The following is a 72,089-nucleotide window of genomic DNA, read 5'->3' on the forward strand; positions in this document are numbered from 1 at the left end:
CGACCACTGTACTCCCTGTAAACTCACAACCGACCACTGTACTCCCTGTAAACTCACAACCAACCACTGTACTCCCTGTAAACTCACAACCAACCACTGTACTCCCTGTAATCTCACAACCGACCACTGTACTCCCTGTAAACTCACAACCAACCACTGTACTCCCTGTAAACTCACAACCGACCACTGTACTCCCTGTAAACTCACAACCGACCACTGTACTCCCTGTAAACTCACAACCAACCACTGTACTCCCTGTAAACTCACAACCGACCACTGTACTCCCTGTAAACTCACAACCGACCACTGTACTCCCTGTAAACTCACAACCAACCACTGTACTCCCTGTAAACTCACAACCAAACACTGTACTCCCTGTAAACTCACAACCAAACACTGTACTCCCTGTAAACTCACAACCGACCACTGTACTCCCTGTAAACTCACAACCGACCACTGTACTCCCTGTAAACTCACAACCAAACACTGTACTCCCTGTAAACTCACAACCAAACACTGTACTCCCTGTAAACTCACAACCAACCACTGTACTCCCTGTAAACTCACAACCGACCACTGTACTCCCTGTAAACTCACAACCAACCACTGTACTCCCTGTAAACTCACAACCAACCACTGTACTCCCTGTAAACTCACAACCGACCACTGTACTCCCTGTAAACTCACAACCGACCACTGTACTCCCTGTAAACTCACAACCGACCACTGTACTCCCTGTAAACTCACAACCAACCACTGTACTCCCTGTAAACTCACAACCAAACACTGTACTCCCTGTAAACTCACAACCGACCACTGTACTCCCTGTAAACTCACAACCGACCACTGTACTCCCTGTAAACTCACAACCGACCACTGTACTCCCTGTAAACTCACAACCAAACACTGTACTCCCTGTAAACTCACAACCAACCACTGTACTCCCTGTAAACTCACAACCGACCACTGTACTCCCTGTAATCTCACAACCAAACACTGTACTCCCTGTAAACTCACAACCAACCACTGTACTCCCTGTAAACTCACAACCGACCACTGTACTCCCTGTAAACTCACAACCAACCACTGTACTCCCTGTAATCTCACAACCGACCACTGTACTCCCTGTAATCTCACAACCGACCACTGTACTCCCTGTAAACTCACAACCGACCACTGTACTCCCTGTAAACTCACAACCAAACACTGTACTCCCTGTAAACTCACAACCAACCGCTGTACTCCCTGTAAACTCACAACCGACCACTGTACTCCCTGTAATCTCACAACCGACCACTGTACTCCCTGTAATCTCACAACCGACCACTGTACTCCCTGTAAACTCACAACCGACCACTGTACTCCCTGTAAACTCACAACCAAACACTGTACTCCCTGTAAACTCACAACCGACCACTGTACTCCCTGTAAACTCACAACCAACCACTGTACTCCCTGTAAACTCACAACCGACCACTGTACTCCCTGTAAACTCACAACCGACCACTGTACTCCCTGTAAACTCACAACCGACCACTGTACTCCCTGTAAACTCACAACCGACCACTGTACTCCCTGTAAACTCACAACCGACCGCTGTACTCCCTGTAAACTCACAACCAACCACTGTACTCCCTGTAATCTCACAACCAAACACTGTACTCCCTGTAAACTCACAACCAACCGCTGTACTCCCTGTAAACTCACAACCGACCACTGTACTCCCTGTAAACTCACAACCGACCACTGTACTCCCTGTAAACTCACAACCAACCACTGTACTCCCTGTAAACTCACAACCGACCACTGTACTCCCTGTAAACTCACAACCAACCACTGTACTCCCTGTAATCTCACAACCGACCACTGTACTCCCTGTAATCTCACAACCAAACACTGTACTCCCTGTAAACTCACAACCGACCACTGTACTCCCTGTAAACTCACAACCGACCACTGTACTCCCTGTAAACTCACAACCGACCACTGTACTCCCTGTAAACTCACAACCAACCACTGTACTCCCTGTAATCTCACAACCAAACACTGTACTCCCTGTAAACTCACAACCGACCACTGTACTCCCGGTAAACTCACAACCAACCGCTGTACTCCCTGTAAACTCACAACCGACCACTGTACTCCCGGTAAACTCACAACCAACCACTGTACTCCCTGTAATCTCACAACCGACCACTGTACTCCCTGTAAACTCACAACCGACCACTGTACTCCCGGTAAACTCACAACCAACTACTGTACTCCCTGTAAACTCACAACCGACCACTGTACTCCCTGTAAACTCACAACCGACCACTGTACTCCCTGTAATCTCACAACCAAACACTGTACTCCCTGTAAACTCACAACCGACCACTGTACTCCCTGTAAACTCACAACCAACCACTGTACTCCATGTAAACTCACAACCGACCACTGTACTCCATGTAAACTCACAACCGACCACTGTACTCCCTGTAAACTCACAACCAACCGCTGTACTCCATGTAAACTCACAACCGACCACTGTACTCCCTGTAAACTCACAACCGACCACTGTACTCCCTGTAATCTCACAACCGACCACTGTACTCCCTGTAAACTCACAACCGACCACTGTACTCCCTGTAAACTCACAACCGACCACTGTACTCCCTGTAAACTCACAACCGACCACTGTACTCCCTGTAAACTCACAACCAACCACTGTACTCCATGTAAACTCACAACCGACCACTGTACTCCCTGTAAACTCACAACCGACCACTGTACTCCCTGTAAACTCACAACCAACCGCTGTACTCCCTGTAAACTCACAACCGACCACTGTACTCCCTGTAAACTCACAACCAACCACTGTACTCCCTGTAAACTCACAACCAACCACTGTACTCCCTGTAAACTCACAACCGACCACTGTACTCCCTGTAAACTCACAACCAACCACTGTACTCCCTGTAAACTCACAACCGACCACTGTACTCCCTGTAAACTCACAACCGACCACTGTACTCCCTGTAAACTCACAACCAACCACTGTACTCCCTGTAAACTCACAACCAACCACTGTACTCCCTGTAAACTCACAACCAACCACTGTACTCCCTGTAAACTCACAACCAACCACTGTACTCCCTGTAAACTCACAACCAACCACTGTACTCCCTGTAAACTCACAACCAACCACTGTACTCCCTGTAAACTCACAACCAACCACTGTACTCCATGTAAACTCACAACCGACCACTGTACTCCCTGTAAACTCACAACCAAACACTGTACTCCCTGTAAACTCACAACCAACCACTGTACTCCCTGTAAACTCACAACCAACCACTGTACTCCCTGTAAACTCACAACCGACCACTGTACTCCCTGTAATCTCACAACCAAACACTGTACTCCCTGTAAACTCACAACCGACCACTGTACTCCCTGTAACCTCACAACCAAACACTGTACTCCCTGTAAACTCACAACCGACCACTGTACTCCCTGTAAACTCACAACCAACCACTGTACTCCCTGTAAACTCACAACCGACCACTGTACTCCCTGTAAACTCACAACCAACCACTGTACTCCCTGTAAACTCACAACCGACCACTGTACTCCCTGTAAACTCACAACCAACCGCTGTACTCCCTGTAAACTCACAACCAACCACTGTACTCCCTGTAATCTCACAACCAAACACTGTACTCCCTGTAAACTCACAACCGACCACTGTACTCCCTGTAACCTCACAACCAAACACTGTACTCCCTGTAAACTCACAACCGACCACTGTACTCCCTGTAAACTCACAACCGACCGCTGTACTCCCTGTAAACTCACAACCAACCACTGTACTCCATGTAAACTCACAACCGACCACTGTACTCCCTGTAAACTCACAACCAAACACTGTACTCCCTGTAAACTCACAACCGACCACTGTACTCCCTGTAAACTCACAACAGACCACTGTACTCCCTGTAAACTCACAACCAACCACTGTACTCCCTGTAAACTCACAACCAACCACTGTACTCCATGTAAACTCACAACCGACCACTGTACTCCCTGTAAACTCACAACCGACTACTGTACTCCCTGTAAACTCACAACCAACCGCTGTACTCCCTGTAAACTCACAACCAACCACTGTACTCCCTGTAAACTCACAACCAACCGCTGTACTCCCTGTAAACTCACAACCGACCACTGTACTCCCTGTAAACTCACAACCAACCGCTGTACTCCCTGTAAACTCACAACCAACCGCTGTACTCCCTGTAATCTCACAACCAACCACTGTACTCCCTGTAAACTCACAACCAACCACTGTACTCCCTGTAAACTCACAACCAACCACTGTACTCCCTGTAAACTCACAACCAACCACTGTACTCCCTGTAAACTCACAACCAACCGCTGTACTCCCTGTAAACTCACAACCAACCACTGTACTCCATGTAAACTCACAACCGACCACTGTACTCCCTGTAAACTCACAACCGACCACTGTACTCCCTGTAAACTCACAACCAACCGCTGTACTCCCTGTAAACTCACAACCAACCACTGTACTCCCTGTAATCTCACAACCAAACACTGTACTCCCTGTAAACTCACAACCGACCACTGTACTCCCTGTAACCTCACAACCAAACACTGTACTCCCTGTAAACTCACAACCGACCACTGTACTCCCTGTAAACTCACAACCGACCGCTGTACTCCCTGTAAACTCACAACCAACCACTGTACTCCCTGTAAACTCACAACCGACCACTGTACTCCCTGTAAACTCACAACCAACCACTGTACTCCCTGTAAACTCACAACTGAACGCTGTACTCCCGGTAAACTCACAACCAACTACTGTACTCCCTGTAAACTCACAACCAACCGCTGTACTCCCTGTAAACTCACAATTGAACACTGTACTCCCTGTAATCTCACAACCAACTGCTGTACTCCCTGTAAACTCACAACCAACCACTGTACTCACTGTAATCTCACAACCAAACACTGTACTCCCTGTAAACTCACAACCGACCACTGTACTCCCTGTAAACTCACAACCGACCACTGTATTCCCTGTAATCTCACAACCAAACACTGTACTCCCTGTAAACTCACAACCAACCATTGTACTCCCTGTAAACTCACAACGAAACACTGTACTCCCTGTAATCTCACAACCAACCGCTGTACTCCCTGTAAACTCACAACCAACCACTGTACTCCCTGTAATCTCACAATCAAACACTGTACTCCCTGTAAACTCACAACCAACCACTGTACTCCCTGTAAACTCACAACCAAACACTGTACTCACTGTAAGATCACAACCAACCGCTGTACTCCCTGTAAACTCACAACCAACTACTGTACTCCCTGTAAACTCACAACCAACCACTGTACTCCCTGTATTCTCAGAACCAACTACTGTACTCACTGTAAACTCACAACCAAACACTGTACTCCCTGTAATCTCACAACCAACTGCTGTACTCACTGTAAGATCACAACCAACCACTGTACTCCCTGTAATCTCACAACCAACTACTGTACTCACTGTAAGATCACAACCAACCACTGTACTCCCTGTAATCTCACAACCAACTACTGTACTCCCTGTAATCTCACAACCAACTACTGTACTCCCTGTAAACTTACAACCAAACACTGTACTCCCTGTAAACTCACAATCACTGTACTCCCTGTAATCTCACAACCAACCGCTGTACTCCCTGTAATCTCACAACTGAACACTGTACTCCCTGTAAACTCACAACCGACCACTGTACATAGAACATAGAACATAGAATAGTACAGCACAGTACAGGCCCTTCGGCCCACAATGTTGTGCCGACCCTCAAACCCTGCCTCCCATATAACCTCCCACCTTAAATTCCTCCATATACCTGTCGAGTAGTCTCTTAAACTTCACTAGTGTATCTGCCTCCACCACTGACTCAGGCAGTGCATTCCATGCACCAACCACTCTCTGAGTAAAAAACCTTCCTCTAATATCCCCCTTGAACTTCCCACCCCTTACCTTAAAGCCATGTCCTCTTGTATTGAGCAGTGGTGCCCTGGGGAAGAGGCGCTGGCTATCCACTCTATCTATTCCTCTTATTATCTTGTACACCTCTATCATGTCTCCTCTCATCCTCCTTCTCTCCAAAGCTCCCTTAAACTCTGATCATAATGCATACTTTCTAAACCAGGCAGCATCCTGGTAAATCTCCTCTGTACCCTTTCCAATGCTTCCACATCCTTCCTATAGTGAGGTGACCAGAACTGGACACAGTACTCCAAGTGTGGCCTAACCAGAGTTTTATAGAACTGCATCATTACATCGCGACTCTTAAACTCTATCCCTTGACTTATGAAAGCTAACACCCAATAAGCTTTCTTAACTACCCTATCTACCTGTCAGGCATCTTTCAGGGATCTGTGGACATGTACCCCCGGATCCATCTGCTCCTTCACACTACCAAGTATCCTGCCATTTACTTTGTACTCTGCCTTGGAGTTTGTCCTTCCAAAGTGTACCACCTCACACTTCTCTGGGTTGAACTCCATTTGCCACTTCTCAGCCCACTTCTGCATCCTATCAATGTCTCTCTGCAATCTTTGACAATCCTCAACAGTATCTATAACACCACTAACCTTTGTGTCGTCTGCAAACTTGCCAACCCACCCTTCTACCCCCACATCCAGGTCGTGAATAAAAATCACGAAAAGTAGAGGTCCCAGAACAGATCCTTGTGGGACACCACTAGTCACAATCCTCCAATCTGAATGTACTCCCTCCACCGCCACCCTCTGCCTTCTGCAGGCAAACCAATTCTGAATCCACCTGGCCAAACTTCCCTGGATCCCATGCCTTCTAACTTTCTGAATAAGCCTACCGTGTGGAACCTTGTCAAATGCCTTACTAAAATCCATATAGATCACATCCACTGCACTACCCTCATCTATATGCCTGGTCACCTCCTCAAAGAACTCTATCAGGCTTGTTAGACACGATCTGCCATTCACAAAGCCATGCTGACTGTCCCTGATCAGACCATGATTCTCTAAATGCCTATAGATCCTATCTCTAAGAATCTTTTCCAACAGCTTTCCCACCACAGACGTAAGGCTCACTGGTCTACAATTACCCAGACTATCCCTACTACCTTTTTTGAACAAGGGGACAACATTCGCCTCCCTCCAATCCTCCGGTACCATTCCCATGGACAACGAGGACATAAAGATCCTAGCCAGAGGCTCAGCAATCTCTTCTCTCGCCTCGTGGAGCAGCCTGGGGAATATTCCGTCAGGCCCCGGGGACTTATCTGTCCTAATGTATTTTAACAACTCCAACACCTTCTCTCCCTTAATATCAACATGCTCCAGAACATCAACCTCACTCATATTGTCCTCACCATCATCAAGTTCCCTCTCATTGATGAATACTGAAGAGAAGTATTCATTGAGGACCTTGCTCACTTCCACAGCCTCCAGGCACATCTTCCCACCTTTATCTCTAATTGGTCCTACCTTCACTCCTGTCATCCTTCTTTTCTTCACATAATTGAAGAATGCCTTAGGGTTTTCCTTTATCCTACTCACCAAGGCCTTCTCATGCCCTCTTCTTGCTCTTCTCAGCCCCTTCTTAAGCTCCTTTCTTGCTTCCCTATATTCCTCAATAGACCCATCTGATCCATGCTTCCTAAATCTCATGTATGCTGCCTTCTTCCACCTGACTAGATTTTCCACCTCACTTGTCACCCATGGTTCCTTCACCCTACCGTTCTTTATCTTCCTCACCGGGACAAATTTATCCCTAACATCCTGCAAGAGATCTCTAAACATCGACCACATGTCCATAGTACATTTCCCTGCAAAAACATTATCCCAACTCACACCCGCAAGTTCTAGCCTTATAGCCTCATAATTTACCCTTCCCCAATTAAAAATTTTCCTGTCCTCTCTGATTCTATACTTTTCCATGATCATGCTAAAGGCCAGGGAGTGGTGGTCACTGTCCTCCAGATGCTCACCCACTGAGAGATCTGTGACCTGACCCGGTTCATTACCTAGTACTAGATCTAGTATGGCATTCCCCCGGTCGGCCTGTCCACATACTGTGACAGGAATCCATCCTGGACACACTTAACAAACTCTGCCCCATCTAAACCCTTGGAACTAATCAGGTGCCAATCAATATTAGGGAAGTTAAAGTCACCCATGATAACAACCCTGTTATTTTTGCACCTTTCCAAAATCTGCCTCCCAATCTGCTCCTCTGTATCTCTGCTGCTACCAGGGGGCCTATAGAATACTCCCAACAGAGTAACTGCTCCCTTCCTGTTCCTGACTTCCAACCATACTGACTCAAAAGAGGATCCTGCTACATTACCCACCCTTTCTGTAGCTGTAATAGTATCCCTGACCAGTAATGCCACCCCTCCTCCCCTTTTTCTGCCCTCTCTATATCTTTTAAAGCACTGAAATCCAGGAATATTGAGAATCCATTCCTGCCCTGGTGCCAACCAAGTCTCTGGGCCACTACATCATAATTCCATGTATGTATCCAAGCTCTCAGTTCATCACCTTTGTTCCTGATGCTTCTTGCATTGAGGTACACACATTTCAGCCCTTCTACCTTACTGTCTTTACACCGTTTATTCTGCTTCTCTTTCCTCAAAGCCTCTCTGTATGTTAGATCTGGCTTTACTCCATGCACTTCTTTCACTGCTCTATCACTCTGGGTCCCATCCCCCTCGCAAATTAGTTTAAACCCTCCCAAACCATGCTAGCAAACCTACCTGCAAGGATATTGCTCCCCCTCGAGTTCAGGTGCAACCCATCCAATCCGTACAGGTCCCACCTTCCCCAGAAGAGATCCCAATGATCTAAAAATCTAAAACCCTGCTCCCTGCACCAACTCCTCAGCCACGCATTCAACTGCCATCTCCTCCAATTCTTACCATCACTGTCACGTAGCACTGGCAGCAATCCTGAGAACACCACCCTTGAGGTCCTATTCTTCAGCCTTCTGCCTAATTCCCGAAACTCACACTTCAGGACCTCATCCCTCTTCCTGCCTATGTTGTTGGTCCCAACATGTATCACGACTTCTGGTTGCTTTCCCTCTCGTACCAGGATGCCGTGCACCCGGTTAGAGACATCCCGGACCCTGGCAAACCGGGAGGCAACAAACCATGCAGGTGTCCTTCTCACGTCCACAAAATCTCCTGTCTACTGTATTCCCTGTAAACTCACAACCAACCACTGTACACCCTGTAATCTCACAACCAAACACTGTACTCCCTGTAAATTCACAACTGACTACTGTACTCCCTGTAAACTCACAACCAACCACTGTACTCCCTGTAATCTCACAACCAGACACTGTACTCCCTGTAATCTCACAACCAACCACTGTAGTCCCTGTAATCTCACAATTGAACACTGTACTCCCTGTAAACTCACAACCTACCACTGTACTCACTGTAATCTCACAATTGAATACTGTACTCCCTGTAATCTCACAACCAACCACTGTACTCACTGTAATCTCACAATTGAACACTGTACTCCCTGTAATCTCACAACCAACCACTGTACTCCCTGTAAACTCATAACCAATCGCTGTACTCCCTGTAAGATCACAACCAACTACTGTACTCCCTGTAATCTCACAACCAAACACTGTACTCCCTGTAAACTCACAACTGACTACTGTACTCCCTGTAAACTCACAACCGACTACTGTACTCCCTGTAATCTCACAACCAAACACTGTACTCCCTGTAAACTCACAACTGACTACTGTACTCCCTGTAAACTCACAACCAACCACTGTACTCCCTGTAATCTCACAACCAGACACTGTACTCCCTGTAAACTCACAACCGACTACTGTACTCCCTGTAATCTCACAACCAAACACTGTACTCCCTGTAATCTCACAATCAAACACTGTACTCCCTGTAAGCATGGCCAGGTTCTGCTCCCATTCCATCTACGTTTGTAGATGGCACCAGCCTAGTGGGATGTATCTCAAATGCCGATGAGTCAGAGTATAGCAAGGAGATAGAGAGCCTAGTGACATGGTGTCATAACACTATGACGGGAAAGCAGCATCCATCATCAGGGACCCCCATCACCCAGGCCATGCTCTCTTCTCTCTGCTGCCATCAGGAAGAAGGTACAGGAGCCTCAGGACCCACACCATAAGGTTGAGGAACAATTATTATCTCTCAATCATCAGGCTCGTTAACCAGCATGGATAACTTCACTCACCTCAACACTGAACTGATTCCACAACCTATGGACTCACTTTCAAGAACTTAAATTCTCAGTATCGGTTATCATTTGTTTATGTATTGTTGACACATACTGTTGGCAGGATTTCAGATGGTGACAAGGTGCGTAGGAGTGAGACAGATCAGCTGATTGAGTGCTGTCACAGCAGCAACCTTGCACTCGAAGTCAAGGAATTGATTGTGGACTTCAGGAAGGAGAGGTACAGAAAGGGGTCAGCAGTGGAAAGGGTGAGCAATTTCAAACTCCTGAGTGTCAACATCTGAGGATTTATCCTGAGCCCAACATATCGATACAGATACAAAGGAAGCACAACAGCGGCTACATAGAGGTTTGGTATGTCACCGAAGACTCTCGCTCATTTCTACAGCTGTACCATGGAGAGTGTTATAGGCTGCATCACTGTCTGGTATGGAGGGACCACTGCAAAGCATCTTAAAAAGCTGTAGAAAGTTGTAAACACTGTTAGTTCCATCCTGGGCACCAACCTTCCTACCACCAAGCAATGCCTCAAAGAGGTGGCCGGCGTTCAGCATTGAGGACCACCGTCTCTCAGGATGTGCCGTCTTGTCATTGCTGCCATCAGAGAGGGGTGCAGGAGCCACACGCTCAGTGATCCTGGACACCTTCTACTCCTCCACCATCAGATTTCTGAATGGACAATGAACCTCTGGAGCTGAACGTCCAAGGACGTATGGTGTATCGGAGAGATGGGTTAGTGGGCAGAGGGGGTGGTGTGGCTCTGTGTATAAGAAATAATATTAAATCATTAGAAAGGGATGACATAGGATCAGAAGGTGTAGAGTCTCTATGGGTTGAGTTAAGAAATGACAAGGGTAAAAGGACCCTAATGGCAGTTGTATACAGGCCTCCAAACAGCAGCCGAGATGTGGATTACAAATTACAGCAGGAGATAGAAAAGGCGTGTTAGAAGGGTAATGTCATAATAATCGTTGGGGATTTTAACTTGAAAGTGGACTGGAAAAACCATGTCAGTACTGGACCTCAAGAGAGTGAATTTGTAGAATGTCTAAGGGATGGCTTTTTAAAACAGCTTGTTGTTGAGCCCACTGAGGGATCGATTTCCCTGGATTGGGTGTTGTGCAATGATTAGATTAGATTAGATTATGAGGACACGCAGTCCTCTTTTATTGTCATTTAGTAATGCATGCATTAAGAAATGATACAATGTTCCTCCAGAATGATATCACAGAAACACAAGACAAACCGACTTAAAAACTAACAAAAACCACATAATTATAACATATAGTTACAACAGTGCAAAGCAATACCATAATTTGATAAGAACATACCATGGGCACAGTAAAAAGTCTCAAAGTCTCTCGAAAGTCCCATCATCTCACGCAGACGGTGAACCTCCAGCGCCGTAAACTTACCGATGCAGCACCCTGGAAGCATCCGACCACAGTCCGACTCCGAGTCCGTCCGAAAACTCCAAGCCTCCGACCAGCCCTCCGACACTGAGCACCGAGCACCATCTCTGCCGAGCGCTTCGACCCCGGCCCCGACAACAGGCAATAGGCAAAGCCGAGGATTTGGGGCCTTCCCCTCCGGAGATTCTCGATCGCACAGTAGCAGCGGCAGTGAAGCAGGCATTTCAGAAGTTTCTCCAGGTGTTCCTCCGTGCTTCTCACAGCTGTTTCCATCAAATCAGGATTGTGCACGGCCCCCTAGTTACACAAACGATATCATTCGGAATGGCCGCGCGTACTGCGTCGCGCCGCCATCTTCTCCTGCCTACTCCCTGATCTGGAGGTGATAAGAGAACTTAAGGTTAAGGAACCCTTTGGGAACAGTGATCACAATATGATTGAGTTCACATTTAAATCTGAGAGGGAAAAAGTAAATTCCAGTGTGTCGGTATTTCAGTGGAATAAAGGAAATTACAATGGCATGAGAGGGGAACTGGCCAAGGTTGACTGGAAAGGGACACTAGCAGGAAGGACAGCAGAGCAGCAATGGCTGGAGTTTCTGTGAAAAATGAGGGAAGTACAAGGCAGATATATTCCAAATAAGAAGAAATTTTCAAAGAGAAGAAGGACACAACAGTGGCTGACAAGTGAAGTCAGAGCCAAAGTAAAAGCAAAAGAGAGGGCATACAAGGAAGCCAAAGCTAGTGGGAAGATAGAGGATTGAGAAGCTTATAAAAACTTGCAGAAGGAAACTAAGAAAGTCATTAGGAGGGAAAAGATGAATTAGGAAAAGAAGCTGGCGATTAATATCAAATAAGTTACTAGAAGCTTTTTTAAGTATATAAAGGGTAAAAGCTAGTCAAGGGTAGATATAGGACCAATACAAAATGACTCTGGAGATATTGTAATGAGAGACGCAGAGATGGCAGAGGAACTGAAAGCGTATTTTGCATCAGTCTTCACAGTGGAAGATGTCTGCTGTATACCGGACATTCAAGAGTGCCAGGGAAGTGAAGTCTGTGCAGTGAAAATTACGACAGAGAAGGTGCTCAGGAAGCTTAATGGTCTGAGGGTGGATAAATCTCCTGGACCTGATGGAATGCACCCTCAGGTTCTGAAGGAAGGAGCTGGAGAGATTGCGGAGGCATTAACATTGATCTTTCGAGAATCGATAGATTCTGGCATTGTACTGGATGACTGGAAAATTGCAAATGTTACTCTGCTATTTAAGAAGGGTGGGAGGCAACAGAAAGGAAACTATAGACTTGTTAGCCTGAACATCACTGAAAGTTGTTGGAATCGATTGTTAGGGATGAGATTACGGAGTACCTGGAGACACATGACAAGATAGGTGAAAGCCAGCATGGTTTCCTGAAAGGAAAATCCTGCCTGACTAACCTACTGTAATTCTTTGAGGAAATTACATAGAACACAGAACAGTACAGCATAGTACAGGCCATTCGGCCCACAATGTTGTGCCGACCTTTAAACCCTGCCTCCCATATAAGCCCCCACCTTAGATTCCTCCATATACCTGTCTAGCAGTCTCTTAAACTTCCACTAGTGTATCTGCCTCCACCACTGACTCAGGCAGTGCATTCCACGCACCAACCACTCTCTGAGTAAAAAACCTTCCTCTAATATCCCCCTTGAACTTCCCACCCCTTACCTTAAAGCCATGTCCTCTTGTATTGAGCAGTGGTGCCCTGGGGAAGAGGCGCTGGCTATCCACTCTATCTATTCCTCTTATTATCTTGTACACCTCTATCATGTCTCCTCTCATCCTCCTTCTCTCCAAAGAGTAAAGCCCTAGCTCCCTTAATCTCTGATCATAATGCATATTCTCTAAACCAGGCAGCATCCTGGTAAATCTCCTCTGTATCCTTTCCAATGCATCCACAAGCAGGGTAGACAAGGGAGATGCAGTGGATGTTGTATATTTGGATTTTCAGAAGGCCTTTGACAAGGTGCCACACATGAGGCTGCTTAGCAAGATAAGAGCCCGTGGTATTACAGGAAAGTTACCAGCATGGGTGGAGCATTGGTTAATCAGCAGAAAATAGAGAGTGGGAATAAAGGGATCCTATTCTGCTGGCTGCTGGTTACCAGTGGAGTTCCACAGGGGTCGGTGTTGGGACCACTGCTTTTTACGGTGTATGTCAACGATTTGGACTATGGGATTAATGGAATTGTGACTAAATTTGCCGATGATACAAAGATAGGTGGAGGAGCAGGTAGTGTTGAGGAAACAGAGAGCCTGCAGAGAGACTTAAGATAGTTTAGGGAAATGGGCAAAGAAGTGGCAAATAAAATACAGTATTGGAAAGTGTATGGTCATGCACTTTGGTAGAAGAAATAAACGGGCAGATTATTATTTAGATGGGGAGGGAATTCAAAATGCAGAGATGCAAAGGGACTTGGGAGCCCTTGTGCAGGATACCCTAAAGGTTAACCTCCAGGCTGAGTCGGTGGTGAAGAAGGAGAATGCAATGTTGCCATTCATTTCTAGGGGTATAAAATATAAGAGTAGGGATGTGATGTTGAGGCTCTATAAGGCACTCGTGAGACCACACTTGGAGTATTGTGTGCAGTTTTGGGCTCCTTATTTTAGAAAGGATATACTAACATTGGAGAGGGTTCAGAGAAGATTCACAAGAATGATTCCAGGAATGAGAAGGTTACCATATGAGGAACATCTGGCAGCTCTTGGGCTGTATTCCCTGGAGTTCAGGAGAATGAGGGAGGATCTCATAGAAACATTCCAAATGATAAAGTGCCTGAACAGATTAGATATGGCAAAGTTATTTCTCATGACGGGGGATTCTAGGACAAGAGGGCACGACTTCAGGATTGAAAGGCCTCCATTTAGAACAGAGACCATACCAAAGAAACCATAGAAACTACAGCACAGAAACAGGCCTTTTGGCCCTTCTTGGCTGTGCCGAACCATTTTCTGCCTAGTCCCACTGACCTGCACACGGACCATATCCCTCCATACCCCTCCCATCCATGTATCTGTCCAATTTATTCTTAAATGTTGAAAAAGAACCCGCATTTATCACCTTGTCTGGCAGCTCATTCCATACTCCCACCACTCTCTGTGTGAAGAAGCCCCCCCTAATGTTCCCTTTAAACTTTTCCCCCCTCACCCTTAACCCATGTCCTCTGGTTTTTCTCTCCCCTTGCCTCAGTGGAAAAAGCCTGCTTGCATTCACTCTATCTATACCCATCATAATTTTATATACCTCTATCAAATCTCCCCTCATTCTTCTACGCTCCAGGGAATAAAGTCCTAACCTATTCAACCTTTCTCTGTAACTGAGTTTCTCAAGTCCCGGCAACATCCTTGTAAACCTTCTCTGCACTCTTTCAACCTTATTTATATCCTTCCTGTAACTTGGAGATGCAGAGAAATTACTTTAGTCAGAGGGTGGTAAATCATAGAGGCCAACTCATTGGGTGTATTTAAGGCAGAGGTAGATAGGTTCTTCATTAGCCAGGGCATCAAAGTGTATGGGGAGAAGGCAGGGGAGTGGGGATGACTGGAAGAATTGGATCAGCCCATGATTGAATGGTGGAGCAGACCTGATGGGCTGAATGGCCTACTTCTCCTATATCTTATGGTCTTATGGTCTTTGGACACTACCTCACTATTTTCTTTTCTTGCTCTCATTTCGCATTACTTACTTAATGTAATTTTAAACATTTATTTCTTATTGAAACATATAGTTTTTATTGCAATGTACTGCTGCCACAAAACAGTAACTTTTACAACATCTGGCAGTGACATTAGACCCGATTCTGAATCGGATTCTGTAATTATTATTTTGTTTTTCATTTTGTATTTTCACAATTTGTTGGCTTTTGCACTTTGCTTGTTTGTCCGCCTTTGTTTGAGTGTGGTTTTTCATCGATTCTATTGTGTTTCTTCGTATCTATTGTGAATGCCCGCAAGCAAATGAACCTCAGGGTTGTATATGGTGACATTTAGGCAGTTTCATGATAAATTTCATTTCAACTTTCAACTTTGAACCAATCTAGTAGAATGCACACTCAACATTACATTGACTATACAGCGGGGAGTCTTGACACTGTCTGAGAAATTAAAGCCAAGTCTCTTGTTTTCTTGTAAAAAGTATCCAACGATACTGTTGCCGAAAAGTAGGAAATGCCCTCAGTTTCCTGACCAACATTTGTCCTTCATCCCTCATCACCAAAACGTATTAACAACCAACACACCTGAGGATGTGCTGGGGACAGTCTTATGACATGAAATTTGCTGTTTTTTTTGCAATACAAAGCAAAGACATAAAATTAATATAAATTATAAAATTAATAAACAGTGTAGAAAGGAGTATTGAGGTTTGTGGATCCTTTTCAGAAACCTGATGAAGGGGAAGAAGCTGTATGTGAAATATCCGAGTGTTTGTTTTTGGGCTCCTGTACCTCCGCTCTAATGGGAAGGGGGCACGTCCCGAATGAGGAGGGTCCTTCATGACGGGTGCTGCCTTCTTGGGGTGTCCATGATGAGAGAGTGAGTGAGAGTGAGAGAGTGAGTTAGTGAGTTAATGAGTGTGAGTGATTGAGAGAGAAAGAGAGAGAGAGAGGAGTGAGAGAGAGACAGAGCTAGAACAAGAGACAGAGAAACAGAGAGTTAGAGAGACAGAGAGAGAGAATATATTTTTCTCTGCACATCTGCTCCAAACCAGTTCCACCCCATTCTAAGCTTGCAAGACAGGAACAACTTTAATTTATTTGTATTGATACAGATAATGTGTCATTGCCGTCGAGAGCTTTTATCTCCGCATCAGGAGTTTAATGCTTCAGATAAATACCTCTGTAAGTCTCTCTCTTACTGTCTGCAAATTCCTTTGCCTAATAAAACACTTTGTTGGTTTACTTGCCAACTCTCTTCCAGTATGGTAGAGTTATATGGATAGAATGTGTTTTGTAACACAAAGGAATTTATAGAGAGAGACTCACTGGGGCAGCAACTTGAATTCCCAGAAACAAACTCTCTCAAGCTGCTGTATTGACATATAACAAGACAGATTAATTGGTATGTCTCCTAACAGCTGGTGAAGGTGAAGAGGCAGCAAAACTTTAGGTTAAGTCAAGAAATCTCTCAAAGATGGTGCTCAGCTCCTAGGGGTTAGAGCAACGTGCTTCCTGTTATGTTTTGTAACTTGTTTTTACTTGAAGCCAGGCCCGCATGTGTGATGTGGTGGCGTGATAACGTATGCCATTCACATACTTTTATATATAACTCGTAATGAATTATTGTGCTCAATTGTATGCTATATCAAAACTTGGTTATCCTCGATACTCCGGACGCAGCATTCAGACCAGAAAGATTCACGATTCACAGAAGGCACTCAACTACAGACTCAGGAAAGGCAAAAGGAGGCCACTGCTGTTGGTTAATTCTCATTGGTGCACTGCCGTGGCGGTGCTGTCGAACTTGTGTTCCCTTGACTTGGAACACCCAACGGTCAAATGCAGAGCATTCTACTTACAGAGGCTCGGGGTTCTCGTCTGTGATCCTGATGGCCGCTGATCTGATATACCACCAGTGAGGACTGTAATCAAGCACTTGTGACACTGCACAGTGAGGTCTGCAGACCACAAAACAGCCCATCCCAATGCATTTCAAATTATAGTCAGAGACTTCAACCGGGCCTGTACGAAGAAAGCCCTGCCCGATTATCACCAGCACATAACCTGCTGTACCAGTGGTTCCAGCACGCTAGACCTCCGCTACACTACGATCAGGAATGCCGATCGGTCCTTGCCCAGACCGCATTTTGGAAAATTGGATCACTCTGCTGTCCTTCTCCTGCCTGCACACAGGCAGAGCCTAAAAGCAAGGACAACAAAGAGGTGGTCGTGGGAGGCCGAGGGGGAGGGGTCAGTGAACTGGGCTGCATTCAAGCTCTCTCTGTACATCTGAATGAATACACTGGGGTTGTAACTGACCTTGTGAAAGCAGCTGTAGATGAGTGTGGTCCCCATGGAATCGTTTGGAGTCTCCCAGCCAGAAGCCCTGGACGAACCATGAGATCTGCAACCTGATGAGAGCCAGATCGGAGATATTCACGTCCTGGAGACCAAGGAAAGAGGTAAAACATGGAACAGAGAAGAGTACAGCACAGGAACAGGCCGCTCGGCCCACAGTGTTGTGCTAACCCAGCTAAAAAGCAAATTTAAAAAAACATACTCTAATCCCTCCTACCTACACCATGTCCGTATCCCTCCATCTTCCTCACATCCACGTCCCTATCCAAATGTCTCTTAAAAGTCTCTAATGTATTTACCTCTACCACCATACCAGGCAGCACATTCCAGGCATCCACCACTCTCTGAGTAAAAAAACTTACCCCTCTCTACTCTATCTCTGCCTCTCATAATCAACCCAAGTTTATCCAGCCTCTCATGATAGGACATTCCTGGTAAACCAGGCAGCATCCTGGTCTTCTGCCCCCTCTCCAACATCCTTCAGTGGGGGGGGGGGCAACCACAGATGTCTGCAATCCTCCAGATGTGATCTAACCAGAGTTATTTAAAATTGCAACATCGGAAGTTGCAACTAACAAGAATGCTGAAATCAAACATCATATTTACAGTATCACTCAAATATCAGTGAAATACTAAATACACAACACTCCTCCCTGCTTAGCTATAAACTCCAACTCAATAGAGAATGCATCTCAGCTCAAGAATGTAGCATATTGCTATGTGCACAGTATACTATACAACTATTATACACATATCCACAGCATCGTAAAGTTTGAATTGTCCCATTCAGGCCAATGCTCTTTCTCTGTGTCCTACTTTGCTGCATTTTCTGCAAGTTTTGCCCTTAAGCCTGCATCGGTCTGCTGTATGACACAACTTAACCGGCCAGGCAGGTTTCAGTTTAGACACTGCAATTTTGTTCACACTCACTTTCATTCCTGACTGCGAATGAATCTGCTCCCAAACCGACTCGAATATCCAAACCAAAACGCGACTGTCCGGAGATCCGGAGACTGGCGTCACGATCAACTGTGGGCAACAGGCGCCATCTACTGGAAGTTGAATGTACTGCCTCATCTCGGCTTTTCATGAGCCAGAATCTTACTTACCCAGCCAGTGGGATGCAATGCAAGGGAAAGTGCGGCTTTGGTTGTGACAGAGACCGGCCCTCGTTCATGTCTCAGGGTTCCCTGTTGTGGCGCCGGGGAAGGAGACGCTGAAGCTGGCTGTGTGCCCCTGGATTCTGCAGTAGGTTGGGAGCCTGCCAGGCTCAGTGGTGCTGCCCTCTAGTGTTCGCTCGGTGGAAGAACAAGCTGGACTGTGGTCACCTACACTTCACTACACAATCGGGGCAGGCGATGTGAGCTGTTTCTGCAGAAACATGGCTCCTAGACAACATCCACGCACCATCAATCTACAGGCCATGACGCTCAGAGGCTTGGGCTACATCATTTTTCAATTTTTTTTGTAACTATGTTTTTCTGCAATCATAATAACACGTGCTATACCGTGTGTGCTTTGTGCTGTGTGTGACTGTGAGTACTGTGTTTTGCATTTTGGTCCCGGAGTAACACTGTTTCATTTGCCTGTATACGCGAGTATTCATGTACGGTTGAATGACAATTACACTCAAACTTGAACGTAAAAGGTGAATTGGAATTAAATAGGCAGCAGAAAATAAAAGCAGGCAGTCAAGGCAACTAAAGTGCAGAACAATGAGAAAGTGATTATTGTATTTATTGATTGAGCTAAAGCACAGAATAGGCTCTTCCAGCTCTTGGAACCGCACTGCCCACCAATCCCTAATTTAACCATCACCAAAGCATGATGGACAATTAACCTACAAGCTGGCATGTCTTCAACTGTGGGAGGAAACCAGGCCACCTGGAGTAAACTCCTGGATTCAGAAGTTCAATGTTTAAAATTATAGGTAAATTTATTATCAAAATACATATACGTCACCATCTACAACCCTGAGTTTCATTTCCAATAACTGTGATAGAATCAATGAGAGACCTCACCAACAGGGCAGACAACCAGTGTGCAAAAGACAACGAACTGTGCAAATACAAAAAAGTAAAAAATAGAATAAGTAAACCAACAAACAAATAAATAAATAAGGAATAAATTTCAAGAACATGAGATGAAGAGTCCTTGAAAGTGAGTCCTTAGTTTGCGAAGTTATCCCCTCTGGTGCAAGAGTCTGATGGTTGAGGGGTAATAACTGTTCCTGAACCTGGTGGTGTGAGTCCTGAGGCTCCTGTACCTTCTTCCTGATGGCAGCAGCAAGAAGAGAGCATGTCCTGGGTGGTGGGGGTCCCTGATGATGGATGCTGCTTTCCTGCAACAGTGCTCTGTGTAGATGTGTTCAATGGTGGAGAGGGATTTATCCGTGATGGACTGGGCCGTATCCACTACTTTTTGTAGGAATTTGCATTCAAGGGCATTGGTGTTCCCATACTTTATACTTTATTGTCGCCAAACAATTGATACTAGAACATACAATCATCACAGCGATATTTGATTTTGCGCTTCCCACTCCCTGGATTACAAATCGATAGTAAATATTAAACATTTAAATTATAAATCATAAATAGAAAATAGAAAAATGGAAAGTAAGGTAGTGCAAAAAAACCAAGAGGCAGGTCCGGATATTTGGAGGGTACGGCCCAGATCCGGGTCGGGATCCGTTCAGCAGTCTTATCACAGTTGGAAAGAAGCTGTTCCCAAATCTGGCCGTACGAGTCTTCAAGCTCCTGAGCCTTCTCCCGGAGGGAAGAGGGACGAAAGGTGTGTTGGCTGGGTGGGTCGTGTCCTTGATTATCCTGGCAGCACTGCTCCGACAGCGTGCGGTGTAAAGTGAGTCCACGGACGGAAGATTGGTTCGTGTGATGTGCTGCGCCGTGTTCACGATCTTCTGCAGCTACACTACACAATGAGGAACTGCAGGCGATGTGAGCTGTTTCTGCAGAAACATGGCTCCTAGACATCAACCACGCACCATCAATCTACAGGCCATGACGCTCAGAGACATCATTTTTCAATTTCTTTTGTAACTATGTTTTTCCACAATCATACCAGGCTGCAATGCAGTCAGTCAATATACTCTCCACCATACGTTTATGAAGTTTGTCAAAACCTTGGACGTCATTACGAATCTTCACAAACTCCTCAGGAAGTAGAGGTACTGCTGTGCTTTCTTTGTAATTGCTGAGCCTAGGACAGGTCTTTTGAAATGAAAACACGGAGGAATTTAAAGCTGCTGACGCTCTCTACCTCTGTTCCCCCGATGAGGACTGGCTCATGGACCTGCGGTTTTCTGCTCCTGAAGTTAAAAACCAGTTCCTTGGTCTTTCTGACTTTGAATGAAAGCACCACTTAGCCAGATTTCCAGTCTCCCTCCTCTACGCTGATTCATCACCACCTTTGACTCTGCCAACAACAGTGGTGTCTTCAGCAAACTTGAATATGGCGTTGGACCTGTGCTTAGCCTTAAGTGTAAAGCAAGTAGATCAGGGAGCTAAGGACACAGCCTTGTGGTGCACGTGTGCTGATGGAGATTGTGGAGGAGATGTTGTTGCCAAACTGAACCAACTGGGGTCTACAAGTGAGGAAATCGAGGATCTGGTAGCTCAATGAGGTAGTGAGGCCAAAGGCTTGGAGGTTACTAATTCTGAGAGGATGATGCTATTGCATACTAAGCTGTAGTCGATAAAGAGCATCCTGATGTCTGCATCTTCCCTGTCCAGTTGTTCCAGAGTTGAATGACGAGCCAATTAAATGGCATCTGCTCTGGACCTGTTGGCAAATTGTAGTGGGTCCCAGTTGTTTTGTATGTTTCATCACCAACCTCTCATAACACTTCATCACTGTGGATGTATGTGTAACTGGGTGATAGTCACTGAGGCAGATCACCATGTTCTTCTTAGACGCTGGTATAATTGAAGTCTGCTCAACGCGGGTGGCTACCTCAGACTGCCTGAAGTGAGGTTAAAAACCTCTGGCCAGTAGATCAGCCCAGCTCTTTCATACTTGGCCAGGTACCCCGTCTTGCCCGAACACTTTTTGTGGGTTCACCCTCTTTGAAGGACACTCGCACTTCAGCCTCTGAGTCGGAAATCACGGGATCCTCGAGGGCTGTGTGAATTTGTGATGGTTTCCCAATATTTTGACGGTCAAAGCAAGCGTAGAAGGCATTGAGCTCATCTGGAAGTGAGGCCCTGCTGTCACGGATGTCACTTGGTTTCACTTTGTAAGAAGTGATCGCACTCAAACTCTGCCACAGCGGTCAAGCGTCCTTCACTGATTCAAGTTTAATCCGGAATACCCACCTCACCTGTGAGCTGGCTTTCCGGAGATTGTACCTGGACCTCTTGTAACCTTCTTGGTCACTGGACCTGAACGTGCTGATCTGGCCCTTGGCAGACTGTGGATCTTATGGTTCATCCAGAGTTCCTGATTGCAGAAGACTCTGAATGATCTTGTGGGGACACGCTTGTCTACAACTGTCGTTGTAAAGAAAGAAGATAAGAGAATAAAGGACAGAGAATGGTACACACACCGACAGGCCCTTCGGCCCACAGTGCCAGCGCCAACCATACCATCCGTCTCAGTACTCCTGTCCATTCCCGGCCTGTCCACGTGTCTGCCATCTCTGCTTCAATCCCCAAGCAGTGTGTACCACACACCCACCACTCCCTCTGTGTACACTACCCCACGCCTCCTTCAAACTCTCCCCACATCACCTGGAATCTATCCACTCTCACTTTTGACGTTTCCAGCCTGCAAAAAAAAAAAGAAAAAATTGCCTGGCAAATTAGGTTCACTGCAATACGAGAGAGCTCATAGAATGTGAACAAAGTTTTGTCAGGGATAAACTGGGACAAGGCCACTTCAAAGGTTTCAAAGGTACATTTAATGGCAGAGGAATGTATACAATATACATCCTGAAATTCTTTTTCTTCACAAACATCCATGAAAACGGAGGAGTGACAGTTAAATGTTAGAACCCCAACCGCCCCCCCCTGAGCTACCCCCCATGCATAAGCAGCAGCAAAGCAACGATCCCCCCACCCACCAGCAAAAAAAAGCATCGGTGCCCCTCATCGGATTGTGTTTCTTTCAATGGGAGTGATTGATTGAGAACTTTGTTGTCAGGAAAAGTGACTTTAACATGAGTGAATTTGACATTAAGCTTCGTTTGTTATTGAAGCCCCTGAACCAGCATGGACCTCTTCACTCAGAACGACCCTGAACTGATCCCACGAGCTCTAGAATCACTTTTAAAAACTCTGTAACTCATGTTCTTTCTTCCAACTTCCATCTGTTTATCGGTCCGTCTGTCTGTATATCTGTTTCTCTGTCTATTTATCCATCCGTACATCTGTCTGTCTGTTTGTTTATTTGTTTATTATCACTTGTTTCTTCTTGAATTTGCACAATTTGTCGGTCTTTGTAGTTCATAGATAAATAGATATACTTTATTGATCCCGAGGGAAATTGGGTTCCGTTACAGCCGCACCAACCAAGAATAGAGCGTAAATATAGCAATACAAAACCCACAAACAATCAAACAACAAAATGCAAACTATGCCAGATGGAAAAAGTCCAGGACCAGTCTATTGGCTCAGGGTATCTGACTCTCCACTGGAGGAGCTGCACGTTCTTCATTGATTCTATTGTATTTCCTTGTCCTACTGTGACTGCCTGCAAGATAATGAACCTCAAGGTTGTACGTGGACACATGTACTTTGACCATCAACTTACTCTGAACTTTGACTGTACCACGATACAGTGAAAAGCTTGTCTTGCCCACTGTTCATACAGATCAACTTATTACACAGCCCATGGAGATAGAACAAGGTAAAAAAATTGCGGAGTGCAGAATACAGTTACCATCTTTGAACCGAGGAGCACAAAATCCATCACTGTTTCTACTTCCTTTCCATTTATTAACTTGGAGTTAACAGGGCTGGTTGACATAACCCTGGTTTTCCTAATATTGAGCAACAAACCAGCTTTTGCACTTTCTTCTTTCTCTTTGATTAGAAGCTTCCTCAGATCCTCCTCACTTTCAGCCATTAGAGTGGTATCGTCTGCATATCTGAGGTTGTTAGTATTTCATCCAGCAATTTTGATTCCAGCATTTGAGTGCTCTAGACCAGCATTCCCCATGATGTGTTCAGTACATACAGTAGATTAAATAAGTAGGGTGACAGTGTGCCTCCTTGTCCTACTCCTTTCCCAATCTCAAACCAGTTTGTTGGTCCATGTTCAGCTCGAACTGTTGTTTCTGGATCTTCATACAAGTTTCTCATAAGGCAGATCAGGTGTCCGGGTATCCCCATTTCTTTAAGAATTTGACATAATCTGTTATGGTCCACACTGTTGAAGGCTTCAGAGTAGTCAATAAAACATAGATAAATACTTTTCTGGAATTCCCTGGATTTCTCCGTTATCCAGCGTAGGTCAGCAATTTGGTCTCTGGTGCCCCCGCCTCTTCTAAAACCAGCGTGTACATCTGCCAGTTCTCGTTCCATATATTGCTGGAGTCTTGCTTGCATGATCTTTAGCATTACCTTGCTAGCATGTAAAATTCGTGAAATTTAACTACACACATGTATGTAACGTATATAACATGTATAATGTATGTAGAAACAAGACAAAGTTTCTTTGAACCAGGATGTAAAACACAGTTGGACACATAACACACAATAATTTATTAAGGTAAGGATAAAATCTACAGATGAATCACACAAATAACAAACCAAAGTGCATTAATGCTAAATATTGTAGGGTACAGAACAGATTAACCAGCGACAATTCAAATATGATGCGGCAGGTTATTCAGAAGCCTGATGGCCTGAGGGAAGAAACTGTTTCCCATCCTGACCGTTCTTGTCTTTATGCATCGGAGTCTCCTGCCTGATGGTAGAAAGTCAAAGACGATGCTGGATGGATGGGTGGGGTCCTTGATAATACTAAGGGCCCTGTGTATGCAGCGCTCCTGACAAATGTCCCTGATCCTCCCAGCAGTTCTCACCGTCCTTTGTAGGGACTTTGGGTTGGATGCTCTGCTGCTCCCGTACCAGATGGAGATGCAGCTAGTCAGGATGCTCTCAATCGTGCTCCTGTAAAACGCAGTTCAGATGGGTCGCGGGGTGATGGGTCCCAAGGTTGGTGTGAATCTAGAGTTCAAAGCCTGGAGTCTGGGGTCCCGTGATCAGTGAGTCCTGGGGTCTACACCAAGTACCGAAGATCAAAACCACCAAACCCAGAAGTCGAGGCCTGACGTTTTAGCCTTGGGGCAGCGCATCTGGAAATTGAAAGCCTGATGTCTGTGAGCCTGTGTTCCACAGGTCTACCAGACGATGCATCATAATGTAGAGAATCAGGAAGCCGTCCACTTAATGCAGATTGCTAACAAAATGGAGACACCTATCACCTAAAACAGGAGACCCTGCAGATGCTGGAAATCCAGAGCCACACAAACATTTTCTTATATTTTAGCCATACAGTGTGAAATCAGCCCTTCCTGCTCTTCAAGCCAAGCTGCCCGGCAACCCCTGACAAACTCAATTAGTTCTAACCTCATCACAGGACAACTTACAATTTACAATCTAGCCGGTACGTCTCTGGACCGTGGGAGGAAACCAGAGCACCTGGGGAAATCCCACACGTTCCACAGGGAGGACGTACAGAGACTCGTTATGAACAGCACCGGATTTGAACTTCCGGATGCCCCGAGCTGTAACCGCTACTTTACCGTAATGTCCCAAATGCTGGCGGAACTCAGCAGGTCAGGCAGCATCAATGGAAATGGATAGACAGTCGACGCTTCCGGCTGAAACCATCAGGACTGGATAGGAAGGGTGAAGAGGCCAGAATAAAAAGCTGGGTGGGGGGGAGGGTAGGAGAACAAGCTAGAAGGTGATAGGTGAGACCAGGTGGAAGATGAAGTAAGAAGCTGGGAGGTGATTGGAAGAAAAGGCAAAGAAGTGGAGAAGAAGGAATCTGATGGATTCTTGCGTGGAATGGGCTGCCGGCAACGGTAATGGAGGCAGATACGACAGGGTCTGTTAAGAGACTTTTGGATAGGTACATGGAGCTTGGAAAAACAGAGGGCTATGGGTAATCCTAGGTAATTTCTATGGTAGGGACATGTTCAGCACAACTTTGCGGGCCAAAGGGCCTATATTGTGCTGTAGGTTTTCTATGTTTCTATGTTTCTGATAAGAGAGGAGAGTGGACCATAGGAGGAAGGGAATGAAGTGCCAGCTCTTGCTCCACCCCTTTCCTTCCCTTTCTTACACCGGTTACCTCCCCTCTACGTTTCACTCCAGAAGGAGGGTCTATAACTCTGCATCCATATCCCGCCATAGACGCTGCCTGACCTGCTGAGTTCCTCCAGTGTTTTTCTTGGGTTGTCCTCACAAAGTTGCTCCTGAGAACCCAGGACAGCAGTGGACCTTCCGGACTGAACGAAGGAGAAGTTTCTTCCCTCAGGCGATGCCAGATCTTTGGAATTTTCTACCATGGGGGCTGTGTTGTGGGCACAGGTCGGAGGGTTCCTGCATTCTAGGGGTACCTGGGGATACGGGACAGTGCAGTAAAGATCGGCCATGATCCAGATCAGGAGTGGGCTGGAAGGACCAGACGACCCACTGCTGTCCAATTTCTTGTCTTCTTTTGTGAAACTGAGGATGGGTTACCCCTGTGACCAGGACAATACTTGGCCCTCTACAGTCATCATCTCCCTGTTCATATCTTAAACATCAGTTTATAAAGGAAAACAGCACCTGACTAACCTGCCTTACTACCCGTGGTTCCACTTTCCTTAAAAACCCAACCTGCATTGGTCATTCTGAATGAGAGAGAAATGAACAACCTTTCACTGATACTTTCCATTTGTATCTCTTTTGCTTTATCTTTCTTTCCTTCTCTCCCCCTCCCGTCGCTCTCTCTTTCTCTCTCTCTATTTCATCTCCCCTCTTTCTCTTTCTTTCTCTTTTTCTCTCTCTTGTTCAATCTCTCTTTTGACCTCTCTCTATCTCTCTCTCACTCTCTCTCCCCTCTCCCCCTCCCTCTCCCTCTTTCTCTCCCTCTTTCTCTCTCTCTTTTCTCTCTCTCCTCTCTCATTCTTGTTCTCACTCTCTTTCATTCTCTCTCTCTCCTCCCTCTCCCTCCTCCTTTCTCATTCTCTCTCTCTCTATCTCTCCCTCTCCCTCCATCTTTCTCTCTTTCTCTCTCTCTCTCTATCTCTCTCCTCTCTCTCTTGTTCTCTCTCTTCCCCCTCTCTCATTCTCTCTTTCTCCCTCACAGATGCCGCACGACCGGTTGAGTGTTTCCCGCAATAACGTTTGCAAACGGTAGAACTCAGTTCCCCTCTACAAAACCATGTGGTCGTTGCCTGGTCACGGATTGGCGGGTGAAGCGCTGCCTCCCAGGAGGGACTTCTTGGGGTGAGGGAGGAGGCAAGTAGGCGCATACAGCATTTCTGCCGCTTGCTGGGTAATGGGTTGGGGTCAGATCTACGGGGAAGGATGAATGGATAAGGGAATCACAGAGGGTGCGATCCCTGTGGAAAGCAGAGAGAGATGAGTTTGGCGGTCGGATCCTTTTGGAGGTGGCAGAAGTGGTGGAAGATAATATGTTATTTGCTTGATTTTGTTTACTTTCTGCACATTGGATGTGTGACAGTCTCCTTCTTTTTAATGGGCTCCAATGGGTTTCTGCCTTTGCAGCTGCCTGTAAGGGGACGAGTCACGAGGCTGCATACTTTGATAGTAAATGTAGCTTGATTTTGACTTTGGATGCGAAGGCTCCTGGGGTGGTAGGCGAGGACAAGAGGAGCTCTATTGCCGTTGAAGTAGCAGGAAGATGGGGTGAGCGCAGGTGTCCGGGAACTGGAGAAGATACAGGTGAGGGCAGCATCTATGGCGGAGGAAGGTAAAAATTTGTTCTTTGAAGAAGGAGGACATTTCTGATGTTCTGGAAAGGAAAACTGCATCCTGTGAACAGATAAAGGAACTGAGAAAGGGGAATAGTATTTTTACACAGGGTGGGGAGAGATATAATAAAGATAGCCGTGGGAATTGTTAGGTTTATAAAAGATATCGGTGGACAGTGCGTCTCCAGAGATGGAGACAGAGAGATAACTAGATAAGCAAGTAAAAACACAAACAAATAAATACTGTAAATATATCACCATATGTTTACTGAGATTCATTTTCTTGCGGGCTTTCACAGCAAAACAAAGAAATACAATAAAATAAATGAAAAATTACGCACACACAAAGACTGACAAACCACCAGTGTGCAAAAGAAGACAGACTGTGTAAATAGAAAAGCTAATAATTATTACAATGAAAGTAATAATAATAATAGTATTCTTGCAATTTGGGTAAGAAGTACACACCACTAAACTTAAATGAGAGCACAGCCCAGAAAAATTAGGACATTATCACTATTGATGAAAAAGTTAACCAATGGAAGAGCATGACCCTCCATGGAAGACATCCCCACGATCTGAGCAGATTAGATGAATGCCTGGCTCAGAGCTGGAGATGTCTTTCCTGAAACAGAACGGTTCCTTGTGGCAATACAGGACCAGGTGGTTAACACAAAAAAATCAAAAATGCATAGTAAAAGACCAACAAGTTCAAGATAAATGCAGAAAATGCCGAGAGAAACCAAAAACAATCCAACACATTACAGGATCCTGTAGCAGTTTAACTCAATCTGATTCCTTACACAGGCATAACCAGGAGGCAAACATCATTCACCAAAATCTGGATTTATAATACAAACTCACAAAAGACACCATTCTTTACTGTAATAACAAGCCTGATCCAGTTTTATAGTCAGAATCCCACAAATTATATTACAACTGATCTGTTATTACAGATAGGACAATACATAATAACTGTCCAGATATAATAATACAGGATAAAGAAGCAAGAGCAACTTATTTAATAGATACATTCATTCCAAACACATATAACTGACAAAAATCAATAAGCAAGCAAGCAAATTTTCAGTTTTCAAACACAAGGCTTTACATAAAACAAGATATAAAAATCAAACATCAAATTTTAGACAATATATAAGAGAATAAAATCTCACAAAAATAGATATGATAAATAGATGTTACAGTGTAGGAGATTATAATTAAAAGCTACAGTGAAAAGAAAAGTTTTAAGCTTTGATTTAAAAGAGCGTAAAGTTGGGGCAGACTTCAGATCCTCTGGAACGTTATTCTAGATATGTGGAGCATGGTAACTAAAAGCTGCTTCACTGTTTTTAGTTTTGACTCTGGGGACGGTAAGCAGGCCTTCCCTAGGCAATCCGAGGGTTTGGGAAGGATCACAGTGCAGCAAGGGATCGGAGATGTATTTAGTCCCTGGACCATTCAGTGGTTTATAAACCAGTAGTTAAATTTTAAAGTCAATCCTCTGGTGGACAGGAAGCCAGTGTAGCGATCTGAGAACGGGAGTGATGTGTTCCACTGTCTTGGCCCAACAGGGGATTCCAGCAGCAACGTTCTGAATGTTCAGAGGGTTTGTTTACAGAGACCTGTGAAAACGCCATTACAGTAGTCAAGCCTGCTAAAAATAAATGCAGTTAAATAAAATGAGTTTTTTTAGATCTGGCTGAGACATCAGCCCTTTAACTCTCGCTGTGTTTTTAAGATGGTAGTGGCTGACTTTGTAATTGTCTTAATGTGGCAGTTAAAATTTAAGTCGGAGTCTATGACAACACCAAGGTTTCTGACTTGCTTTGCGGTCTGTAACCTCAGGGATTCTAAGTGAGCACTGACTTTTAATTGTTCTTTTTTTAGCTCCAAAAACAATTATTTCAGTTTTCTCTGTGTTTAAATGGAGGAAACTTTGGCTCATCCAATCAGTGAGTTTTTTAGTGATTATATGGGACCACAGTTATATAAATCTGAGTGTCATCCACACAATTAGGGTAAGAGATTTTGTTGCTTACCATGATTTGAGCTAGAGGGAGCATGTATATGTAAACAGAATGTGATATACCCCAGGTTGCTGTGGGAAGTGAGAGAAGAGGTCGCTGGAGCAGTAGCTATGATCTTTGAATCCTCTTTGGTTGCAGGGGAGGTGACCAAGGATTGGAGAATGGCAAATGTAGTTCCCATGTTTAAAAAAGGTAATAGGGAGAATCCTGGGAACTATAGACCAGTGAGTCTTACGTCGGTGGTCCGCAAACTATTGGAAAGGGTTCTTAAGGATAGGATCTGTGAGCATTTGGAGAAGTACAGTCTACTCAAGGATAGTCAACATGGCTTTGTGAAGGGATGGTCATGCCTCACGAGCCTAATTGAGTTTTTTGAAGAGGTAACAAAAGAAATTGATGAGGGTACGGCAGTAGATGTGGTCTACATGGACTTTAGCAAGGCATTTGACAAGGTCCCCCATGAGAGACTCATCCAGAAAGTCATGAGGCATGTGATCAGTGGAACCTTGGCTGTTTGGATAAAAAATTGGCTTACAGGAAGAAAGCAGAGGGTAGTAGTGGAAGGAAAGTATTCTGCCTGGAGGTCAGTGACTAGTAGAGTGCTGCAAGGATCTGTCCTGGGACCCCCGCTCTTTGTGATTTTTATAAATGACCTGGATGAAGAGGCGGAAGGATGGGTGAGTAAGTTTGCAGATGACACGAAGATTGGAGGAGTTGTGGATGGAGCTGTAGGTTGTCGAAGGTTACAAGAGGATATAGACAGGATGCAGAGTTAGGCAGAAAAGTGGCAGATGGAGTTCAATCTGGATAAGTGTGAGGTGATGCATTTTGGAAGGACAAACCAGAAGGCTGAGTACAGGGTTAATGGTTGGTTACTTAAGAATGTGGATGAACAGAGGGACCTCGGGGTTCAAATCCATACAGCCCTCAAGGTCACTGCACAGGTTGATAGGATAGTTACGAAGGCCTATGGGATGCTAGACTTCATTAATAGGGGGATTGAGTTCAAGAGTAGAGAGGTCATGTTGCAACTCTACAAATCTCTTGGTGAGACCACACTTAGAGTATTGTGTTCAGTTCTGGTCACCTCATTATATGAAGGATGTTTTTAGATTATGAAAACACTCAGTCCTCTTTTATTGTCATTTAGAAATGTATACATGCATTAAGAAATGATACAATGTTTCTCTGGCGTGATATCACAGAAAACAAGACAGACCAAAGAGTAACACTGACAAAACCACATAATGTGTGGATGTGGAAGCTATGGAGAGGGTGCAGAGGAGATTTACCAGGATATTGCCTGGATTGGAAAACAAGTCTTATGAGGCAAGGTTAGCAGAGCTGGGACTTTTCTCTTTGGAGTGTAGAAGAATGAGAGGGGACTTGATAGAGGTCTACAAGATTATGAGAGGCATAGTTAGGGTGGATAGCCAGCACCTGTTTCCCAGGGCAAGAATAGTGAACACCAGAGGGTATACGTACAAAGTTAAGGTAGGGAAGTTTAGGAGAGACATCAGAGGTAAGTTTTTTACACAGAGGGTTGTGGGTGCCTGGAATGACTTGCCAGGGATGGTGGTGGAAGCTAAAACATTAGGGGTATTTAAGAGCCTCTTGGACAGGCACATGGATGAAAGAGAAATAGAGGGTTACGAGGTAGTGTGGGTTTAGTACGTTTTTTTAAAGGAGTATATGGGTCGGCACAACGTCGAGGGCCGAAGGGCCTGGACTGTGCTGTAGTATTATAGTGTCTTCTAGTGTCTAGAAGAGGGCCTAGTATGGACCCTTGAGGTACTCTGCAAATCATTTTTGTTCGTTCAGATACGCAGTTACCAATCGATACAAGATAGTCCCTGTCCTGTAAGTATGATTTGGACCACTTTAGGACTGTACCGGAGAGTGCCACCCAGTTTTCCAGTTTGTCCACTAGAGGCAGCACTAAAATCCAAGTAAAACCAGAACTGGAACCTTATCATCATCGTGGATGTCATTTCAAACCCTGACCAGAGCAGTCTCCATTTGATACAGGCCTGTAGTTGTTAATTATTCAGGTATCTGGGTTGTTCATTTCTAAAAGGGGCTCAACGACTGCAGTTTTTAGGGCTTTTGGGAAGCAGTCTGACAGAAGGAGAAGTGATGACTATTTGCAGGATGTCTGGCGCCGTGCATCTGAAAACATTTTTAAAAATGGTTACAAGTAAAATGTCAAGGGAACAGAAGGAGGATTTCAGGTGTAGCACGATTTCCTCAGAAGTTTTATAGTCTATAGGTTTGAATTGTGTCATCTTAATTTAATTAGCTCTGAGTGAATGGATGACACTGACATCTGACCTGATGCAGAGACACTAACAGCATGGCCAATCTTCTGAATTTTGTCAGTAAAAAAGAACGTAAGGTCATTACATGGCTTTGTAGAAAGTTCAGGCGCTGCTGACACAGGAAGAAAACACCAGAAATATGCTGAATGAAAAGAGGAAATTGAAAGACTTTGGAACATGAACAAGGTATATATTGTCCCAATAGTAATATCTACCACTGGAATCATCCCAAAGGCACTACACAATAGTATTAAACAATTAGGGCTACACGGCAATATCTATGTAAATCTCCAGAAAGCCACAATACTAATCACCACCAGAATAGTTCAAATGTTCCTAGCAATTGAGAAATGAGTGTGCGTGGCTATGCCTGTACCTCAGGCTTCACCAGCTCGAGCTGAGAAAAAATAAACATGCACTTTTGAAAATAAATAAATAAATAGGGCTTTACTCTTTGGAGAGAAAGAGTATGAGAGGAGACATGATAGAGGTGTACAAGATAATAAGAGGAATAGATAGAGTGGATAGCCAGCGCCTCTTCCCCAGGGCACCATTGTTCAATACAAGAGGACATGGCTTTAAGGTAAGGGGTGGGAAGTTCTAGGGGGATATTAGAGGAAGGTTTTTTACTCAGAGAGTGGTTGGTGCGTGGAATGCACTGCCTGAGTCAGTGGTGGAGGCAGATACACTAGTGAAGTTTAAGAGACTACTAGACAGGTATATGGAGGAATTTAAGGTGGGGGCTTATATGGGAGGCAGGGTTTGAGGGTTGGCACAACATTGTGGGCTGAAGGGCCTGTACTGTGCTGTACTATTCTATGTTCTATGTTCTAAATCATATTGAGAACATGAGTTGTAGAGTCTGAAAGTGAGTTCATAGGTTGTGGAATCAGTTCAGAGTTGAGGTGAGTGAAGTTATCCACACTGTTTCAGGAGCCTGATGTGTTGAATCAGTTCAGAGTTGGGGTGAGTGAAGTTATCCACACTGGTTCAGGAGTCTGATGTGTGGAATCAGTTCAGAGTTGGGGTGAGTGAAGTTATCCACACTGGTTCAGGAGCCTGATGTGTGGAATCAGTTCAGAGTTGGGGTGAGTGAAGTTATCCACACTGTTTCAGGAGTCTGATGTGTGGAATCAGTTCAGAGTTGGGGTGAGTGAAGTTATCCACACTGGTTCAGGAGTCTGATGTGTTGAATCAGTTCAGAGTTGGGTGAGTGAAGTTATCCACACTGTTTCAGGAGTCTGATGTGTGGAATCAGTTCAGAGTTGGGGTGAGTGACGTTATCCACATTGGTTCAGGAGTCTGATGTGTGGAATCAGTTCAGTGTTGGGGTGAGTGACGTTATCCACACTGGTTCAGGAGCCTGATGTGTGGAATCAGTTCAGAGTTGGGGTGAGTGACGTTATCCACACTGGTTCAGGAGTCTGATGGTTGAGGGGTAATAACTGTTCCTGACCCTGGTGGTGTGGGATATGTTTGGAACAGAAATAGGCCCTTTGGCTTACATTGTCTGCTGCAAATGCAATGCTGAATTAAACCAAATCTCTTCTTGCTGAGCATTAATCATACCTCCCCATCTCCTGTTTGTGTCTTAAACACCCCTATTGTAATTTCTTCTACCGTCACCACTGGCAACATGTCCCAGGCGCCTATCCCACTCTCTTTTAAAAAACGTTCCCCACACATCTCCTTTAAACTTTGCTCTTCCCCAGCTTGAGTACATCTACTCTAGCACATACTTAACATTTCTACCCTGAATTGGTACCCTACTCGCGTCTCTCGAACTTTATAAACGTTTATCAGATCTCCCCTCAGCAGCTGACACTCCAGAAAAAAGCAACCCGGGTTTGCCTAGCCTCTCCTTGTCGCTCCTGCTCTCTAACCCAGGCAGAATCCTGGCCAACCTCTTCGGCATCCTCTCCAAAGCTTCTACACTTCTTCCTGTAATAGGGTTGCATACGGCACTCCAGCTGTGGCCTAACTAGAGTTATATACTGTGGCGCTCCGGGGGCGCGGTCGAGAGCTCGACCCGGCATTCCTAGCGGCCAGCACTACTCTTTCTTCCTGTTTTAAAATGCGTTCATGGTGTGTGCATTCAGAGGAATTATGGTGAGAGGTTCGAGTTCATTTCTGAATGTAATAATCACCTGCTGCATCGGTATGTGACTGAGATGGTTCCCACCAAACTGTTGCACTCTGTTATTGTGCTCGTCGCAATAAAAACGGTGGTTTGAGATAAACAAGTTCTTCTTGTCTGTGATCATGGACCGAATGCTCACCACAATACTGCAGCAACATGACTTCTCGATTTGTATGCTCAATGTCCCTATGGACGAAGGCAAGCACACTATAAGCTTGCCTCCTGTGTGGCCACTTTCAGTGAGCTATAGACTTGGACCCCAAGTGTGGTTGTACTTCTAACATAGTGTGTCCAGGGGTTTGGACCCCTTAGTTAACAGTAGGGGTCCATGGCATAAAAAAGTTTGGGAACTCCTACTCTATATGGACTTTGAAAACATCCTAAGTCATAGGAGCAGATTTAGGTCATTTGACCCGGTGAGTCTGCATTCGATCAGCGCTGATTTACTATTCTCCCTCAATCCCAAGATTCCACATGGTAGTCTGCTATGGAACCTGAGATTGCATGGGATCCAAGGAGATGTAACCAACTGGATTGCTGGTAGGAGGGACAGAGTAATGATGGAAGGTGTATTCAGTCTGGAGGCCCATGGCAAGTGGTGTTCTTCAGGGGCCAGTGCTGTTCCCACTGTCATTAGTCTAGGACGAGAATATAAAAGCAAGGTTGTAATGCTGAGGCTTTATAAAGCACTGGTGAGGTCTCACTTGTTTTGGACCCCTTATCATAGAAAGAATGTGCTGACCTTGGAGAGGGTTCACAGGATATTCACAAGAGTGATTCTGAGAATGAAAGGGTTGCCATATAAGGACCAGTCTATGGCTCTGGGCCTGTACTCACTGGAATTCAGAAGAATGAGGGATGGGTCTCATTGAAACCTATTGAATATTGAAAGGACAGAGTGGATGTGGAGAGGATGCTTCCTATAGTTGGGGAGTCTAGGACCAGGGTACATTCTCAGAATAGAGGGACATATATTTAGAACAGAGGTGAGGAGGATTTCTTTTGCCAGAGAGTGGTGAATCTGTGGAATTCATTGCCACAGGCAGCTGTCGAGGCCAGGTCATTGGGTGTACATAAGGTAGAGGTTGATAGGTTCTGGATTGGTCAAGGCATGGAGGGATACGGGGTGGGGTGGGGTGGGGGGAAGGCAGGAGATTGGGGCTCAGGGGGAAATGGATCAGCCATGATGAAATGGGAGAGCAGACTCAATGGGCCGAATGGCCTAACTGCTCCTATATCTTATGGTCTTGCAGTCTACATAAATGATTTGAATGTGAATGCGCGAGGCAGGGTTAGTAAGTTTGCAAAGAGCGTTGAAACAGTGAAACGGTTATCAGGATTTCTAGAGGGATCTTGCTCAGCGGGGCAAGTGGAATGGCAAATGGGATTTAATTCAGGTAAGTTGTAGGGGGATGGGTGGAGATGCGTCTCTACCAAAGCAGGTGTAAGACACTCCTTCCCTCTGCTAGCCTGAAGGTCACCCTTGGACAAGGTGTAGCAGCTGCTTAGCCCCCGATCATGGTCATGTGAAGCCGTGGGAGCTGGTGGTGGATGGTCGTATGAGCAGCTGGTGCAGATCACAAGTCCTGGTTATGCGACCACTGACGCCAGGCAGACAATCTCTGAAGGGTATTGATAATAGCCGGGGTCACCCATCTTGTAAAGACACTGCCCAGGAGAAGGCAATGGCAAACCACTTCTGTAGAAAAATTTGCCAAGAACAATCATGGTCGAAGACCATGATCGCCCACGTCATATGACTATGATGAAGTAGGAGGTTTTGCACTTTGGGTAGACAACTGAGGTAGGACGTTCACAGTGAATGATGGAACTGGGGAACAGAAGGGTCTAGGAGTACAAGAAAATGGTTCCCTGAAAGTGGTGTCACAGGTAAACATAGTGATGAAAACTTTCAAGCAACACACATCAAAGTTGCTGGTGAACGCAGCAGGCCAGGCAGCATCTCTAGGAAGATGTACAGTCGATGTTTCGGGCCGAGACCCTTCGTCAGGACTAACTGAAGGAAGAGCTAGTAAGAGATTTGAAAGTGGGAGGGGGAGGGAGAGATCCAAAATGATAGGAGAAGACAGGAGGGGGAGGGATGGAGCCAAGAGCTGGACAGGTGATTGGCAAAGGGGATATGAGAGGATCATGGGACAGGAGGCCCAGGGAGAAAGGCAAGGTGGGGGGAACCCAGAGGATGGGCAAGGGGTATAGTCAGAGGGACAGAGGGAGAAAAAGGAGAGAGAGAGAGAAAGAATGTGTGTATATAAATAAATAATGGATGGGGTACAAGGGGGAGGTGGGGCATGAGCGGAAGTTAGAGAAGTCAATGTTCATGCCATCAGGTTGGAGGCTACCCAGACGGAATATAAGGTGTTGTTCCTCCAACCTGAGTGTGGCTTCATCTTTACAGTAGAGGAGGCCGTGGATAGACATATCAGAATGAGAATGGGACGTGGAATTAAAACGTGTGGCCACTAGGAGATCCTGCTTTCTATGGCGGACAGAGCGTAGGTGTTCAGCAAAACGATCTCCCAGTCTGCATTGGGTCTCGCCAATATATAGAAGGCCACATCGGGAGCACCGGATGCTTTCAGCTAGTTTGCCTTCATCAGAGAAGGCACTGAGTATAAAGGCTGGGATGCTGCAGTCGTACATGGCCACATGTGGAATATTGTATTCACTTTTGTTCATCCTTCTGTGGGAAAGATGTTCTTACACTGGAAAGAGTGCAGAGAAGATTTATAAGCATTTTGCTAGGGCTCTAGAGATTGAGTTAAGGAGAGAGGTTGAGTAGATTCAAAGTACATTTATTATTAAAGTACATATACAGAATACAACCCTGAGATTCATCTTCCCACTGACAGCCATGAAACAAAAAACCATGGAATCCATTTAATGAACAAGCATCAACCCCACTCCCCCACACGCAAAACAATCGCACAAACAGCAACGAAAAAAAAGAGCAAAATGCTCAGAATGTAAAACACAAAATTGAAAGAGAACTGGCAAATTCAGTTCAGCTCAGTGTTCGTATTCAAAGTCGCTCAAAATAGCAACAAAAAAGGAGTGACCAGAGACCAGGAACACATCATAACGTGAACCGCAGAGTCCGATCCACAAACCACGTCGATTAAACCCTGCCCGAGACCCAGAACTGCAGCCTCATCATCAGACAGCATTGAGGGAGAGAGGCTGTTTGAGTGCCGGGTCCTTCCTCCGCGACCAGCGAGCGAGAGGCTGCTAGACTGCCTTCTGCATCTGCCTCGATGATTTCGATCTCCCTCGGTGCTTTTAATTGGCGGGATCAGTGAGAAATGGAGTCAGTCGTGGGCTCGTGTCCCACCTCCAGGCTTCTCGGCCTGGAGGGACGCCCTCAGAGTCAGCAAAGCGCAAATTCGCTCACGTCACCAAAATGCAGATCACTGGCTCTAGTGGAATCACGTCTGAAAGATAAGGAGGACGTAAGAGACGTGAAAAAAGTAGTTTTGTGACCTGGCCGGAGGATGTCGCCCTTGGTCACGTTCTTCACTGGCGCCATCACTGGGGCGGGTGGGAAGATGAAGGGTGATCTATGGAGGATGTACAGTAAAATGGATGAGGTGAATGCACACAGTCTTTTGCCCTCTTTGGAGGATTAGCTAGAGGCGTAGGCAGGCGTGAGGCAAGAGGGGAGAGTGTTTATAGGAATATGAAGAGCAACATTTTCACCCAGTGGGTGGCCTGGATTTGGAATGAGATGTCAAACCAGGTACTTTACAACATTTGACAGGGACACGGATTGGAAAGGTTTTGGGGGCGATCTGCCAGACGATAACAAATGGGACTGGATTAGACTGGTAATGGTTTATTACTGTCACATGTACCGAGGTATAGTGAGAAACTTGTCTTGCATACTGTTCATACAGATCAGATCATTGAGCAAGAACAAGGTAAAACATTAACAATGCAGGATAAAGTGTAACAGCTACTGATGGCTCAGTGCGTGTATTCACTGGAATTCAGAAGAATGAGGGGGATTTCACTGAAACCTATTGAATATAACCATATAACAATTTACAGCATGGAAACAGGCCATCTCGGCCCTTCTAGTCCGTGCCGAACGCTTACTCTCACCTAGTCCCACTGATCTGCACTCAGCCCATAACCCTCCACTCCTTTCCTGTCCATATAGCTATCCAAATTAACTTTAAACGACAACATCGAACCTGCCTCTACCACTTCTACTGGAAACTCGTTCCACACAGCTACCACTCTCTGAGTAAAGAAGTTCCCCCTCATGTTACCCCTAAACTTTTGCCCCCTAACTGTCAACTCATGTTCTCTTGTTTGAATTTCCCCTACTCTCAATGGAAATATCCATGTCAACTCGATCTATCCCCTTCAAAATTTTAAATACCTCTATCAAGTCCCCCCTCAACCTTCTACGCTCCAAAGAATAAAGACCCAACTTGTTCAACCTTTCTCTGTAACTTAGGTGATGAAACCCAGGTAACATTCTAGTAAATCTTCTCTGTACTCTCCCTATTTTGTCGACATCTTTCCTATAATTCGGTGACCAGAACTGTACATACAATAATCCAAATTTGGCCTTACCAATGCCTTGTACAATTTCAACATTACATCCCAACTCCTATATTGAAAGGTATTGATAGAGTGGATGTGGAGACGATGTTTCCTACGGTGGGGAGTCTAGGATCAGAGGGCACAGCCTCAGAGTAGAGAGGCATCCTTTTAGAATGGAGATGAGGAGGAATTTCTTTAGCCAGAGAGTGGAGAATCTGAGGAATTAATTACCACCGGTGGCTGTGGAGGCCAAGTCATTAGGTACCAGCAACTCACTCTCTGTATTTGGGACATCCGGATAGAGGAGCCAGCAGGGGGCACCATGGGCCAAACTTCAGCCTAAAACTCACTTCCGCTTTGGACACTTTGCCAGGGGATTTCCAATACATACACCTTACGTAAACAAAAATAATTACGACTTTCATTTATTCGAAGATGGGAGGGGCTGGCAGTTGGGAAGTCAGACAAACTGCTTCGGAGAATCTGATCTGGAATGAATCTGGGCCAGTTAAAAGAATATGGGAGGAAACAGCTAGCTTAAAATTCCTTCACCATCTCCCAAATTGGGCAATGTGCCTTCACCCGCAGGGGGCAAAGATCAAGCAGCTGCCTGTGTAAACAGAACTGCGAATTGCACATCCGAGAGGGATTTTTATTCACTTTGGTGTCCTTTGCATATTTTTAAAAAGACCCTCTCTGCCATGATTTTTCCATTTTGCAATAAGTACACAGAACAGGGGGAAGGAAATTCCGCCTGTCCATTTGCCCTTAGTTCCAACTGCAGGGATAATTATTTCTCTGATATATTGGGCTTATTTTCAATGGAAATCCACTCAGGTCTCAGGAGGTTAGAATGTTCGTACTGAATGGTAGGTTCAAAGTTCAAAGTTCAAAGTAAATTTATCATCAAGTTACCGAGATGTCACCATATACAACTCCGAGATTCATTTTGTCGTGGGCACTCGCAGTGGATACAAAGAAACACAATAGAATAAAAAGACTCAGTTTCAAGGACTCACTACCTCAAGTTCTCAATATTTATTACTTATTTATTTTGATTATTAGTTCTTTCTTTTTCTATTTGCACAGTTTGTTGTCTTCTGCACACCGGTTGAATGCCCAAGTCGCTGCCGTCTTTCAATGATTCTATTATGGTTACTACTTGATTATGGGTTCATTGCCCACAAGAAAGTCAGTCTCGGGGTTGTATATATGGTGGTATGTATGCACTTTGATCATATACTTACTCTGAACGCTGAAATTTGAATGAGTGAAAAACTACACATAAATAAAGACTGCAAATAACTGACGTGCAAAAGAAGACAGACTGTTAAATACAGAAAATGCAAACAGTAATAGGAATAGATAAGATTGAGAACATGAGTTGTAGAGTCCTGGAAAGTGAGGTGAGTACTGAGGAGATCAAGGACCTTGGTATGTCCACCCAAATTTCACAAAAATTTGATAGGTTGTGAAGGTGACATGAGGGATACTTCCCTACTCTTCCTAGGAGCTTATGGTAGAACTTAATAAAACTTTTGATTGGTTACAGTCAGGTCCTGTGTTCAGTTCCAATGACCACATTTGATGATGGGGGCGAATCGGTTGGGGGAGTCTCCTGGTCATTTTACCCCTGATCCTGGCCGAGCTGACCATCCAAGGGTCTGGGTGGCCGGCAGTCGAGGGTTCTGCCTGAGCTGACTGCCTACCCTCTTCTGGGCTCACTTCTGTGCCCGGTATGTCCCTGAGGGATATCCCACACTGGTGTGCACCTCAGAGACTTGAGTGTGCTTTGGACAGCCATGACCATATTTTAATTAGAAATTGCTAAATGTATGTTTAATGAAGTTCTGTGTATGTTTCTGTGATGTTGTAATTATTTGAATAAACTTTTGTATCTATTACATGGACCAGAAGACATCAAAGTTCAAAGGGTAGGGTAAATTTATTATCAAAGTATGTATGTCACCATATACAGCCCTGAGATTCACTTTCTTGTCGGCATACTCAATAAGTCCAAGAAACACAATAGAATCAATGGAAGACTGCACCCTCAGGACAGACAAATAGCCAGCATGCAAAAGACAACAACCTGTGCAAACACAAAAGAAGAAAACAAAAGACATAAATAAGCAATAAATATCAAGAACATGAGATGAAGAGGCCTTGAAAGTGAGTCCATAGGTTGTGGGAACAGTTCAGTGATGGAGAGAGTGAAGTTATCCCTTCTGGTTCAAGGGCCTGATGGCTGAGGGAAATAACTGTTTCAAAACCTAGTGGTATGAGTCTTGAGGTTTCTGAACCTCTTCCCGATACTGGTCCATTTCTGAGCTGTGCCCTCTGGTCCTAGACTCCTTCACTATAGGAAAAATCCTCTCTACCTCCACTCTGTCTTGGCCTTTCAATATTCAATATATTTGAATGAGATCCCCCTTCATTCTTCTGAACTCCAATTAAGTACAGCCCCAGAGCCAAAAAACACTCCTTATATGTGAACCCTTTAATTCCTGGAATCATCCTTGTGAACCTCCTCTGAACCCTCTCCAATGCCAGCACGTCTTTTCTTAGATAAGGAGCCAAAAACTGCTCACAGCTTTCCAAGTGAGGCCTCACTAATGCCTTATAAAGTCTCAGCATTACGTTGCTCTGCCAGATCTGTGTCTCCTATTACTACCTCTCCAGCATCATTTTCCATTGGTCTGATATCAACTCTCATCTCTCTTTTACACTTTACATACTGTATCTGAAAAAAACCTTTTTGCATCCTCTGTGATGTTATTGGCTAGCTTACCTTCATATTTCATCCTTTCTCTCTTTATGACTTCTTAGTTGCCTTCTGTTGGTTTTTAAAAGCTTCCCAATTCTCTATCTCCCCACTAATTTTTACAATATTTTACTTTCATACTATCTTTGACTTCCCTTCTCAGCTACACTTGCCTCATCGACTCTTAAGATTACTTCTTCATCTTTTTTGATGTATATATTTTGCATTATCATAATCATCATCAGGTGCCATGCCCAGTTTGAGCTTTGACTGCCATGGCCTACTCACTCCTGTTTCGGGTCAAGTGGATCAATCCATTGGTATTCATTTCCAGTTCTCTGGCTGCTGTCTCCATCATCATTTGTCTTTGCCTTCCTCTTGCTTTCTTCCCTTCAATCTTTCCCATAATTACCATGCATTCTAACTCCTCTTTCCTAATCACATGTCCAATGAAGTTACATTGCCTTTTTATGATCTCGTACATTATTTCTCTTTTCGTGTTTGCTCTGTTCATGACATCCTCGTTAGATATTTGTTTCATCCATGATATTCTTTGCACCCTCCTCAAAAACCACATCTCTGCTGCTACAATTCATTTCCTCATGTTACTAGATATTGTCCAACATTCTGAGCCATATAACATAACTGGATAAACATAACATTTCAGTACTCTGAGGCGGTTTGTCATGCCTAGTTTAGTGTTGGTCAGTATACTCTTCATTCTCGTAAAGGTGTCTTTTGCCATCCCTATTCTTCTTTTGATGTCCATGTCGCACCTGCCATCTGATGTCACCCAGCTTCCTAAGTAGCAAAAGTTCTGTACTTGTTTTATGCCTTCCCCGTTTATTCTCAGCCTGCGGATAGGATTCTCCTTCTTTTTGGATATCACCATACATTCTGTCTTTTTGCAATTGATAGATAGACCCATTTTTGCACTTTCTTCAACAATTATATCAATTAAGTTTTGTAGTTCTTCCTCTGTACTTGCAATTAACACAGTGTCATCTGCATATCTGAAATTATTGATGTTTTCACCGCCAACTTTGATTCCCAAGCTGTCTCTTATTTTTTGTAATATTGTTTCACTGTACACATTAATGAATCAGGGGAGAAAACACACCCTTGTCTAACGCCTCTCTTGATTTTCGTAAACTGATTCACTTCTCCATCTATTCTTACAGCGGCAGTTTGTTCCCAGTACAGATTTCTGTTTAGGCAGAGGTCTTTCAAATCTAGATCTAGAGTTTTCTGTAATATTTCAAATAACTTATTGTGCTTCACTTTATCAAATGCTTTTGTGTAGTCAATAAAACAAACAAATCTTTTTGCACTTGAATGTCTCGTTTTGATAGTATCTTTAACATCAATATTACGTTTCTTGTACCTTTGTCTTTCACAAAACCACATTGTTCTTTGCCTATTTCAGCTTGTATTTTACTTTTAGCTCATGTCATCAAAATTCTTAGAAGTATCTTGATGATATGACTCATTAAACATATGGTCCTATATAATTCACATTCTATTGCTCCAGGTTTCTTAGGAAGAGTGATAAATACTGATTTTTCATCTCTTCTGGTGTTATTCCAGTCTCAGTAAATCAGTAAATTTTTCAATTCCATAATCTTCAAGGGCGATAATTTGTTCCATTACTCATTCATCAGGACCTGCTGCCTTTCCTTTCTTCATCTTATTTATTGCATTACAAACTTCAGATTTGAACATGCTTGAACCTTCTTAATTTCTTTGTTTTTCTTAATTTCTGGTTTCTCGCCTTGATCGTCTTCAAACAATTCCTGAATATACTCAGTCCATCTGTTCATAGCTATCATGTAGAAGTGAAATTTAACTCTCTAAAGGATGCCTTGGTAGAATCAGCAAAGTCAGTGATTCCTAAAAAAGAAAAAAGCACAAAGAATAAATGGATGACAGATGAAATCAAAAATCTAATGGAAGAAAGGAGACGGAAGAAAGCAAATCCTGTAGAATACAAGTCCTTAGATAAAAAAGTTAAAAGCTTATGTCAAAAAGCCAAAGAAAAATGGTTAAACCAGGAATGTGAGCAAACAGAAAGAATCCCTATTACTGATCCAAAAAGGTTACATCAACAAATCAAGAAAATCACTGGTAAAACGCTCCTCTGTTCTTCAGGTGGATGTTTGAAAGCATAGGACAGTACCATTATCAAGGAAAAAGATGAGATTATGAACAGATATATTTTTCACCTTCTGAATTAATTCCAGAAATTCCAGCCATTATTGCTCTGCCATCATCCCTGCCAATGCTCTTTTCCAATTAATCTGGCCAACTCCTCTCCAAAGCCTCTGTAACTCCCTTTGCTCCACCGTGATACTGATACACCTTACTTTGGCTCTCCTTCTCAAATTTCAGGGTGAATTTAATCATATTATAATCACTGCCTCTTAAGGGTTTCTTTACCCGAAGTTTCTTAATCATATCAGGTTCGTTAAATAACATCCAGTCCAGTATTGCTGCTCTCCGAGTGGGTGGATCCACGAGTTGCTCCCAAAAGACATCTCAGAGGCATTCTACAAAATCCCCTTCTTGGGATCCAGCACCAACCTGAGTTTCACAATCTACCTGCATATTGAAATCCCCATGACCATGACTAACATCACCCTTTTGACATGCCTTGTCTATCTCCCGATGTAATTTGTAGCCCATCTCCTGGCTACTGCTCGGAGGCCTGTTTATAACTCCCACCAGGGTCTTTTTACTCTTGCAGTTTCTTAACTCTACCCACGAGGATCCTACACCTTCTGATCCTATGTTACCTCTTTCTAAGCATTTGATTTCATTTTTTACCAACAGAGTCACCCCACTCCCACTGCCTACCTGCCTGTCCTTTCGATACAGTGTGTATCCCTGGACATTAAACTTCCAACTATGATCATCTTTCAGCCACGACTCAGTGATGTCCACAACATCATACTTGCCAATCTCTAACTGCACTGCAAGATTATCGACCCAATTCCGTATACTGTGTGCATTCAAATATAACATCTTCAGTCCTGTATTCGTCACCCGTTTAGATTTTACCGCCATGTTACACTTCAACTCATCCCATTGATTGAAATTCTGCCCTATCATCTGCCTGTCCTTTCTCACAGTCTCACTACACACTGCATAAGCGTATATACCAACTGCATCATCCTAAACCCCATCATTCCATCCCCATCCCTCTGCCAAATTAGTTTATAGAATAAAGGTTAAGATTGTCTTGGAGAGGATGCAGAGGAGATTCACTAATATATATTAACTGGGATGAAACAGTTATTGGGTGTGCTGGGTCGGTTTTCTTCAGAGCAGCAAGGCTGAGGAGGGACCAGATTGTGGTATATGAAACCTACAAATCCAGGGAGGTTGGATGCCAGAGACGGCTTACCTGAGGTTGGCGGACTGTGTGTGTGGGGGGTTGGAGGACTGTGTGTGGAGGGGGTTGGAGGACTGTGTGTGTGGGGGGGGTTGGAGGACTGTGTGTGGGGGGTTGGAGGACTGTGTGTGGGGGGAATTGGAGGATTGTGTGTGGGGGGGTTGGAGGACTGTGTGTGGGGGGAATTGGAGGACTGTGTGTGGGGGGGGGTTGGAGGACTGTGTGTGGAGGGGGTTGGAGGACTGTGTGTGTGGGGGGTTGGAGGACTATGTGTGTGGGGGGTTGGAGGACTGTGTGTGGAGGGGGTTGGAGGACTGTGTGTGGGGGGTTGGAGGACTGTGTGTGGGGGGAATTGGAGGGAGGGATGAACGGGGCTGGTTTTGCTGTTCTTGTTGTTTTGTTGCTTGCTGTGTTCAGTGTTGTTCTGCTGAGTATTGTAGGCATGGCTGTGTTGGCGGTGGAACGTGTGGTGACACATGTGGGGTTGTTTCGGGTGTTAATGCAAACAACACATTTCACTGTATGTACCGGTGTACATGAGATCAATAAATGAATCCGAAAATTAGAAGTGGCAGAGACAAGGTTGATAGGAGGAAACTTTTGCCCTTAGCAGTGTTGGGTCATAGGTTTAAAGTTCAAAGTTCAAAGTAAATTTTATTATCAGAGTACAAATATGTCACCATATACAACCCTGAGATTCATTTTCCTGTGGGCATACACAATAAATCTATAGAATAGTAACTATAACAGGGCCAATGAAAGATCAACCAGAGTGCAGGAGACAACAAACTGTGCAAATGCAAATATAAATAAATAGCAATAAATAATGAGAACGTGAGGTAATGAGATAAAGAGTCCTTAAAGTGAGGTTATTGGTTGTAGGAACATCTTAGTGGATGGGCTTGTGAGTGTAGTTATCCCCTTTTGTTCAAGAGCCTGATGACTGAGGGGTGGCAACTGTTCTTGAGCCTGGTGGTGTGAGTCCTGAGGCTCTTGTACTTTCTACCTGATGCCAGCAGCAAGATCATCTCTGATGACTAGGTCATGGGTAAGAAGCTTAGAGACCATCTGAGGAAGATTTTCTCACCCAGAAGGTGGTTGGAACCTAGACGCACTGCCTGAGGGGTTGGTGGAGACAGAAACTCTCTCAACATTTAAGAAGAACGGAGGAGAACACTTGAATTACCCAGGCTACAGAGCAGGCATCGGGGTTAGGTACCTTATGATTGCCATAGAGATGGAGGGCCCAAGGGCCTGTACCTTTGCTCGATGACTCTATGACTCCATCCCAGCCTAATTACTCAAAAACTGGCAGCCAACTAGAAGCAAAGGCAAAACATGGTGTGACTCTATGAATCTGCTTTCAGCAACCACTTTATTAGGTACCTCCCGTACAACTGCTCATTAATCCAAGTATCTAATCAGAGTCGGTCATGTGACAGCAACTCAATGCACAAAAGCATGCAGACATGGTCAAGAGGTTCAGTTGTTGTTCAGACCAAACATCAGACTGGGGAAGAAATGTGATCTAAGTGACTTTGATCATGGAATGATTGTGGTTGTCAGAAAGGGTGGTTTGAGTATCTCAGAAACTGCTGACATCCAGGGATTTTCATGAACAGCAGCCTCTAGAACAGGGGTTCCTAAATTTTTTATGCCATGGATCCCCTACCAGTTTGAAGACCCTGACTTTGGTTCTTTGCGGAAATGGGACCTGCTCTTGGGGACTCACGACCGGCCACTTTTCGATATGCCAAGGACGCGACCTGGAAGACTAGCGCATATTCAGGGTGCCAGATTTTCGTGGCTCCGGAGGTGGGCAGATTCAAGGCCGGTGCCACCGCCTAATGCATTGTGGGAGACGGAAGATCGTAAGCAGCGAGCTGGCTGTTGGCTGTGGGTCCAGAGACCTGAGTTCTTTGGGCACAGAGCTCAGAAAAAGCGACACAACAGACTTTTAACATCATAGATCAGTGAGCTGTCTGTTATGTCTCCCCTCTTGCTGCGAAATGGGGACACTTTTTTTCCCTTATTAGGGAGTGAGAGAGCCTGTGGTATGTCGAATACCAGGTGGATGAGTAGTCTTTGGGATACTGCAAGTCTGTGTCTTTATTGATGCTTTTCTGAACACTTAAGTGCCTAGTGGGGGTGGGGTTGTAACGCTTTTTTTTGCTGGTGGGGGACGGGGATCGTTGCTTTGCTGCTGCTTGTGCGTGGGGTGGGGGGAGCCGGGAGGGGGCTTTGGGGTTCTAACATTTAACTGTCATTCATTCTTTGGGGCACTCCTCTGTTTTCGTGGATGTTTGCAAAGAAAAAGAATTTCAGGATGTATATTGTATACATTTCTCTGATGTTAAATATACCTTCTGAACCTATTGAACCATTCACTGAGGGGTCTGTGAAACCCAGGTTGGGAACTCCTGCTCTAGAGTTTACAGAGAAGGGTGCAAGAAACAAAAAGCATCCAATGTGTGGCAGTTCTGTGGGCAAAAGTGCCCTGCTAATGAGAGAGTTCAGAGGAGAATGGCCAGACTGGTTCAAGCTGACAGGAAGGCAGCAGCAACTCAAATAATTATGCATTACAACAGTGGTGTGCAGAAGAGTATCTCTGAATGCACAACACATCGAAGAGCAGCAGAAGACCCTCAACATACTCTCTGTGGCCACTTTATTAACCCTCACTAATTTTTATAGATGTACCGTAGAAAGCATTCTTCCAGGGTGCATCACAACCTGGTATGGAAGTTGTCCTGTCCAAGACTGGAAGAAGCTGCAGAAGATCGTGAACACGGCGCAGCACATCACACAAACCAATCTTCCGTCCTTGGACTCACTTTACACCTCACACTGTCGGAGCAGTGCTGCCAGGATAATCAAGGATACGACCCACCCAGCCAACACACTTTTCATCCCTCTTCCCTCCAGGAGAAGGCTCAGGAGCTTGAAGACTCGTACGGCCAGATTTGGGAACAGCTTCTTTCCAACTGTGATAAGGCTGCTGAACGGATCCTGACCCGGATCTGGGCCGTACCCTCCAAATATCCGGACCTGCCTCTCGGTTTTTTTGCACTACCTTACTTTCCATTTTTCTATTTTCTATTTATGATTTATAATTTAAATTTTTAATATTTACTAATTTTTACTATTTTTAACATTTAATATTTGTAATCCAGGGAGTGGGAAGCGCAGAGTCAAATATTGCTGTGATGATTGTACATTCTAGTATCAATTGTTTGGCGACAATAAAGTATAAAGTATAAAGTATTAGGTCTAGGACGTACACAGTAAAGTGGGAACTGAGTTTATATGTCCATAATGGATGAATCCAAAATAACTGCAGTATTCTATGGGGGGGGCTTGTCGGTGAGCTCCTCAGGGAAGCCAGCAATGCAGAGGAAAATCTGAAAAATTCCAGGCTTCTGGACCCTGAAACTTGTATGTCAAGAGAGTGTCTGTTTTCCTAACAACTGGAGGTTCCAGTAAGGAACGGGAGAAGCTAGCTTTGGAAATTGAAGCCCAGGCAATGTTTATTTGCTTTAGCTAAGATGCTTTGGATGTTTGTAGTTTCTTTCAAGTGTTGCTTTGCCATTCAAAAAAATTAACCTTGCTTTTTCCATCAGGGTGGTTTTAGATATTGGAGAAAGTTGGCAGATTTGCCTAGTTGGCAGGGCCTTGCTGGTTATCGAAGCCTTTCTAAGCATGCTGCTGACCAGAGGAGAATGGCCGGACTGATTCAAGCTGACAGGAAGGTGATAGTAACTTAGGTAACATTGCATTATGACAGTGGTGTGCAGATCATTTTTGAACACACAACACATTGAACCTTGAAGTGGATAGGCTACGGCAGCAGAAGGCCGTGAACATATAGAATTAGGTATAAGAGGTCAGCTTGAGTCAGTTTGGCCATTCTCCGCTGACCATTCTCTGCAAACTCTAAAGACTGTCTAGAGACTCTCTAGAGACTCTATGCAAAAATCCCAGAAGATCAGCAGTTTCTGAGCTCCTCAAACCACCCCATCTGGCACCAACAATCTTTCCACACTTAAGGTCACTTAGATCACATTTCTTCCCCATTCTGACATTTGGACTGAACAACAGCTGAAGCTCTTGACCACGTTTGCATGCTTTTATGCATTGAGTTACTGCCACATAATTGGCTGATTAGATATTTACATTAACGAGCAGGTATACAGGCATACCTAATAAACTTACCTGGACTGGTCCTATCACTGGTGACCATTTCAGTGTTTTGACACTATAGGGATGGATTAACTGTAATGCTTTTTAGTAACCAAGAAGTGGTAGTTACGTTATCTGGCATTTGCCTGACGATTATTTACAAGTAATAATTTGGAGCTTATCAGTTAAATCTTGGAAGGTGTCCATGTCTTATTTCAGACTGTTCTCTATTCCAGGAACTGAAAAAGGAGCTGATTGTGATGTAGACTCTTTGATTCCAAAGGTCCCCCGGCTGCAGATTGGAAGGGAGACTCTGAAATATGCCAGAAATTATTATCAAGTCGGGAATTTGAAGATTGGCATCTTCTTTGAATTTCTGGTGGAAGGGTCAAAATTACAAAACAGTGCCAGGGAAGTCTCAACTTCCTTGAGTTTTAGACCATGAGAACATAGAACATTCCAACAGAATTAGACCATTTTGCTCATTGAGTCTGCTCTGAAATTCCATCAAGGCTGATTTATTATCCCTCTCAACTCCGTTCTCCTGCCTTTTCCCTGTAACCTTTTATGCCCTGACTAATCATGAACCTATCAAACTCCTCTTTAAATATACCTAATAACCTGGCCTCGATCCATGGCAATGAATTCCATTGATTCACCACCCGATAGATAAAGAAATTCCTCCTCATCTCTGTTCTCAAATGACATCCTTCAATTCTGAAGTTGTACTTTCTAGTACTAGACTCCTAGAAACATCTTCTCCATGTCCAATCTCTCTAGGCCTTTCAATATCCGATAGGTTTCAATGAGATCCCCCTCTCATTCTTTTATACTCCAGCAATTACAGGCCCAAAGACATCAAACACTCCTTATAGGTTATCCATTCTATTTCCAGAATCACCCTCATGAACCTCCTTTGATCTTTTCCAACGCCAGCACATCTTTTCTTAGCTAATGGGCCCAAAACTGCTCACAATGCTCCAAGTGTGGTCTCACCAGTGCTTTATAAATTCTCTGCATTACATCCTTGTTTTTATATTCTAGTCCTCTCAACATGAATGCTAATATTGCATTTGTCTTCCTCACCACTGACTCAATCTTTACACTTTATACTTTATAATTTTTTGTCACCAAACAATTGATACTAGAACGTACAATCATCAAGGCGATATTTGATTCTGTGCTTCCTGCTCCCTGGATTACAAATCAATAGTAAATATTAAAAATTTAAATTATACATCATAAATAGAAAATAGAAAAATGGAAAGTAAGGTAGTGCAAAAAAACCGAGATGCAGGTCCGGATATTTGGAGGGTACAGCCCAGATCTGGGTCAGGATCCGTTCAGCAGTTTTATTACAGTTGGAAAGAAGTTGTTCCCAAATCTGGCCGTACGAGTCTTCAAGCTCCTGAGCCTTCTCCTGGAGGGAAGAGGGATGAAAAGTGTGTTGGCTGGGTGGGTTGTGTCCTTGATTATCCTGGCAGCACTGCTCCGACAGCGTGCGGTGTAAAGTGAGTCCAAGGACAGAAGATTGGTTTGTGTGATGTGCTGCGCCGTGTTCACGATCTTCTGCAGCTTCTTTCTGTCTTGGACAGGGCAACTTCCATACCAGGTTGTGATGCACCCTAGAAGAATGCTTTCTACAGTGCATCTATAAAAAATTAGTGAGGGTTTTAGGGGACAGGCCAAATTTCTTTAGTTTTCTCAGGAAGTAAAGGCGCTGGTGGGCCTTCTTGGCAGTGAACTCTGCTTGGTTGGACCAAGTCAGGTCATGTGTGATATTGACCCCGAGGAACTTAAAGCTTTTGACCTGTTCCACTTGCGCACCACCGATGTAAATTGGGTATTGCGGTCCGCTACTCCTTCTGAAGTCAACAACCAATTCCTTCGTCTTGCTGACATTGAGGGATAGGTTATCCCTCAATCTGCAAATTAACCGGTAGGGAATCTTGCATGAGGACTCCCAAGATCCTTTGCACCTCTGATTTCTGCATTTTTCCCTGATTAGAAATCGACTAACCAGGGAAGCTGATGTAACACCTGCTGGTAATGTTGATTTGTAATTCAACACTGAGATAGAATAACTGAGAGAAAATCCCTTTAGATATGCCATAGCGTGGGCTCACAGGATGGCTAACTATTTGTTTTAAATTACAACTGAGAAATCAAGTTTGGGAATTTCCAGAAAGTTTCACTAAATCGGTCCTAAGGCTTTTCACACCTAAAAGCCACAACGGGTTCTTATCAAAGTACTGCAGTCCAGGAAAAAAATCATTTACTGACAGTGAGGAAATAGACATTAGGATTATTCAGTGGAGCTTTGGTACATTGCCAAGTCCTTACGTCTCCTAAAAATCAGACTGATGCTCAATTCTGTAGAACTTTTCTACTCCCATGCAGTTTGTAGCTACTTATAATCCATTCAATCTATTGCGGAGGTGTGGTTGAATTGACAGGTTTGGATTCCAATGTTATGGAGAACCTGGGAGTCTGGTCGAAGGGCAATTTCTGCCGATGGAGGGATTATGCAAAAACGTTCCCAGGGATCAGAATTAGACTGGGGAAAGAGATCTTGGTGAGACCCGACATAGATTGGGAGGACTACCTTGTGAAGAAACTTCGTTCTGTCCACAACAAGCAGGCTTTCCCAATGGCCAACCATTTTAATTCCATTCCGTTTCATGCGTGGCCTCCTCTAGCGCTGAGCTCTCAGGTTAGAGGACCAACACATGTTTCATCGGGGTAGCTCCCAACCTGATGGCATGAACATCAATTTCTCTAACTTCTGGTAATTTCTTTCCCCTCATCCTTCTCTCTTTTTCCATTCCCCACTCTGGTTCCCCTCTTACTTCCCTTCTCCTCACTTCCTTCTCGTCCCTGTTATTCTTCCCTTTCTCCCATGGCCCACACTCCTTTCCTCTCAGATTCCTCTCCCTTCAGCCCCTAAAGTTCAAAGTACACTGATTATCAAAGTTTGAATACATTATACAACCTTGAGATTTGTCTCCTTACAGGCAGCCACAAGACAAGGGAGCCCAAAGGAACCCATGAAAAGAGACCAACAAACACCCAACGTGCAGAGAGAAAAAAAAAACAAATCATGCAAGCAATGAAAGTCAGCAAATAGCATTCAGAATGAAAGTGAGTCCTCAGGTACGAAGCCGGGCATCACTGCAGCCGATACAGGAACAGGCCACGGCCTCAGTTCAGCACAGTGCCGAGTAAACATCGCTGAGCAGTAGGCAACTCTGCGACCTTTTCCACCCATCACTTCTCAGCTTCTTATTTCATCCCCCTCCCACATCTACCTCATTCATCCTCGCCTGGTCTCACCTATCACCTTCCTTCCCCTCAGCCCTCCTTCTTAACCTGGCTTCTTCCAGTCCTGATGAAGGGTCTGGGCCTGAAACTTTGACTGGTTATTCCTCTCCAGATGCTGCCTGACCTGCTGAGTTCCTCCAGCATTTTGTGTGTGTGTGTTACTCTGGATTTCCAGCATCTGCAGAATCTCTTGTATTTACGTCTTGATAGCTCGGCTAGAGAGAGAGGCTTGAATTGACCCAGTTTCAGTCCTCAGTTAGTAATAGTCTTAGCTTTGTATCAGACTGACTACCAGGGATATATCCAATGATCTTGAGCGGGCCTGAGAACAAATGAAGCAAAAGAAAAATATTTCCTGTTTCCTGCCTGCATTCAAAGATTCAAGGTACATTTACTATCAAAGTATGTATACAGAATACAACCCTGAGGTTCGTCCTCCTGCAGGCAGCCACAAAACAGAGAAACACCACGGAACGCGTTCCAGGAAACATCGAGCACCCAACACGTGAAAAAGGAGCAAATTGGCAAAAAGCAGGCAGAGAACACAGAGAATGTCAAACTCAAAGCAGGAGTACAGTTGTGTTCATGTGAATTCCGTTCAGCACCGCGCCACTATCCAACCGCAGATTGCACGCAGGGCCGTTATTCGCTGAAGCACCCCAGCCGTATCGATCAAGCAAAAAGTAACCAGAATCCAGGAACACATGCAACAACATGAACCTTATACCCCACATACTGCCTGACTATCTGGGAGTTCTTCAGCTAGCGTCCAAAGGTTCAGTTTTAATAGACTTCATAGATATTGTCTGAAGGCTTGCCCAATGTCTACAAACAAGAGTCTCACAGTTGTCCTTTGAGAAATGATGTCCAATTAATTAAATAAACACACTTGCCAGGTAAAAGTTGGTATCAGACCACAAAACCACTGGATTTTTGTAGAAATCCAAATGATCTACAGATGATCTTAAGGGACAGAAAACATGTCCCTACTCATGCTAATCTATGACTTTCAAAGTCTAACCCTACGCCGTCGTTGTGAGAGTTGGAAACTGGTAAGGCTGGCCAACAGGATGAAGCTCTAAGGCCAATCTGCTCTACGGTGGATACAATGGATTACAGAAACATTGATGAACTCCAACCATCCTATCGATTTTGGACCATGGAAATGGGGGGTCATCACTGGCCTGTGCTCCACTGGGAGCGAAGCGCCCAAGGACTCATGCTAATCTGTATGTGTCTCCAGAGACTAGCAAATTACCAGCTTCAGTGCTGGGAAATAAACACTGAACTGGGCTGAAAAATCTAAAACTCAAAACAAAAATCAAAAAATCAAAATACCTGCGATGAAGCAAAACACGCCGCAGTGGAAAGACGAACTGAGTTAATATTTCAGGTTAAGGCTACAATGAAGAGATCTGACCAAGTATGTGACATGTTAAATCCAGTTCTTTCTCCACAGATGCTGCCTGACCTGCTGAGTATCGCCGTCATTTTCAGAGTTCTTGTTCCTATTCAGTTGTCTGATGAAAGCTGGGCTGACCATGTTTTTGACATCCGGTTCACCAAATGGTGAATCCTAGATCTAAATTATTCTTTGAATAAAAAAAAACATTTTTCTCCACATTGTTTTATCTCGATATTTACTGTTTATTTATTTATAATTATTATTTTTTTTGCTTGTTCTTGCACAGTTTGCTATTGTTTAGTCATGGTCTTAGTCATACTTTATTGATCCCGGGGGAAATTGGTTTTCGTTACAGTTGCACCATAAATAATTAAGTAGTAATAAAACCATACATAATTAAATAGTAATATGTAAATTATGCCAGGAAATAAGTCCAGGACCAGCCTATTGGCTCAGGGTGTCTGACCCTCCAAGGGAGGAGTTGTAAAGTTTGATGGCCACAGGCAGGAATGACTTCCTATGATGCTCTGTGCTGCATCTCGGTGGAATGAGTCTCTGGCTGAATGTACTCCTGTGTCCACCCAGTACATTATGTAGTGGATGGGAGACATTGTCCAAGATGGCATGCAACTTGGACAGCATCCTCTTTTCAGACACCACCGTCAGAGAGTCCAGTTCCATCCCCACAACATCACTGGCCTTACGAATGAGTTTGTTGATTCTGTTGGTGTCTGCCACCCCCAACCTTTGCACACTGGTTGTCAGTCCATCCTGATGAGTGCCGTCGTTTCTTGCTTCTGTTGTGTTCCTTCGAGTTACTGTGTATGCCTGCAACAAAATGAATCTCGGGGTGTATATGCCGATACGTATATAGGTACTTCGATAATAAATTCACTTTGAACTGTTGACTAATCATCACCCAGCCCACATTAGGCAATTCACTACACAACTTTTAATTAATCAAAGCTTGCATTTTATTAGCTGTGCGCAAATAAAAATGTGATTATTTTCCCTGAGGCCAACAACTTAAACATGAACTCTACTGTTCCCTCCGTACCAGTACTCACTCAGACCACTTCTCCAATTTATAACACCGACACCAGGGATCTCCCAATGGCCAAACGATTGATCCTTCTTCTCCCAGCCCCTGGTGTGAGATTCGGCCTTGTGATAGTTAGTCTCCAGTGCTCTCGCCCCTTTTCATTCAAAGCACCTCATTCTTGTAGGCTTTCCTTGTCAGTTCAAATGTTGCATTTCAATCTTGTTGTCCAAAGTTTATCTGACTGAACTGTGTCAAATTCCCATTGGATGGTGCAACTTTGTGCCCTTGGAGACTTCTTTTGTTCTGTCCAACTCTTATTCAAACCAGTCAAACCAGGCCACCCAGACACTGGGCCGGGATAACAAGATAGCCAGGGCAACAAAGGGTATGGGGTGAAAGCAGAGGAGTGGGAATGACTGGAAGAATTGGATCAGCCCATGATTGAATGGCGGAGCAGACTCGATGGGTTGAATAGCCTAATTCTGCTCCTATATCTCATAGTTTTAAGATTACATCTGCAAACCTGCCATTGTGCACAATAAGCGGTTCATCTGAGAATGGTCTCAGGTTTAGCAGATCATTAGCAGAAACTCCTTGTGTCCACATTCTGATTAAGTTATCCCAGCGTAAGAATCAGTTCATCAAACAGTTCACAAAATGGAGGTTACAGACTAACTTCACAAAATGTCAGCCTCCAGTCTTCAAGCACATGGCAGGAAAAGACACATCTGGTTTGTCTATTTCCACTGTTCTTGACTCATTCAAGTTTCATGTTTTCTTCAACATTTTAATTCTTTAATGCCTAACAGAACTTGAATATGGCATTGTGTTCAGCACAGCCATCGCGGGTCAAAGCACCGGATCCTGCACAGTACCATTCTAAATTTTATGTTCTGTGTTTTATGGCACCATGGAGCTCCAGTCCCTGAATTATCTCTTGATGGAATCACCTTCCTTCTATTCATCATCATCATCATTATGTGCCATGTTGTATGACATCATCATTATGTGCCATGTCACGTGGCATGGGATCTCGTGGTCTTTCCATGAGCATGATTGTTCTTGGGAATTTTTTCTACTGAAGTGGTTTGCCATTGCCTTCTTCTGGGCAGTGTCTTTACAAGACAGGTGACCCCAGCCATTATCAATACTCTTCAGAGATTGTCTGCCTGGTGTCAGTGGTCGCATAACCAGGACTTGTGATCTGCACAGGCTGCTCATAAGACCATCCACCACCTGCTCCCATAGTTTCACGTGACCCTGATCGGGGACTAAGCAGGTGCTACACCTCGCCTAAGGGTGACCTGCAGGCTAGCAGAGGGAAGGAGCACCTTACACCTCCTTTGGCAAAGATGTATCTCCACCCTGCCACCCAGGGCTGTGGAAGTACCTGGGGCAACAGACGAAGCCACTGGGAGAACATGCAACTTTGCTGAAGGCAGCAACAGATGTCAGATTAGAACCTGGGTCTAGGGGGCTGCTCTACTGGACTCTAAGACAGTAGATTAACTCAAGAGAGTCAGGAGGTTATGTTGCAACTTTATAAAACACCTGAAGTATTGCCTGTGGGTCCAGTTGCCGCACTATAGGAAGGATGTTGAGGGAGGCTTTGGAGAGGGTGTAGAAGTTGCTTACCAGGATGCTGCCTGGTTTAGAGGGCATGTGCTGTCACCAGAGACCCGATAAACTTGGGTTGCTTTCTCTGGCGTGTCGGAGGCTGGGGGAAGATTATAAGATTTTGAGAGGGATAGATAGGGTAGACAGGGAGTATCTGTTTCCCAGGGTTGAAATGTCTAACACCAGAGGGCATACATCGAAGGTGAAGGGGGTAGGTTCAAGGGAGAGTGAGGGGTAAGTTTTTTACTCAGTGAATGCCTGGAATCTGCTGCCTGGTATGGGGGTAGGGGTAAGTACTTTAGGGGCTTTTAAGAGATGTTGGGATAGGCACATGGATGTGAGGAGGATGGAGGGATATGGACATGGTGTCGGTAGGAGCGGTTTGTTTTTGGGAATTTTCGATTTGCTTTTTACCTGGTGGTTCAGCACAGCATTGTGGGCTGAATGGCCTGTTCGTGTGCTGCAGACTTCTATGTTCTGTGTTCTATGAGATACAAGGGACAGCAGATCCTGGGATCCAGGGCGACAGGTAATCGTCAACAATTCCTCCTCCGCCCACCCCCACCACACTCCCCCCACAGAGGCTGTTCACACACTGAGTTCCTCCAGCATCAATTTAAATTACTCATGTGGTGCCTTGCAACTAAATGTAAGCTCTTTCTGGAGTGATCTATACGCTGTGTCCCAATGCGTTCATGTTTAGCAGGAACCGGAGATCTCAGCGTTCAGATGCAAGGACTTTTCAATCCCTTTTCAACACAGATGAGGATGAATTTCTTCAGAGAGAGGGTGGTGCTTCTGTGGAACTCGTTGCCGTCGACAACGGTGGAGTCTTTCGATCAAAGCTGTTAACTAATCAACAGTGCAAATAGAGCAAATAGTTCAGTAATGAGTCAACTACTGAACACATTTCTGTAACACACTCAAAACACTGGAAGAACTCGGCAGGTCAGGCAGCGTCTATGGAAATGAGCAAACAGTCGACGTTTCGGGCCGCGGCCCTTCCCCCGGGATTGGAAAGGAAGGGGTGAAGTCGGAGTAAGCAGGTGGAGGGAGGGGAGGAAGATGTACAAGGTGGAAGGTGATAGGTGAAACCGGGAATGGGAGCGGGGTGAAGTAAAGAGCTGGGAAGTTGATTGGTGAAAGAAATAAAGGGCTGGAGAAAGGAGAATCTGATAGGCGGGGAGGATAGAAGAGCATGGAAGGGAGGAGTATGCCAGAAAAAAAAAGAGGGATCTACCAGTGGCCACCCATTTTAAGTCAACTTCCCCTTTCTATTTCAACATGTCAGTTCGTGGCCTCCTCTACTGCCGCACTCAAGAAGCCACACTCAAGTTGAAGGAGCAACACCTTATATTCTGTCAAGGTAGCCTCCAATGTGATGGCATGAACATTGCTTTCCCGAACTTCCAGTATTTGCCCGCCACCTTCACTATTTCCCCATTCCTGTTTCCCTCTCACCTTAGTGCCTTACCTGTCCTCTTTGTACTCCTTCCCCTTCCCTTTCTTTCATGGTTTTCTATCCCCTCCTATCAGATCCCCACCCCTCCCACCTTCTCCAACTGTTTATCTCAGTTTCAACAATCAACTTCCCAGCTCCTTACCTCTCTCCTCCCCTTCTCCCAGATTCACTTACCACCCACCGCCTTGTACATCTTCCTCCCCTACCCCCCCACCGACCATCTTGCTCCGACTTCTCATCTCCTTTTCTGGTCCCGCTGAAGGGTCTCGGCCCAAAACGTCGACTGTGTACTCTTTGTCACTGATGCTGCCTGGCCTGCTGAGTTACTCCAACATTTCTGTGATGTTGCTTGGATTTCCAGTGTCAGCAGATTTTCTTGTGTTCGCACCAGTTATCACAATAATCTCAGTTAGATGCTGGTGCCTCAAAAAGGCAGCGTACATCATTAAGGACTGCCACCACCCAGGATATACCCTCTTCTCATTCTCATCAGAAAAGAAGTACAGAAGCCTAAAGACACACAGTCAGCTTCTTCCCCTCTTAATATGGCTCACAGTATTTATCAGTGCACTGTTGCTGCAAAGTTAATAAATCTCACCATTTATGCTGGTGATATTAAATCTGATTCTGACTCTGATGTAAAACACTGTCACATTCTAAACCCAGGGTCCACGGACCCCTCAGTTAATGGTGGGGGCCCATCATGGCATAAAACATGTTTGGGAACGGCTGCTCCAAGCCAGTTCTGATGGGGTCTTGCAGCTAATGAGAAAAACAACAGAACAGATAGTGGGCGCAGCTACACAACCATGAAAACAGGCCGTCTTTAACGGAACAGGACAACCTGTCCCCTGTTTTGGAAGGACATTTATGCTGCTGACACCTCAGAGATTTCTGGGCATGTTGTTGAAAAGATATGACAATATGGATAGAGCAGACTTGATGGGCTGAATGGCCTAATTCTGCTCCAATGTTTTATGGTCTCTCAATCTTTTAGTTCCAGAGGCCATAACAGGCCCACACTCAGCGTTTCAGGAACAGCTTATTCTCCTCCGCCATCAGATTTCTGAATGGACAATGAACCCATGAACACCACCTCACTACTTCCCCTGCCTTTTTGTGATACTTATTGGATTATATATAATATGTCTTTGAGCCTGGCCGCTCACGCTTTCAGACTTTTCTATCTTCTGCCAGGTGGTGATGGACACAGTCATCCACTGCAACCAAGAAAGACCCCAGTTTGTGACTCTTGTTAGTACCACGCGACCCGGACTTCCGAGGGCGAGAGGATGGAACTGTCTCTTTCCATTTTAAAGGCTATAAATTACTTATTGTAAATTATACTTCTTATTATTTTCTATTGCTTTGTACTGCTGCTGCATAACAACAAATTTCATGACATCTTCCGGAGATATGAAGGCTGATTCCAGTTCCAACAGTATGCACATTCCTGTTGGACGGTGCAACACTGGTCTGTTACGAGCCCAGATCAATCCCGTATGTTCAAAGGACGACCTGGGTAGACAAACAAAATACTGAGACCCGACCAGCATGATAGGTCTGCACCTGCGGACGCCGTTCCCAAGGCAGACAACACACTGAAGCACTGAGCAGACTAGAAGATCACACTGACTAAAGCCGCAGGAGATGAGAAGTATCCCAGACACATTGCAAGGATAGTGGCTGAAGTTAGCAGGGTCAAAGGTGTCCACAGTATTGGACTCCTCCATGCCTATAGCCAGCAGGATCTGATGATCACAGAGGGGATTGGTATTGGTAAATTATTGTCACAAGTACCAAGAAACAGTGAAAAGCTTTCCTTGCGTACTGTTCATACAGATCAGATCAACACACAGTGCTTTGTGGTAGATCAAGCTGAAACAATAACGATGCAGAACAAAGTGTAACAGCAACCGAGTGTGCAGTGCAGGTTAACAATTAGGTGCAAGATCAGAACCAGGTAGATTGTGAGGTCAGGAATCAATCTTATCATACAAGAGTCTGATAACACTGGGATGGAAGCTGTCCTTGAGCCTGACCGCTCGCGCTTTCAGATTTTTCTATCTTCTGCCAGGTGGTGATGGATATAATCTTGCAAACAGCGGATGTATCATTGGTTGTACAACCAAGGTGACCGGTTAATTGACATGAGCAACTGGAGAGTATAACCTATAAGGGAAGGATGGACCAACATGAACCTCTTATTCCTCTGGAGAGTTGAGGGCTGAGGGCACCTGATACATGGATAGGAAAGGTTTTAAAGTTACAAGTTCAAAAGTCCAAAGTAAATATATTACCAAGGTACATATATGTCACCATATACAACCCTGAGATTTATTTTCTTGTGGACATACATGGAAACACAATAAAATTAATGAAAGATCACACCCAACAGGGTGGGCAAAGGACCAATGTGCAAAAGGCAGCAAACTATGCAAATACGAAAGAAAGTTCAGAAGTTTTCTGATGACTCTGCCATAGTTGGATGCATCAGCAAGGGAGATGAGGCTGAGTACAGGGCTACGATAGGAAACTTTGTCACATGGTGTGAGCAGAATTATCTGCAGCTTAATGTGAAAAAGACTAAGGAGCTGGTGGTAGACCTGAGGAGAGCTAAGGCACCGGTGACCCCTGTTTCCATCCAGGGGGTCAGTGTGGACATGGTGGAGGATTACAAATACCTGGGGATACGAATTGACAATAAACTGGACTGGTCAAAGAACACTGAGGCTGTCTACAAGAAGGGTCAGAGCCGTCTCTATTTCCTGAGGAGACTGAGGTCCTTTAACATCTGCTGGACGATGCTGAGGATGTTCTACGAGTCTGTGGTGGCCAGTGCTATCATGTTTGCTGTTGTGTGCTGGGGCAGCAGGCTGAGGGTAGCAGACGCCAACAGAATCAACAAACTCATTCGTAAGGCCAGTGATGTTGTGGGGATAGAACCGAACTCTCTCGCGGTGGTGTCTGAAAAGAGGATGCTGTCCAAGTTGCATGCCATCTTGGACAATGTCTCCCATCCACTACATCATGTACTGGGTGGGCACAGGAGTACATTCAGCCAGAGACTCATTCCACCAAGATGCAACACTGAGCGTCATAGAAAGTCATTCCTGCCTGTGGCCATCAAACTTTGCAACTCCTCCCTTGGAGGGTCAGACACCCTGAGCCAATAGGCTGGTCCTGGACTTATGTCATAATTTACATATTACTATTTAATTATTTATGGTTTATTACTATTTAATTATTTATGGTGCAACTGTAATGAAAACCAACTTCCCTCAAGATCAATAAAGTATGACTATGACTATGACTAAAACAAATAAGCAATGAATATGAAGAGCATGAGATGAAGACAGGGAATGGTAGGGCACTGAGGAGTGTGGTAGATCAAAAGGATCTGGAATGCAGGTCCATAATTTGATGAAAGTGGCGTCACAGGTAGATAGATTTGCAAAGAAAGCTTTTGACACATTGGCCTTCATAAATCAATGTATTGAATACAGGAAATAGGATGTTATGTTGAAGTTGTACAACACAGTGGTGAGGCCTAATTTGGAGTATTGTGTGCAGTTTTGGTCACCTACCTACAGGAAAGATGTAAACATGGTTGGAGTACAGAGAAAATTTACAAGGATTGTGCTAGGTCTGGAGGAGCTTAGTTATAAGGAAAGATTGAATAGGTTAGAGCTTTATGCCTTGGAACATAGAAGATTGAGAGGAGAATTGATAGAGAGATATACAAAATTATGAGGCGTATAGATAGGGGAAATGCAAGCACGCCTTTGTCAGACTACAACCAGAGGTCATGGATTAAGGGTTAAAGGTGAGAAGTTTAAGGGAAACATGAGGGGAAACTTCTTCACTCAGAGAATTGTAAGAGTGTGGAATGCACAAAGGGTGCATACAAGCTCGATTTCAACATTTAAGAGGTTTGGATAGGTACAGGGATGGTAGAGGTATGGAGGGCTATGGTCAGGATGCAGGTCGATGGGAATAGGCAGTTTAAATGGTTTTGGTATGGACTAGATGGGCCGAAAGGCCTGTTTCCATGCTGTACTTCTCTATGACTCTATAACTAAGTGTCTATGAAAGTGAGTCCCTAGGTTATGGGAACAGTTTGGTGATGGGACGATGGGACTGTTCGGTGATGGGACATTTACAAAGACAGGTGTGTAAAAAGGGCCTGTAGGGTCATTGGGGACTGCAGCAGAAAAGCCAGGACCAACAGGCTCTGGGACAGCTTCTTCCACCAGGCCGTCAGATTGATTAATTCATGCTGATGCAACTGTACTTCTGTTATATTGACTATCCTGTTGTACATAATATTTATTATAAATTACTATAATTGAACATTGCACATTTAGATGGAGACATAACGTAAAGATTTTTGCTCCTCCTGTATCTTCTTCTTTGGCTGTCCACCGATTTCGATGCTGACTGTGCTGAGAGTTTAGTCTCTGCAGGCACGTTTACGGGCCACAAGACCAGCACTGGATCGGCACTGTCTCCCACATCGGTTGCATTTGTGATTTGACTGGTCTAGCACCGAATGTCTGCGTTCATGACCTGCTTCATATTTCTTCTGCCTTTTCTCCTCGATAGCTGGGATTGACTTCTTGACGATGCAGTGCCAACTTCTTCTGTCCAGAGCACCTTTCTCCCAGGTGTTGACATTCATGTCGGTGTTCTTCATATGGTGCTTGAGCACATCTTTGTAGGGCAGCTTCTGACCACCCCGCTTCCTCGTTCCTTCATGTAGCTCGCCACAGAAAACAGCTCTGGGTAAACGATCATCGCTCATTCTTGTGACATGACCAGTCCAACGCAGCTGAGAAGCTGTAATGAGCGATTCTATGCTGACTGTCCCAGCACGTTTGAGCACCTCCACATCTGGTACCCTCTCTTGCCACTTGATGTGTAATATTTGGCGTAAATGCCTGTGTTGTGTCTTGGTCAATTTCGTGATATGCTTCCGACACAATATCATCGTTTCAGCTGAAATAAAGCAGAGATGGTAAAACAGCTGTGTTATACACTTTGACCTAGGTTGCCATTTTAATGTCGTGGCGAGACCAAAGTTGCTTCTGCAAAGCACCAAAGACTTTTGTAGCTGATTGAGTTCTCCTCTCAACTTCCAGATCTGATGAGTTGGTGTTGGTCACAGTGCTTCCTAAGTATGTGAAAGAGTCAGAACATTTCAGCGCTACCCCATTGACCGATATGACTGGTGGCTGGGTCTCACTGGGACTACCTAGAGGAGGAGGCTGGTACAGAAGTTCGGTTTTGGAGACATTGATTCTTAGGCCAAAAAGAGTGGCCCCAAACGAGAAGCAGTCTACAATTTCTTGAATCACAGCAGCAACCAGGGCTGAGTCATCTGCATACAGAAGCTCTCTGACACATATCTCTTGCTTCTCATGTGTATGAAGTATGTAAGTAATAAAGCCAATTCAATTCAGTGTCGTTGAGTGAAGTTATCCCCTCTGGTTTAAGAGCCTGGTGGTTGAGGGGTAATAACTGTTGTTGTGGGCCCTGAAGCTCCTGTAGCTACCTCCTGAAGGCAGCAGTGAGAAGAGAGCAAGGGTCAAATGCAGGCAATTGTGATTAGCATGGATTGGCATCTGGGCCAGCATGGATGAGATGGGAAGAATGGCCTCTTTCCCATCTGTATGAAATTATAAATCTCCATTAATTTCTTCTATTAGAGCAGAAAGAGATTTAATGCAAAATCCTGTTAAGGATTAAAACAGGAAATCTATTCTTGTTTTCAGCAGTGTAAGAGGTCATTAATCTAAAGTGCTTGGCAACAGCTCCAGAGGGTGATGCAAGGAAAATACTTACAACTAATTATTCTGTGGAATGTCCCACCTCAAAATATGGTGAAAACAGAGTCAACAGAGTCACTTTACTTCAGAGTACCGCTGATTGTCAGAGCTAAATTCAGGCCCTCTACGTGGAATTCAAATTCAAATTCACATCCCTGGAGATGACTTATCAAGCACATCAACCACAATCGTCTCACTTCACTAACTTTATTGATAACATGTAGAAAATCAGAAGAATGTTGTATTGTGTAAACATCACTCTCCATTGGAGCACCTCGTCTCACCATTCAGATGTGCTTTACTAATTTTACTGATAACATGCAGAAAACCATAATAATGTCAAATTGGGTAAACAATCACTCTTCATTGGAGCCCCTCGTCTCACCATTCAGATGTGATTCTTTCCTTTTTTTTGGAATTAAATCCACATATGAGGAGCAGTTAATGGTTCTGGGCCTGTGCTTGCCTATGTTTAGAAGAATGAAATCTACTGAATATTGACAGGCCTCATTGGAGTGGATAAGCAGAGGATGTTTCCAATAGTTCGAGAGTCTAGGACCAGGGTTGGTGGAGTACTGGCAGTAGCACTGGACTTCGAGGCGAACGGTCCTGGGTTCGAATCCAGCCAGCTCCGTGCATGCTTTCCATCTGTGCTGGGCTGAGTGTCAAGCTGGCAACTCGGTCTCATAAAAAACAAACAATTGCTAAGGAAATGGCAAAGAAATGTTGCCCAGTGAGCCACAGGGCGCCAAAAGGAAAAATGACAACTAGGACCAGAGTGCACAGTGTCAGAATACAAAGAAATCACTTTAGAACAGAGATGAGGAGGAATTTCTTTAACCAATCTGTGGAATCCATTGTTGCAGAAGACTGTGGAGGCCATCATTGGGAGTACTTAAGGCAAAGATTGATAGGTTCTTGATTAGTAAAGGCCTAAGGGTTACAGGGAGAAGGCGGGAGAATGGGGTTGAAAACAAAAATCAGCTTTGATTGAATAGCAGAACAGCCTTGAATGGGTGAATGGCCTAGTCCAGCTCCAATATATCTTATGGTATTGTGGTTTATTTTCAGCTTTAGGACAGCAGGTTTTCTCCATTTGTTGAGCACCATGTCAGTGTCAATGCCACCAGTGTGGATCCCATCTCAGTGTGAACCTATCTCAGTGTAAACACCATCTCAGTATGGACACATCTCAGTGTGGACCTATCTTAATGTGAACCCATCTCAGTGTGGATCGAGCTCAGTGTGGATCCCATCTCAGTGTGGACCCATCTCAGTGGGAACCCATCTCAATGTGAACCCATCTCAGTGTGGACCCATCTTAATGTGAACCCATCTCAGTGTGGATCGAGCTCAGTGTGGCCCCATCTCAGTGTGGACCCATTTCAGTGTGGACACATCTCAGTGTGGACACATCTCAGTGTGGACCCATCTCAGTGTGGAACTCATCTCAGTGTGGATCGAGCTCAGTGTGGACCCATCTCAGTGTGGATCTCATCTCAATGTGGACCCATCTCGGTGTGAACCCATCTCAGTGTGGACCCATCTTGGTGTGGACACCATCTCAATGTGGACCCATCTTGGTGTGGACACCATCTCAGTGTGGACCCATCTCAGTGTGGACACCATCTCAGTGTGGATCCATCTCAGTGTGGACCCATCTCAATGTGGACCCATCTCAGTGTGGACCTATCTCAGTGTGGACCCATCTCGGTGTGGACCCATCTCGGTGTGGACCCATCTCAGTGTGGAACTCATCTCAGTGTGGATTGAGCTCAGTGTGGACCCATCTCAGTGTGGACACCTTCTCAATGTGAACCCAGCTCAGTGTGATCCCATCTCAGTGTGGACCCATCTCAGTGTGATCCCATCTCAGAGTGGACCCATCTCGGTGTGGACCCATCTCAGTGCGGACACATCTTAGTGTGGAAACCATCTCAGTGTGGACACATCTCAGTGTGGAAACCATGTCAGTATGGATGCCAAGCAACACACATCAAAGTTGCTGGTAAACGCAGCAGGCCAGGCAGCATCTCTAGGAAGAGGTACAGTCGACGTTTCGGGCCGAGACCCTTCATCAGGACTAACTGAAGGAAGAGCTAGTAAGAGATTTGAAAGTGGGAGGGGGAGGGGGAGATCCAAAATGATAGGAGAAGACAGGAGGGGGAGGGATGGAGCCAAGAGCTGGACAGGTGATTGGCAAAAGGGAAATGAGAGGATCATGAGACAGGAGGCTCGGGGAGAAAGACAAGCGGGGGAGAACCCAGAGGATGGGCAAGGGGTATAGTCAGAGGGACAGAGGGAGAAAAAGGAGAGTGAGAGAAAGAATGCGTGTATATAAATAAATAACGGATGGGGTACGAGGGGGAGGTGGGGCATTAGTGGAAGTTAGAGAAGTCAATGGTCATGCCATCAGGTTGGAGGCTACCCAGACGGAATATAAGGTGTTGTTCCTCCAACCTGAGTGTGGCTTCATCTTTACAGTAGAGGAGGCCGTGGATAGACATATCAGAATGGGAATGGGATGTGGAGTTAAAATGTGTGGCCACTGGGAGATCCTGCTTTCTCTGGCGGACAGAGCGTAGGTGTTCAGCAAAGCGGTCTCCCAGTCTGCGTCGGGTCTCGCCAATATATAGAAGGCCACATCTGGAGCACCGGACGCAGTATATCACCCCAGTCGACTCACAGGTGAAGTGTTGCCTCACCTGGAAGGACTGTCTGGGGCCCTGAATGGTGGTAAGGGAGGAAGTGTAAGGGCATGTGTAGTACTTGTTCTGCTTACAAAGATAGGTGCCAGGAGGGAGATCAGTGGGGAGGGATGGGGGGGATGAATGGACAAGGGAGTCGCGTAGGGAGTGATCCCTGCAGAAAGTGGGGGGGGGGAAGGGAAAGATGTGCTTAGTGGTGGGATCCTGTTGGAGGTGGTGGAAGTTACGGAGAATAATATGTTGGACCTGGAGGCTGGTGGGGTGGTAGGTGAGGACCAGGGGAACTCTATTCCTAGTGGGGTGGCAGGAGGATGGAGTGAGAGCAGATGTGCGTGAAATGGGAGAGATGCGTTTGAGAGCAGATTCGATGGTGGAGGAAGGGAAGCCCCTTTCTTTAAAAAAGGAGGACATCTCCCTCGTCCAGGAATGAAAAGCCTCATCCTGAGAGCAGATGCAGCGGAGACGGAGGAATTGCGAGAAGGGGATGGCATTTTTGCAAGAGTCAGGGTGAGAAGAGGAATAGTCCAGATAGCTGTGAGAGTCAGTAGGCTTATAGTAGACATCAGTAGGTAAGTTTTCTCCAGAGATAGAGACAGAAAGATCTAGAAAGGGGAGGGAGGTGTCGGTAATGGACCAGGTAAACTTGAGGGCAGGGTGGAAGTTGGAGGCAAAGTTAATAAAGTCAGCGAGCTCAGCATCCGTGCAGCCAATGCAGTCGTCGATGTAGCGAAGGAAAAGTGGGGGACAGACACCTGAATAGGTTCAGAACATAGATTGTTCCACAAAACCTTCTGACTATTTCAGTGGTCAACACTGAGGCCCCATATCACTGTGCAATGCCACTGTGGCTAGAGCCAAGGGCGGGGGGGGGCGGGGGCGCGAGTGTGAGGCTGCTTGTGATTTTGGGTGCGACGAGCATGGCACTCTTACAACACAGGGCATCGGAGTTCAGAGTTCAGCGTTGACCCATCTGCAAGAAGCCTGCACGTCCTCCCCGTGGAATGCCTGGGTTTTCTCCAGGTGCTCCAGTTTCCTGCCACAGTCTGAGGGTACACCGGTTGGTAGGTTAATTAGTCACTGTAAATTGTCTCGTGATTAAGTTGGTGGATTGCTGGGTAGCGTGACTCAACAGGCCGGAAGGGCCTATTCCACTTTGTATCTCTAAGTAAAAATAAAGAACATTGCCATTGGTGGACTTGAACTTCAGGACAGGGCATGGTACAGGAGAGACCAGTGTAAGAACTGAAATAGACCGACGGTTGCCATGTCCGCTAACTGGGAAATGGGTGACGCCTCTCCCGGGACTTTCCCCGTGCAGGCAGGAACAGATCCTATCAGATAGTTACCCCACATAAACTCATCACCTGGTTTCTATTGCCTGAGAGGGTGGGAGAGGAACTTTGTCGTTCACTTTGTCAATGTATAAAGTCAGGATGTTTTGTTTTCTCTGCACTTCCGCCTGGAGGGTGCGCAGTGGTCGGGGTGCTGTTGGGAATTGTCAGCATTCATGCTAAGGGCCTGATGGAACAACTAACCATTTTGTCAGTGTCAGTCTCGCTACGCTCACTTAAATATACAGTAGCTGCAATCATTCACTTTACAGCTCGTGACTGTGAGGCTAAGCACAGCTCCAGTGCCATTTCAAGTTTCCAGGTGTAAGCCGGATCAAAGGTGACAAATCAGCATAGAGGAGGGAGATTGAAAATCTGGCTGAGTGGTTGCCATAACAACAACCTCTTACTCAATGTCAGCAAGACCAAGGAGCTTATTGACTTCAGGAGGAGGAAACCAGACATAGCATGAGCCAGTCCTCATCAGAGGGTCAGCAACTTTGAATTCCTCAGTGTGATCATTTCAGAGGATCTGATGTGGGCCCAGTGTGTAGGGGCAATTACGAAGAAAGCACCTAGGCCCCTTTACTTCCTTAGTAGTTTGTGACACCTGAAACTTTGACAGATTTCTATAGATATGTTGTAAAGAGCATATGACTGACTGCATCACAGCCTTGGTATGGAAACACCAATGCCCCTGAAAGGGAAATCTTACAGAAGGGTAATGGATGCCCAGTCTACCAAGGGTAAAGCGCTCCCCTTGCCTGAGCACGAAACACTGTCACAGGAAAGCAACTTTGTCAATTGTGACCCCCACTGCCCAGGCCATGCTCTCTTCTCACTGCTGCCATCAGGAAGAAGATACAGGAGCCTCAGGACTCACACCACCAGGTTCAGGAACAATTATTACCCCTCAGCCAGCAAGTTCTTGACCAAAGGGGCAACTTCACTCAACTTCACTTGCCCCATCATTGAAATGTTCCACAACCTATGGACTCACTTTCAAGGATTCCTCATCTCATGTTTCCAATATTTATTGCGTATTTATTCATTCATTTCAAAGTTTTCCAAAGGTTTCAAAGGTACATTTAATGTCAGAGAAATGTATACAATACATCCGGAAATTCTTTTTCTTCTCAACTATCCACGAAAACAGAGCAATGCCCAAAAGAATGAATGAGAGTTAAATGTTAGAACCCCAAAGCCCCCCCAGCTCCCCCTCCCACGTACAAGCAGCAGCAAAGCAACGATCCCCCCTCCCCACCAGCCAAAAAAGCTTGGGTGCCCCCCACCGAGCACTCAAGTGTGCAGCAAAGCATCAATAAAGACACAGTCTTGCAGTACCCCAAAGACTACTTGTTCACCCGGTAATTCGACATACCACAGGCTCTCTCTCCCTAATAAGGTAAAAAGAGATGTTTCCATTTCACAGTGAGAGGGGAGACACAACAAACAGCTCACTGATTTATGATGTTAAAAGTCCATTGCATTGCTTTTTCCGAGCTCTGTGCCCAAAAGAGCTTGGGTCTCTGGGCACACAGCCAGCAGCCAGCTCGCTGCTTTTGATCCTCCACCTCCCACGACACACCAACTTCCAGCGGAGGCACCAACCTCGGGTCTGCCCGCCTCCAGAGCCACGAAGTCCCGGAACCCTGAAGGCGCACTAGTCTTCTCGGCCGTGTCCTTGGTATATCGAATAGCGGCCAGTCGAGAGACCCCGAGAGCGGGTCCCATTCCGGCAAAGAACCGAAGTCAGCGTGTAACTCCAGGTCAGGGTCTTCCCTGAAGGGGAAAAAATAGAGATATTAAAGATGGAAATACAGCTGTTTCTGAAGAAGCAAGTAAAGGAGATGCCATTAGGTACCATCGCCCTCCGAAGCTGTTTATTTATTTATTTATGATTTACACTGTTTGCTGTCTTTTGCACACTGGTTGTCTGCCCTGTTGGTGCGGTCTGTCATTGATTCCATTGTGGTCATTGGCTTTATTGAGGTATGCCCGCAAGAAAACAAACCTCATGTTTGTATGTAGTGGCATATATGTACGTTGATAATAAAATTTACTTTGAACTTTGAACTTTTGAATCTTCTTTTATTTATCTACCTATTTGTTTTGAGATTGAACACGTAACGGGCCCTTCCAGTCCTTCGAGCCGCACCACCCAGCAGCCCACTGATTTTTCCCTAGCCTAATCACAGGACAATGTACAACGGCCAGTTCAAATTGGTTGTCTTTTGCACCCTGTTGCTCTTGGTCTTGCTGACATTCAGTAAGAGGTTGTTGTCACAATTATGCTCTTTAATTGTGGTTATTGGATTTATTGAGCATGTCCGCAGGAAAGTGAATCTCAGGGCAGTATATGCTGACATGTATGTACTTTGACAATATATTTACATTGAAGTTTGAACTTGAACTTTTCTGTCGGCTTCTAGCGAAGTGTGTTGTGCATGCACTGTTGTTTGGGAAGGGAACAAGGACATGACAAGATTCCCCGACGTGAAAACCTCTCCCTTCTGTTCCTGGCTGCAGTTGTCACAGAGCCCTGTTGCCTCCAGGACTCTTCGCAATATTTGCATCTTGGGAAACTCGGGCTTTTTTTATGCTCAGGGTCATTGACATCAGAGTGCACTGCCAGAGGCGCCAGTGGAATCAGGTACAATCCCTATGTTCAATGACACTTGTCTAGACAAGAAACAGAAGGATATTGGCACAAAGGAAATATAATTAATATTCTGTTCTTTCATTCATTATGTGCTGTGTCGTATGACATCATCTTTATGTGCCGTGTTGTATGACACGGGCAATCATGGTCTTTTCTACAGAAGTGGTTTGCCATCGCCTTCTTCTGGGCAGTGTCTGTACAAGACGGGTGACCCCAGCCATTATCAATACTCCTCAGAGATTGTCTGCCTGGTGTCAGTGGTCGCATAACCAGGACTTGAGACACGTACCAGCTGCTTGTACGACCATCCACCACCTGTTCCCATGGCCTCACGTGACCCTGATCGGGGGCTAAGCAGGTGCTACACCTTGCCCAAGGGTGACCTGAGGGCTAGCAGAGGGAAGGAGCACCTTACACCTCCTTTGATAGAGACGTATCTCCACATTGTCACCTGATATTCTATAGATGGGTATAAATATCGTGTTTCAATTCCTGCCACTGTCTGTAAGGAGTCTGTACGTTCTCCCTTTGACCGTGTGGGTTTCATTTGTGTGCTCTGGTTTCCTCCCACATTCCAAAGACTTATGGTTCAGGTTCGTATATAGAGAGAGTTAAAGGGCTGATGTCTCAGCAAGATCTAGAAAAAACTCATCTGTGCATTTATTTTTAGCAGGTTTGACTACTGTAATGGCGTTTTCACAGATCTCTGTAAACAAACCCTCAGAACATTCAGAACACTGCTGCTGGAATCCTCTGTAGGACCAAGACAGTGGAACAGATCACTCCCGTTCTCAAATCGCTACACTGGCTTCCTGTCCGCCAGAGGATTGACTTTAAAATTTAACTACCGGTTTATAAACCACTGAATGGTCTAGGGACAAAATACATCTCCAATCTCTTACTGTACTGTGATCCTTCCCAAGCTCTCATATTGTCTGGGGTGGATCTGCTTACCGTCCCCAGGGTCAAAACTAAACATGGTGAAGCAGCTTTTAGTTACCATGCTCCACATATCTAGAATAACCTTCCAGAGGATCTGAAGCCTGCCCCAACTTTATGCTCTTTTAAATCAAGCCTTAAAATTTTCTTTTCGCTGCAGCTTTTAATTATAATCTCCTACGCTGTAACTTCTATTTATCATATCTATTTTCTGTGAGATTTTATTCTCTTATATATTGTCTGAAATTCAATGTTTGATTTTTATATCTTGTTCTATATAAAACACTATGAACTGCCTTGTGTTTGAAGACTGCTATACAAATAAAGTTGGTTGCTAGTAAGCTGTGGGCATACTATGTTGGTGCTGCAACCACGGCAACACTTGAGGGCTACCCCAGCATATCCTCGCTGATTTGATTTGATGGAAACAACACATTTCACTGTAAAGCTAATCTTTCTGTAGTGCATTTGATATTTCAGTAATATTATAGGCATCTGTTAGTCTTGTGAGACCATGGATTTGCGCCTTGGAAGGTTCCCAGGGCGCAGGCCTGGGCAAGGTTGTATGGAAGACCAGCAGTTGCCCATGCTACAAGTCTCCCCTCTCCACACCAACGATGTTGTCCAAGGGAAGGGCATTAGGACCCATATAGCTTGGCATCGGTGTCGTCG

General features: G+C 45.0%; 1 protein-coding gene across 1 annotated transcript; it reads right to left on the reverse strand.

The window, feature by feature from the left end:
- Positions 1 to 11,496: 11,496 nt before the first annotated feature.
- LOC134353192 (uncharacterized) lies at positions 11,497 to 34,095 on the reverse strand. Its single transcript, XM_063061212.1, has 5 exons — positions 33,943 to 34,095; positions 21,840 to 22,038; positions 18,693 to 18,791; positions 17,724 to 17,815; positions 11,497 to 12,005 (listed from the first exon to the last, which is right to left on the reverse strand). The coding sequence occupies exons 1-5, from the start codon at positions 34,093 to 34,095 to the stop codon at positions 11,670 to 11,672; spliced, it is 879 nt and encodes a 292-aa protein (XP_062917282.1). The 3' UTR covers positions 11,497 to 11,669.
- Positions 34,096 to 72,089: the final 37,994 nt, after the last annotated feature.

This window comes from Mobula hypostoma, chromosome 10 (assembly GCF_963921235.1).
Source record: "Mobula hypostoma chromosome 10, sMobHyp1.1, whole genome shotgun sequence".
Lineage (NCBI taxonomy): Eukaryota > Metazoa > Chordata > Chondrichthyes > Myliobatiformes > Myliobatidae > Mobula > Mobula hypostoma.

Coding starts and splice junctions, on each gene's coding strand:
- LOC134353192 (XM_063061212.1), bottom strand. CDS start 34,095: ATGCCGGGTCGAGCTCTCGACCGCGCCCCCGGAGCGCCACAGTATATA. Junction 22,039..33,942: donor TTGGCCAGGATTCTGCCTGG/GTTAGAGAGCAG, acceptor CCGCTGTGGCAG/AGTTTGAGTGCGATCACTTC. Junction 12,006..17,723: donor TCTACAGCTGCTTTCACAAG/GTCAGTTACAAC, acceptor TTGTGTAACTAG/GGGGCCGTGCACAATCCTGA.